At 38.3% G+C, this 72,089-nt stretch overlaps 3 protein-coding genes across 6 annotated transcripts; 1 reads left to right on the top strand and 2 right to left on the bottom strand.

Moving 5' to 3' along the window:
• The first annotated feature begins 3,304 nt into the window (after positions 1–3,304).
• On the top strand, positions 3,305–31,594 carry LOC117214893 (GDP-D-glucose phosphorylase 1-like). 4 transcript variants are annotated; one of them, XM_033461263.1, is made up of 6 exons: positions 3,305–3,506; positions 4,529–4,676; positions 8,116–8,396; positions 12,266–12,368; positions 24,967–25,282; positions 30,888–31,594. In XM_033461263.1, the coding sequence occupies exons 2-6, from the start codon at positions 4,587–4,589 to the stop codon at positions 31,004–31,006; spliced, it is 909 nt and encodes a 302-aa protein (XP_033317154.1). In that variant the 5' UTR covers positions 3,305–3,506; positions 4,529–4,586; the 3' UTR covers positions 31,007–31,594. The 4 variants fall into 4 exon arrangements, with proteins under 4 accessions (XP_033317154.1, XP_033317156.1, XP_033317153.1 ...); XM_033461265.1 differs by lacking the exon at positions 3,305–3,506 and adding an exon at positions 3,514–3,781; XM_033461262.1 differs by lacking the exon at positions 3,305–3,506 and adding an exon at positions 4,071–4,114 and having other exon boundaries at positions 4,398–4,676.
• Positions 31,595–46,250: 14,656 nt separating this feature from the next.
• On the bottom strand, positions 46,251–46,688 carry LOC117214897. The gene has a single exon (XM_033461269.1). The coding sequence runs from the start codon at positions 46,686–46,688 to the stop codon at positions 46,251–46,253; it is 438 nt and encodes a 145-aa protein (XP_033317160.1).
• Positions 46,689–49,948: 3,260 nt separating this feature from the next.
• On the bottom strand, positions 49,949–51,969 carry LOC117214898. The gene is made up of 4 exons (XM_033461270.1): positions 51,349–51,969; positions 50,579–50,818; positions 50,372–50,495; positions 49,949–50,298 (listed from the first exon to the last, which is right to left on the bottom strand). The coding sequence occupies exons 1-4, from the start codon at positions 51,967–51,969 to the stop codon at positions 49,949–49,951; spliced, it is 1,335 nt and encodes a 444-aa protein (XP_033317161.1).
• Positions 51,970–72,089: the final 20,120 nt, after the last annotated feature.

The raw sequence follows: 72,089 nt of genomic DNA on the forward strand, positions 1-72,089 counted from the left end.
TCCACGAAATAAATAAGCTCTTAAAACGATTCACTGTAACATAAACTTTATCAGTACGTAGTTTGCTCAGTAAGTTCTACGTTTGGGAGTAAATATTAAACGAAAAACAAAACTGTACATATACATAGCCTTCGTAAGCAAACAAACATATTGAAATAAATTTGTTAAAAAAATTTTAATAAGTACAATTACAAGCGGTAGTTATCATGTATTAGCATTCTTTGATTGAGGGGTTCATTTTTAGCGCATGTTAGAAAAATTAACACATGGAATCAATGATATAATTTATATTCCTGTTCTCTTAATTTGGTAGGTGATTTTAAAAACTTCTAACGAATCACCAATCTTACTTCTTCTGGAAGGGATACGGCGATAGAATAAATTCTCCATACGCTTTGTGTTTTGCCGGTAGCGAAAAATACCGAATGTACAACAGAGAGGGATACAGTAGGGGTACAATACAGTACAGGGCGGGAACAATAGAAAAAGATTAAAAGTTTACGTATCAGGGAATATCACCGTTGCAACGGCAAACCTTCTTTCTTTTCGGTTCCCTGCGAAAAAAGATTTTGATACTGATGAACCTTTTCCGACGAAAGCGAGATCGAACATGATACAATTTGACTAATATTTATTTATCTAATTAATAATTCGTTCTTTCTATCATTGTTTCTGGTAAATTCAAAAGTAATTTCAATAAATAAATAAATTCAACAATATCATTATTATAAAATAATAATTTACTATTTTGTGTACAATTTATATAATTCATATTTAATTTATTATTTATTAATAATTTACTAATACTATTAATGAAATAGTAAAATAATATACATGTCGGAGAAACGTCAGGAATAGGGTTGTGGGCGTTTGATAAATCTTCATTGGAATTGGCCATCGTTGGGTTATAATGAAGGTACGGTCTGTTAATACAAGTATGGATACTACCGACTCGACAATCAACCGCGGCGGTTGGACACTCGCGATACTAGTGATGTTGGTCTTAGGTTCAATAACGAAGCCGCGGTCAATGGGATGATAGATATACGTGCTCACAAAAATCTAAGTCGGACTCTTTGCGAAAACGTGGAATATCCACCGAGCGTACAGACACAAAGTAACTCGCTAATACGACCTCACGGAGAATGACTCTCCGTCGCGATGATGCTGCAGAGGAAAGCTATGATGGGGTGTGTCTGAGGACACGAGATCATTGGATTCGTCGAGGATAGCCTTCGTTCAGAAGGTGAGGGAATTTGGCGTTGCTGCTAATTGATCAATCTCCATATCGGTGGTTAGAAAAGGATGCTAGCCGCTCTCGAGGAAAAGTTGTTAGTGGGAGACGTATTTGTTCGAGATTTGTGATAATGAGCTTGGGCTCGAGGCGGCAACCAGTCACCGAACGTAGCCGCGGTCACGGGATGAACGCTTTGTCTAACAAAGGCATGGAGTAATTCTATAGCTCTCCTTAAAAGAAATATTTGCAGCGGTACGCGACAGTAAATATTCCAACGGTTTCTGTCCCGTGGCTCGCCACACACAGACCCTATTCTTCGGGCGAGATAATTACCAGATGTCGATGCATCTCCACAGTACATGTTCAGCTAGCCTAAGGGCCGTTATAAACATTACGATCTAATTACCTAAAGTCCTTCAAACAGACAAACAGTTTTTGTGGAAAGGCCCTCGGCGGCACCGGAGTCATCATCAAAGCCAGCATTAAGCACTACGAACTTCCAACATTCCAGAAAGACTACCTTCAAGCAACAAACGTAGCAATAGAAGACTGCCATGGTACAATCACCACTTCAGCGGTATACTGCCCTCCCAGACACTCCATCGCCAAAGAAAAGTTTGATAACTTCCTTGACGCTCTAGACAATAGACGCAAACCCGATAATTGCTTTATCCACTCTCCAACGATATCTCGACTCTATGGAAAAGTGGTTTCATAAATAGGGCTTCAAAATTAATGAAAAAAAACCCATACATGTAACGTTCACGCTCCCAAAGCAAACCTGCCCCCAGGTCACCATCAACAATACAACAATTCCTAGCAAGGACACAGTCAGATACCTGGGCATGATCCTGGACAGGAGGTTGACCTGGAAAAATCACATCACAGACAAAACGAAGCAATTAAAGGACAAACTCAAAAAATTCTATTGGCTTACTAGCCGATCCTCCAAACTAAGCACACAGAATAAAATTACCCTCTATAAGGCCATAATAAAACCTGTCTGGACCTACGGAATCCAACTATAGGGAACAAGAAATAATTCCAACATTGAAATACTTCAACGCTTCCAATGGAAAACGCTAAGATCCATTATAAATGCACCCTGGTATTGTTGAGAAAAGTTAGGTTGGTATGATCGCTAGTTACTACAAGCTAAGTTGGTACGACTTCTAGCGACGCTCTTTTGTCTTAGAAGTCGACCACGTGTTAATTGACCAAGTGTATCCTGTGAGTTAAGACGTGTTGTGCGAGGCGGAGAAATATATAGAGAAAATCGAATCTGTGTGAATCGATTAATTATCAACCCCAAACCTACATCAATTAACAGGTATGTCACCAACGAACTAATACATGACGATCTCAAGATACCAACAGTCAAAGAGGAAATAGAAAAATATAGCGACAGATATAGCAAAAGAGTCAACAAACACCGAAACCCCTAATCACTAGACTATTTGATACGTCGGATCAGATCCGCAGGCTGAAGAGACACTACCCGCTAGACCTAAACGCTAGATTCAATTAGTTATTTAAATTAAGTAATATTTACTTATTTATAATACTTACTTATAAATTATACTTATCTATAATAAGTATTAACTTATTATAAATAATTAGCCATGTCACTGCGCCACGCCAGAAAAAATTACTGAAAATTCTCAATGCGAGAATTGATTGTAAATTTTAATAAATAAAAAAAAAAGAAAGAAAGGAATTCAAGTGTCCTTCGACATTTGTGCGTGTTTGATGAATGGGTATATGGATGTCGCTGGCGTGCTGTTTGTAACATAGCGTTGATACGCTTCTTATTCTCTTCCCTTATTTATGGTTTTCCACTATTCTATTCGGTTAGGCATGCATATTTTCGGAAGTCGGCCCTTGTGCGTGTTTGTAACGAATAGTTAATATAATCGACGTGCGCGTTTCCAAGCTTTAACAATGATTTTCATAACTAATATCAGATAGTAAAAATAATATTGAAAAGAAAATAGAAAAAAATTGTAATCAAAATATTCCCAAAGTTACAATAGAAAAAAATGTTCTCTTATATTTTTCAACAAAAGTTAAATCTAATACAAGATTTCATTTAAAATTAATAAAATTTCAAATTAGCATCAAAATGAAAAAATTAATTCAGAGATCAAACATTAAAATAACAATTTTTAAACTAATTATCTTTATTTACTTATACTTACTAGCTTTAATACTACCATGAGAAACTTTTAACAGAGATCAAAAAATTCAATATGAAATACAAATTTTAAATATAATTTAATGTCTTCTTTTAATTTCTTCTTTGTTAAATTTTGTATTATTAATTTTTTATTAATGTATTAACCCTTTGCACTCCTATGTCGAGTGTGACTCAACAGCAGTTTTTATTTCAGGAGCTACTTTGTTGAGTCCCACTCGACATTCTTTCAGTTCCACCTTTTTTTGTGAAATGTGTGAAAGAAAACAAGGATTGCATCCTGGAAATTGTTTCAAGATATATCATACGCCTAAAAATTACAAAATACAACAATAGTGTGAATAAAACTGGTATTTAAGTGAATTTGTTTCTTCCTTTATTTATTTAAATTGCCTTATTTTTTAGTTAAAGTAAATTTCAAATAAAACACTTAGAAGCGTTAGGAGCTGCTGATAACAATATTGAAATAAAATTTGGAGTGCAAAGGGTTAAACATATTTTCTAATATAATAAAGATATCATGCCTTAATTCTTAAAAAAAGTTGTATCATAACTTTCTTGTAACTAGTGTTACAGTAATACAATGATATTATTAATAAGATCTTAATGTAAAAAAAATTATGTAATACTATCATATTATAGAGTAAAATACCTAAGATAAAAGATACAAAATAAATATTTAATATTATACAACACTTCTCACTTCATCTAAGTAATTATGATACACAAGAAAACAATAAATATAACTAGTTAATCTAAATATGGTATAAATTCATTTTACATGTATTGTATTCACTATTGCATATTCTAACTCACTGCATTATAATTTTTTTATCGTGTCAGTATCTTTTAATTTCGCAGGAAATCTATGGTGAAGTACATACATACATATGTATATATATATATATATATATATATATATATATATATATTACGTAGAATATTAACTAGGTTATGTTTAGATCACCACATGGTTTATACCTAAAATAGGCTGTGGTTAGTTGTGCTAAATGATTTCATATTATTTAAATCTACATAACAAAATCCGACACAATCATGTCCTGCAATTCTTCTACTGAAACGAATTGTGCTTGTAGTAAAGATATTAAAAAAGATGAGGAATCTAATTTTGATTTGGTTTTAAAAGAAAAGTGGATGGAAGCCCAGAAAAATGGAGTGTTTCGTTATATATTAAACATTCAAGATTCAAAAATATTGGAAGGCAAATATCACTTTTTAGTCCAGGTAATGTTATTAAATAATTAATTATAATAAATATTTGTTTAATTTATTTTCAAATATTTTTTAATTGTTACAATTTTGTTTAAGTAATATAGTAATTTACAGGATAAAATATTTTACATGTTTTTATTGTTCACTTGTCATATGTGTAAATGTATGCTTTAATTTTACCATCTCTTGCATAAATATTCATGAGATAATTTTCTAGTTCAAATTTTAATAATTACAAATATGTTTTGTGTATTAATGTCATTAATACAAAAGTACATGTAAATCTGGTTACATATGCTTATCTCTTTGTTTTAATACTCTCAAGTACATTTTGTTGATAACTTATAAAATAAAAATAAGCAGATAAAACAAAAATATTTACAAAATCAGTGATAATTTACAAAAATAAAAATGAAATAAATATTATGTAACTGTAATTATATCTAATAATATAATATAGATAATATTGTTTATTCTAGGAATATTTATAAGAGTAAAATTATATAAATTAATTTTATAGTGCAAAATCATATATAAAATAACAGTTAAAGAAGTAGCAATGAATATATATTTGTTATTGTCAATACAATATCAGGATTGTTTATTTATTAATCAATGTATTATACTTTTAGGAATATATATCTATTGATGAACTAAAATTATTTAATGTTTTATGATTTATAATTATGAGAATCATAATGTCTCTCGCCCCTATTGTATTTCAAAGAACTTATAATCTTTTAACACATTGGCATCAGAGCATTTAGAAACTAATATATATATATATATATATCATTTAGATTCTAGCAAAGGAATTCAAATGACATATATGTGAGTCACGGTGCTAATGTGTTAAGTTACTCTAGTATGACTTAGTTAATATAACTGTAACACAATGAAAGGAAAAAAACAATTCTATTGATTCATATATATGTAAATTCATCAACAAATAACATGGGAACTGCAAGACATTTGTATTACTGATTTAGTTAAAATTCTGCATATGGGAAGATCCTCACTCTGCAAAAGTATTCCATTATAAGAGCAAAGGTCAAATATACAAGATATATACAATATATATAATCAAAGATATATACAATCATAAATATAACATTGTCTTTTTTTGCATAGTAAATAAATTTGCAATACTGTAGTATTCAGTACTTTAATGCCCATAGGGTGCATTGTTAGAAAATTTAATATTTGAAAAAAATCATATTGCGCGCCATGGTACATTCATTGGAGTATACAATTGCTGATTAACCAGTTAGCTGTTGCGCCTTCTTTGAAAACTTTGAAAATTGTATACCTAAAATGTGTCACAGAAAGTAAGCGATGAAGTATAATGGCCAAATACAGAGTATGTGTGGCTGTTATAATATAGAATTAAGTTATAATGAAATGACTGTTTTATTTTTTAATTTTATTGCTGACATGAATTGTTATAACATGAAATATTGCCTTTTTTTGACGTGATGAGTATATCCGTCATAAATGGTTAAACATGCATCGCTGCTATAAATGTCACCTATTACTGAATTGTTGTGACTAGCATCTCGTTAACATCTTTTTGCAAAAAAGATTAACATGTGTGCGTTGCCAGAGTGTTAGTTGGCAAAATGAGTTGGTATTGATTTGAACAATGATGTGGTTACCTATGGCATGCCGAACCTACACAGTTTTGTCTATCTTCTCAGCATCGGACATTTATGGTGGCTGAGACTTTGTTGGAAGACTTCTGTACTCATAAGCTTGTACCTGTACCTGTATCTGTTTGCCAATAATATACTTTATCTCCCAATGGGATGTTGCACCTTCATTTGTACATTTAGTCATTAACCAGATCTTGGAATACTTGTGCCTTGTGAATATGACTTCCAGTAATTTAATCCATAAAAATTGTGGTTAAAAATTTGCAAAATATCTAAACATCATAAGAAATTGAAAATTAGTAAAATGGTAGCTTTTATCTAAAGCTACTTTTATCTAAAAGGTATAGCGAGTGAACGGGGTCAAAAGAGTCCTCCAACCAAATTTATGTAATGATGTGCCATATGATAGTACCAAAAAAACATCTTATATCAAATTTCAACTTTTTTCTCATCTAAAAAATAATTGATCTTATATTGAGCTCGAATTCACTCAACTACTTTGTAAGTCACATTATTGAACGATACTTCAAATTAACACAAATTCTAAAATTTCATACTATATTTATTATATATAGAAGGTATTAAAATATCCAAAACATAAAAGCTACTTTTTTGCGTGAAATTTTTGAGGAAATCGATTTTTGACACATTCACCACTGGAATATCTTATTAAAAAGCCTAAAAATCTATAAATTTATAAATTCTATAGTTCTATATATATTAGGTTATTCGAAAAGTTTCTTTCGTTTCATAAGGTGATAATACATGAACAACAATTTCTGTTTTATATTATTTTATTGAATTAAGTATGACACATTCCATTATATTTCTATTATTATGTTCGTGCATAATTCAATAAAATAATATAAAACAAAAAACATTGTGCATCTATTATTGCCTTATAAAACGAATGAAACTTTTCGGACAACCTAATATATATATGTAACTGTATGAATAGAATAGATCACGAGAGAAGAAATGTAATTTAGGACTTAGAAAATCGATTTTCCAGGTAAAATTTGTAGTGGATTTGTTATTAACTGTTCTTGTATTGAATTTAATTATTCTCAAAATAAACTCGATTTTCCAGAATCGATCGTCCGATTTATTCTAAGCATTTACATTATTACATATATATATAATCTGTAATTCTATAAATTTGTCATCTTTTACGAAAAGAAAATTGTCAAAAAGTTCGTAATGTTTGTAATATGCCACAATTTTCTACAGAAATTTTTTGTATGATGTTTCTCTTTGTTAACCTATTGAATAGTTCATCACCAGAGAAATGCGGTTTGGGAATCTCCTTAACCATGTAAATAAACCCCTTTGAATTATAAATACACTGAAATTCATCTGTTATTTAGAGAGATATACATACTTCCAGAAACTGCTAAGCCAGTAAATTGTTTAAGGTGTTATATACAAGGTGTTAAAAAAATTGGACAATATTTTATGTAAATCTAGACATTAAATCCAAAAATCAAAAAACAGATTCACAAAAGAAAAAATACATTATAAGGAGAAGATGAAGATAAATAGTACTTTATATAAGATTAATTCTTATATGTACTGATATTTTCTATTCATTAGACACAGGCATTAAATGTTTAAAATATTTAATGATTCAAATTTTTATAAAGGTTTTATATGAACAATCCAATTATATATTGTCCTCTGACAAAACATATACAAACTTGTTTTAATCATATAAAAATTTTCTTTATTATTAATAATCTTATAATAAATAATATTTATTTTTCTTAATATTTAATACTGACAATTTTTATTAATTTTAGCTAAATATTGATCGCGGTTATAAAAGAAGATCTCCAGAAAATATTATTTCGATGAACCAACCTTTCAATGGGAAAGACTTTAACTTTACAAAACTTGTGTCAGAAGAACAAATAATGAATTTAAATAATACAGACAAAGATGATATAATTGCAATTAATGCTAGTCCGATTGAATACTGTCATTCTCTGCTGTTGCCACAAAGATGTAAACAATTACCTCAACTTGTAACAAAGCATAGCTTATTGAAAGCTATTGAGTTGTTTTCCTTGAGTTTGTCTTCGTAAGTATATTCCACCTTTGAAGCAAAAGTACAGAAATTAAATCTTTAATTAATTTATAAATACATATGTTGATTGTTAAAAAATGCAATGTCAAAGGAAAGTTAATAAAACATACACAGTACTCTCATAAATTTCATTTTTCTTAATAATATTTATTAAGCATTATTCAGTTAATAAAATAAGATTATTGTAGTAATGCTTTATGAATAAAGAAGTAATTATTTTATGATTCTATTTTATTTTTGAAACTCTAATTGTTATAACATAAAACTTAATCAGTGATGCAATCCCAATTTAATAGGAAAAATAAAAATTTTGAAATTTTGGCATGATTTATTAACATTTTCTGACATTTAAAAATATTTACATTATAACTATTTACACTACTAATATCACATTGTTGTTTATAGTTTATAAGTATTTTCAATTAACCTTATTGTATCATTAAGAAGTATTGTATCATTTATTTATGTATTTCCACGCTGTTTGTTCTGTTTTGATCTGCTTGATTTTCTCCATTTCTTCTTCTTCGTGTCTTTTCTTTCTTTGTTTGCACCACTGTTTGAATGCCTTTTTCCCCTCTATGAGCGCTTCTCTACTGCATTTTCCTTTCATAAACTTTCTCACTTTCCTTCTTATCTCTCTTTTCCTCTCTTTCCACTTCTTGTCGTACCACACTTTCTCTCCCATGCCCCATTTCCTCATCTTCACTTTCTTCTTTGGCATTGCTTCGTTTATCTTCTTTTTGATTTCTGTCCACATTTCGTCTACTGTTCTTCCATTGTAGGTCCAGTCTTTACATTCCTCCAAGTATTTTTCCACACTTCCGTTTGTTCATTCTCTTTTCTCCTTCTCTTCTTCTTTCTTTTCCTCATTTTTTTGTAATTCCAGCCCCCTATTTCTATTTCTAACGGCATGTGGTCCGACTCTGTTCTTTTTCCTACTTCATGTCAATTATTTCTTCTGTCGCCTCCTGATTGCCAATCGCATAGTCTATTACTGAGTTTCCTCTCTCCCCAATATAGGTCCACTCCTCTCCTTCTTTATCTCTGCCATTGATTATCGTCCAGCCTCTCTCTTCCAGATACTTTAGCAGTGTTCTTCCTTCCATGTTTACTGTCTTGTCTTTTGTCTCCCTCTTTTCCCGTTCTTGCGTTCCAGTCTACGCTGATGATCATCACTTCCTCTTCTCTTCCGTCTACTCTTTCCTCTATTTTTTCCATGTCCCTTTTGTATCTTGATTATAAACCATCATTATTCTATATGTCTTGTCATTGTATATTATTTTTCTTTCAACTATATTATCACTTATTTCTTTATATTCTATTTCTCTTAGTTCTTTATTTATACCCGTTATTATCCCCCCCCCCTTTGCACTTCCTTTTTTCCTTACTCTCATTGCTGTCCTGCATTTCCAGTCGAATTCTTTGGGCAGTCTATATTTTAATTTTTCCCCATTTGCCTTCCTTTATCCATGTTTCCGTGAGTCCGATCACGTCGAATGTCTTCAGATATTCCCACACCTCCCTGTTGTTGCTTATTAGCCCTGATACATTCCAGAAGTACGTTTTCGTCCCCTTTGTAACCCCCCTTTCCCCCTATTTTCATTTTTCTCCCCCTCTCTATCTTTCTTCTTCCAGCCTCTCTTCATTTTCGTTCCATCTGTACCATTTGTTTTCTATTTTTAGTTTCTTGTATCCTATCTTTACATATTCGCTCTTTTCCCTTCTTTCTCTGGCTACCCTTCTTATGTGTAACTGTACTTCCCTTTCTTTTCTCGTCAGATCTTCGTCTATGTATACACCCTTTTCCAATTTGCTTTTCTCCTTCGTTATCCGTATCTTTTCCTCCATCGATTTCATCGTCGCCACTATTATTGTGTTCTTGCCCCCCCCTTTATCATATGTGCTCTTTCTACTTCTGCCCCTATCTTCATTTTTTCGTTTATGAACTCCTTTACTGTCTCTTCATTGCTTCCTTCGTTCCAGTCCTTTAATTACTATGTTCCTTCTTCTTTTCTCTCTCTCTCTCTCTCTCTCTCTCTGCTCTGTCTTTCTCCTCCGCGATTCTTCTAATTCTGCCCAATGGTTCCTTCTTTTCCCTTTCCCACTCTTCTCTCTCACTTCTTTCCTCTTCCTCTTTCATTTCCCTCTTCATCTCCTCCACTTTTTTTCGAATATCCCTTTTATTTCTTTTATCATTGCCTTAAATCCTCTTTCCATTTTCTCTGCTTTTTCCATCATTACTTCCATTCCTTTCTCCCTGGCTGGTGTCTCTTTTTCTGTCGAGCTGTATTTGTCCAGTGTATTTTTGAAGACTGCCTTATTTCCCATTTTACCAGTGCTCCTTGGTCTTCCCTTGTTTGTCGCCATCTGCCGTTTCCCTACCTTACTTTGTTTTGCCGCGCTTCTGACCTCCTAACCTCTTCTTTTCTAGTTTTTTTTATTTATAGCTCTCTCTTGTTCTAGTCTTTTTTTCGCTTTTCTTTTGCTTGCTCCTCGTATGCTCACTCTTTATTTTCCCTTCTTCATGCCAGTTTGTGCGTCCTTTTCCTTTTTCCCTTCACACTTCACTTTTTCCGCAGAGGTCTCCGTCCGCGTGTTACCCTCGCTCCGAATCGAACCGAAAGTCCCATAAATCTTTCTTGTTCAATGATCAATTGGTAGTAGCTATTTATCAAACATCTTGCAACATAAAGTTAGTTGTGTAGCGGCACATGAGTCAGAGGACAATTCATATCATGTTGTTGTTTCGGATTATCAAGATCGTTAGGACACAAGTAATGTAAGAACAAATAGACTCCGGGAAAAACAATGTTACCGCTACGCATAACCGTCGAACAAAGACGATTTAATCTTCCGACTCTCCCCCCCCCCCATCGACCAGTATAAATAAACCGACGCAACCAAAAAGAGTTTAGTATCTACGAGTATTACGAGCATCTTTCTGTATGTAACGAGCGATCCAAGTGTTATTACGAGTTATCTACCAAGTTACGCGACGAGCATTTATCGAGTGTTTATCCGCGATTTTATTTTGCGATTTATACTTTGTGCTAAAGCCTCAGCGAATATAGGCTGTACATTAATTTATTATTTTAAATAAATTCGACGGTTACGACAACAAACGATAACCTCCAATAAATCTCACGGTCAAACATCCATATATACCTGTCCTCTACAGTTGTACCTTACTGATCAGAAGAATGGTGCGATTTACACAACTTTGAACGCTCAGCCAGACTGTGAAATGGCTCGACCCTGCCGTTGGTTACAGCACGCGATGTTGGAACTTAAATCATAAGGCAATGGATTAACTATCTTGGATTTGTGCAACATGCAACAATAAATGTCTTAACCGTTTGAGTCTCAGGTGTCGAAAAATCGCGAACAGCGTGCTAACGCTTGTCTTAATCGATTGCGAAGAGAAACAAGCGGCGCAATAGCACTCGTCATATTTGTTATTTTTATGACATAGTTTATAAATATTTCAAGTTTTGTTCAATAAAAATTATTGAGAAGGTAATAATGAAATACAGAATACAGTTCAAATGTACTGGGACCTTTCGACACAAAATCTAAACAGCGCGATCGCGCTGCTTGGCACTCAAACGGTTAAGTTTGTGATTTTATTGTTCAATGGAATCCAATTGTGAAATTCTGATCAAAGAAATAATATTACATATTTCAAAATCTAATCCATATTATATTTATACTTATAATAAAATAATATTTTTAATCTACTATTTTAAATAACCAAGAGCTTAAATATACTTGAGTTTTCGATATAAGATCTACAGAGAATAAAAAGAATAATTGGAGTAAATAAATAACTAAAGCTTAACAATTTGATAATATGTTGTTTGCAGATATATCAGGGTGGCTTTTAACAGTCTTTGTGCTTTTGCATCTGTGAACCATCTTCATTGGCATTTATACTACTTGAGATGGAGGATGTTACTGGAATATATTGTAACTACATTTTTATTCTGTTATTCCTTATATATATATATCTTACTAGTCCAGTCGAGTTACATTGAATTAAATTAAATCCATTTCATTAAAAAAATTCTAATTATTGTTCTATCGCTTAATGTGGTCCTATTGACAATTGAGAATGAGAATCTGTTCAAGGTAAGAGATTATTTTCAACAATACATAATCAGAAGTGGTATAATTGTAAAAATCAGTCTCTTCTCTTACTTAGTTGCTTATATCTGGGGACTGAGTGGAGATAGAGGAAAATATTACAAATGAATGTTGTAGACCACCAACTGAACTGCAATTTGGATTAAAAAATTATCATTATCACACAAGAATATCTGTGTGAAAAATTAATAACTTACTGTATTAACAAATTATAACATGTGTTACAAAGTTTTATTCTTTTTAAAAAAACAAATGAAAACTTTAAAATTCATAATTTTGTAATAAATTTATTTTCAGGGTGGAAAGGAGGTGTTCAAGTATACTTATACTTAATTATAATTATATATATTATATAGTTGATTGAATGTTGAATGAGAGGGCCATTCTTTATTGATATTCTTGGTGTTTTTATATATATAGTGTATTGGGTAGTTGCTATGTCAAGGAATCAATCGATTGGAATAGGGCAGTCATCACGATGATCATGAGTATCAGGCTATTATTATAGACTATAGGTGCTTAATAAGAATGTTATGTTGCTATGATAGAGGGGACACATGGTAATCTGTTACTTCCAATTGTATTGATTTCTTTGTGACTTAAACATTCATAAACAATTGAAACATTTAATAAGATTCACAATAGGGAAATTTTATTTCGATTCCTTAGTACTTGCCTTATAAATAAATGGGATAACTCTAGAAATAACTAGAAATAACTACTTAACTTAAAATATCATAAATCAACAATTTCACATATCGTTTTCTTTTATTTTTTTTATAACTCGTGAAACCCATTTTATTTACTAAATATTGTAATAATGATAATAATGCACACGGTGAGCAAACCAAATTATACAGTTGTATGTACAAAGAAAATTTAAAAGAAAAGTTTTTAGTATTTATATGAACAAAATGATGAGTAGCTTTTGCATAAATCATTATTCGCTGTCATAAACAATAAGAAACATGAAAAATAAACATAATATGTACAATTATCGTGGTTAGAGGAAATGTAAGAAATTTTTTGACAATACAGTAGGACTACGTTTGTCCAAACGACTCGAGGAACAAGATCATTTGGATAATAAAAGTTCACTCGCTACCTCCAGCAGCTACTCTTATTATAGTAGGATAGTGAATACCGGAAGGTAGTGACTCTTCCTCTTCACATGATTACTTATCCCTTGAAAACTATTTAACTCTTATTACTATTTATTTGTATAATGGCTGCATGACATTCGTTTTGTATCAGTTACTACAAAATAAATGTATAAATAAAATTTCAAATAAGTGAAGAGGGTAATGAAGTCGATTTATAATGCTCAGGTCTGCCACGATATCTTAACTTGATGCTTTTTCTCGGAGTGAAGTTTTGGCTTGACTTTCAACAAGCTCTTATCGAATTTTTAATAGAACACTGCGCTATACATAAGAAATAAAATTATTTATATAAATTATAATAAATGCTATGAATATGAAGCTAATGCAGAACAAGTGGTGAAAACAATAAATTATAATTTAATAAATTTATACGCTTGTGGTTTCCCTCCATGACAAGTTCAATTTGCAGCAAATTTGAAACCTGCAGTATATATCTAACATTTGGAGTAATACTCATTAAAAATATCCTCACACAAACCAGATCAGGAACTAAAACATATACGCAAAAACATACAAAATTGGCTAAAAACTCTAACATTTCCAGTTTTGGATTGTTCTGCACAAAACTTCGACCTCAGACCCACAGAAAATCTATAGGAATTATTAAAAAGACGAATGTGTGAATCGTATGTTCTACCGCTATCATCGCTCGCTCATCGAATTGCATAATAGAATTAATAGAAGCAACGCGAACGAAAATGAGGAAGAACAAGAAGACTAAAGTTGTAGGATGCAGAATACTGGGAAACGAAAAAGGCACTGACAATATGTCTTGGAAAGACCAAAAAAGTAAAACAAGTATGACATAAGAAGAATATAAAAGTATAAAGAGCAGAAAAAGAAGAGTATAAAATATTATGTAAAGAAAAAGAAGAACAAAAAATATACGAAAAGATGAAAGAGGTAAGGGGTTGTAAAACGAAGGCAGAAATATGGGCATATGTTAATGGGAAGAGAAAGAAGAAAAGCAAGACAATTGCTCATATAAAGATGGAAGAGTGGAAATAACATTTCAATGACCTATTACAAGATAAACAAGGGATATGCAGGAGAAGTAGAAGAAAGGGAAATAGAGGATTAAATAGGAAGAATAAACAAGAGAAAAGCAGTAAGCAGAGACAAGATACAAAATAAAGCATGAATATATGGTGCAGGAGAAGCCAGAAGGAAACTAAAGGAAATAGTAAGAAGAATCTGGAATGAAGAAGACCTCTCGACAGATTGTAGAAAGGGAGAAATAACAACCATAAATAAAAATGGTAGTAAACATGAAGTAGACAACTACAGAGGGCTATTACCATTGAATACTGCATATAAGGTTTACGCAATGATGTTAAAAGAACAACCAATGAAAAAAGTAGAGAGGAAGAAAATACTCTCAGAAACACAACCAAGATTCAGAATAGGTCGATGCACGATAGATAACATATGTATATGTCGGAGATGAAAGAACACCGGAGCCTTTGGAATTTTGGATAATCCCGCAACATTGTAACCTAAAGTCTACTATAGCTGTAACTGAACAATTGTAGTTATTCAACCCGATTGTAATTGTTCGAGAGTTGTGATAATGAGCTTGGGCTCGAGGCGACAGTCAGTCGCCGAACGTAGCCGCGGTCACGGGATGAACGCTTTGCCTAACAAAGGTATGGAGTAATTCTATTGCTCTCCTTAAAAGAAATATTCGTGGCGACACGCGACAGTAAACATTCCAACGGTTTCTGTCCCGTGGCTCGCCACACGCAGACCCTATTCTTCGAGTAAGATGATTGCCAGATGTCGATGCGTCTCCGCAGTACATGTTCGGCTAGCCCGAGGGCCCGTTATAAATCTTAAGGTTTAGTTAACTAAAGTCCTTCAAACAGACAAACAGTCTTTGTCCCAACTACGGGAAGATAGGGGAGACATATTTTTCAACGAGCGGCGTCTCCCACTAGCAACTTTCCCTCGAGGGCGGCTAGCATCTTTTTCTAACCACCGATATGGAGATTGACCAATTAGCAGCAACGCCAATTTCCCTTACTTTCTGAACGAAGGCTTTTCTCGACGAATCCGATGATCTCGTGTCCTTAGACATACCCCATTATAGTTTTCCTCTGTGACATCATCGGGACGGGAAAGACATTCTCGCTCGCGATCTCATTGATGAAAGGAGTAGCTCTTTGCGACCAGTGAGTATTACGCGTCCGACTTAGATTTTGTGAGTACGTTCATCTATCATCCCGTCGACCGCGGATTCGTTATTGAGCCTAGGATCATTGTCATTAGTTTCTCGAGTACCTAATTACCGCGGTTACTTGTCCGGTTCTATAATAATCGTATTTGCACTAGTCAATGTCTTCTCTATTGCATAACGACAACGTGTAACCCAAACGAAGATTCGTTTCACGCCCTTAACCCTAATTCTAATGTAAACCCGACATATATATTAAAATGTATATGTAAATTCTATAGAATTCAAATTACTCGCCTTGTTACGATCGTTCGCGGAGAGACGCGGTCGCGAGGAAAACGCGTCAGCGAGAGGCGTAAATTCTCGCTACGATTCGGTTAATCGACGCCGCGAAGTAGTCGTTTCCCTGTTTCGGTTAAGATAACAGAGGTGGTTGAATGAGTATGACACAGTATAGTAAGTTATATTTCACCGTTTATTCCAACAACTTATAACGATGGCAGTTACGCTGGTGCGTATGTACGAGATGAGTGAGTGACTGATCTACGGGTGTGTATACCCGGTCGAAGGATGTTGACCGTTCGAAGGATGTAAAATCAGTACTCCCTTGGGAGACGATGCTGTGTCGGAGGAAAGCTAAGGATGGGTGTGTCTAGCGCACGGGACCATCGGATTTGTTGGTGATGATTTTAGTTAAGAGAGTGAGGGAAATAGGCTTCGTTGTTAATTGGTTAAACGAAGGGTCTTAACCGCCCTCGAGAGAAAGTGGTTCGTGGGAGGAAAGTTGCATCATGCGTGAGAAAAACTAACTTTCCCTTGTCAAGCCGTGGTAGACAATGGTCTTTAGAAATGCTTCGGAAACAGACGTTTGTTTGGTTTGAAGGACCTCGACTAGGAAATTCCTGAGATTTATGGAAGGTACTTGAGACTATTGAGGGTACGCAGTGAGTATCCGAAGACATCTGGTTGCCATCTTGCCCGCGGTGTGTGGCCTGGGCTAGGTAGAGTGTTACGCGACGTAACACGCCTACTGACATTTTTACTTTTGCTTTGTTTTATTGGCAGTCATTCTGATGAATAGATTAGATCAGGAGAGAAGAATGGTAATTCAGGACTTGGGAAATCGATTATTGATTTTCCAGAATCGATCGTCTGATTTACTCTAAGGATTTACGTTATTACAAATCGATTTTCTCTACGTCATGCCGTTGAAGATTATTCTCCGTATCACCATAAACGAAAACACAAAAGGTGGAAGAATAGAATGTGTAGAATCTATAAGAAAACCAAAAAAAAGATGAAGTGAATTATGTTTTTCCGCTGGAATATCAATCAAGAAGTTATCATCCCGGATTATTCAGTTCATCAATTGTTAAGAACGCCTCAAAAAGTCTAACCAAGGTAGGTCAATATAGAAATATATTGCTAACCGCTATTAGTAATTGCTGGAACAAATTGAAAAATTTAAAACAAGGAGCAGCAGAAAGCGTATAATCTTTCAACTCCAGGTTCCGACAACAGCTCAATGAATTAAATTAAGCAGTTCAAAACGAAAACCTCACGTCAACTGAACGACGCGTAGCTATGGATATTGAAGAATGCGAAACACTTAAGACATATTTGCTAATTTACGATACGAAATAGCACAGATGGTAATAGCCAGCGATCTGAGGAACCTGAACCTCGCCCAACGACTACTAGTCGACAGAGGACAATGGTTACGAGAAGTAAACCGTGTTACCAACCGCCCAAAGAGCTAATCTGACAACACTACGCCAGTATCGAAACGAAATACTACCGATCCACGACCACGAACTTTTACTCAGTCATCTAACCAACCATCAGGTGACCGCATGAAAATAAATGTTTCAAGTATTAACGAATCGGACACGCAGCCGAGATTTGCTGCTCCCAAAATTTTCTATTTACCAACCAAGGAAAGGTCCCACCTCAAGTAAACCAAACAACGAAGAAAACAGAAAAAACGATCTAGAGTCAACTGCATCACTACCGGAAGATTATCGTCAATCGTATTGTAACGAAGAAACAGAGAAAGAGCCAGATTCCTCATCGACTCTCTGTTATAACACTCTGGACGCAGTTACACACATATGAGTATGAGTAGTGTGGGGTATGTGCGTGCGCAGCGTCTTGTAAAACAGAAGAATGCAACTGTTTCGTACGCATGGCGGTAAAAAGGATGGTACGACAAATAAGAATGCTGAGATGCGTGCAATGTTTATCTACGAATATCTTGTAAATCACATATTAAATAAATATCAAACTATTTTAATATCACTTCTACGTGTAATTTGTGTGTTCCTATACATTTATTTCGTCGACTAAGATTCACCATTCTCAACATGGTAACAAAAGTTCCTGGTTGCCGGAATTTAAGGTTATGGAACTACGTGTAATCGGGAATGAATACATAGAACTTGATTTAAAAAGCTTGAAAATAAGTCCTGAAAAGATAAAAAGGCTATTGGCAGAACAAATAAAAGAAATCTGGGTATTATAGAAAATTATTTATGAAAAAAGAGAAAAAGGGGTGAAAATACAAAACGAATCAAGATGTGAAAGGACGATGAAATCAAACTTCAAATATTCGACGGACGTGATTACAAGATATGGAAGAAAAGATGTTATTGTGTTTAAAATGGAAAAAGTGTGATAAACTGACTATACGAGAGAAAGTGGACACAGATACGCGAGCCTATTGAACCTAAAAGCGATGAACTCCATCTATTGTAGTATAACAAATGAACAATTGGAATTTGTTGGTGACCCTGCTTTAAGAATAATGAGAAAATTTGATGAAATGTATTTGAAGGAAACAACAGCATTGCAGATTTACATAAGAAATAGACTCGACAGAAAGAAATTGAGAGGCTTTGAAGATTCAAATTCATTTTTCACGGAGTTTGAAAAAACGATTAACGAGTTAAAAAGTGCTGGTGCAAATGTAAGTGAGCGTGAAAAGCTAGACTACATGCGGAAAACGCTACGAGACCCATTGAGTTATATCGGTGATTTAATCGACTTATTGAAAAAAGTGATCGCATTTGTAAATTTCTAAAAAATAAAATTACTATGTGGGAAACGCGAGGGCAGATTGAAAGTGACAAGAAAAGGTCGAGTGTATTTAACGTTGAAAAATAGGACATAAAGTGCCGTGGCTGTGGAAAATACGGTTACATAGTAAGAATTTGCGCAAACACGTGGAAAGATGGAACCAGTAGTGGAGCGCAGTGACAAGGACGTGCATATCAGCCGTAGCAGAATAAAAAATGTGGAAATTGGAGACGGACGAATTTTAAAAGGAGCAAAAGTTTGTAGTAAACAAAATGAAAATTAAAATCACAATAGACAATGTATTTTACTTAGAAGAAATAGACAAATACTTAATTAGCTATGCGAGAGTAATGGGTGAAAATAAGATTACTTCAGTAAGAAATACGTCAAAAATTTATAACAAATACAATAACTTGATAGGAATTGCATTCAAAGAACATGGTTTATACAAAATAAATAGTTATATTGAAAGGCAAGAGTCTCATGCAAAAAATGTAAAAGATGACACTAAAAGATAAATTTCACAGAATCTTGGGACATGTAATAGTTTTAATTATTTAAATACGACATGTAAGAAAAACTTAGTTGAGGGAATGCCAGAAAATTGTGAACAGAATAGAATTGAAATGTGGAACCTGCATCCAGAATAAAATGCACATTTTGCCTTTCCAAAATAACCGCAGTAAAGCACACGAAATTTTAGAATTGGTACATACCGATTTAACCCTTTCGCTGCTACGGGCGACTACAGTCGCTCTGCATAAAATGTCACTGACGTACTATGGGCGAAATAATTGCTCTTTGTAAAATGCCGTGTACTGTACATACGACGAGTGATTGAAGTTAGTACACATCAAGTATCTTACTCTGGACATGTAGCGTTAGTATTTTGTTTTGCCTCATTTCTTTCTCGCGGACGAAATACCTCAAACACTTCAACTGAATCTGGAAAAGATACCAGAGAAATTACATGGACTAACGAATTATTCCGGCCAAATATTCATAAATTTAATTGTGAGCATTCGGGAATAAAAATATCAATTAGTTATTCGGCACCAGTTTTAGATTTTTTTCAATTGTTCTCTTCTGAAAATTTTATAAATTTCATTGTTGGCACGACAAACGATTATCGGAGCAGAATTGATCAGGATGCTAATGCGATAAATTCCCGAAACACTTCTCTTCCAGAAATTTGTTGCTTTCTCGCCATCAAATTATTAATGCCACGAAATAAAAAAGTGTCATATTGTGAATATTGGTCTAACGATGAATTGTTCAAGAGCAAAATTTTTGGAGGAGTTATGAATACAGCAATAAAATACGGCAAATTTGCGATACGCCCAGACAAAGTTTTCAGAAGGCATTTTACCCTTTCGAAAACTTGTACCTTGATGAGGATTTACTCCTTTGTACAGGAAGGTTATCGTTTAAACAATACATTCCCTCTAAAAAAAAACAGATTTGGGATAAAATTTTTTATTTTATGTGATACCCAATCTGGGTATGTACAGGGTCTTATTATTTATAGTGGATCATTGAGTACTGTAAGCAGCGAAAATGAAATTATCTGCGAATCAAAGACTATAGTCGTGTAACTATTGAAACCTTATTTAGGCAAATTATCTGGATAATTGGTACAGAAGCCCAGCACTTTTTATCTTTTTATATAAAAATGGAACTAATACCTATAGAACTGTAAAGGAAAGGCGAAAGGGCACCCCAATTACCCAGAAAAAATTAAAAATGGGTGAAGCGAGTTTCCGCTCCTCAAGTCTTTTATTAGCAATGAAATGGTGTGACAAGAGGGAAGTGTATATGTTGCGTTCTTTCCACAATGAAAAATTTGTTCACACGAAACGTCATTATCGCACGCAAGAAATGATTAAAAAAGCAGAGCGTATTGTCGATTATAGTCGGTTGATGGGAACTGTGGACAAAGCAAACATGGTTATAAACACCATTCATTCAGAGCGAAAAAGTATGAAGTTGTATAAAAATATTTTTATCATTTAATAGATATGTGTGTTTGGAACTCTTATTGTTTATATGAATTAAAAACTGACAAACAAATATCAATGGCAAAATTTCACCTGGAATTAATTCACCAACTTTTAAGTCATTATATACAAGGAAATAACAATAACATTTCAACAGTTTTGGCACGGCGGCTCGTTCAGCGGGAGCGCCTCGCCGGAGAAACCTCCAGTGGCGAAAGGATTAAATGGGTCTCACACTAATACCGGATATGATGGATCAAAATATTTTTTGACATTTATAGACCACTACAGTAAAGGCGCATAGATCCATACATTGAAATCAAAAAGTGAAGTTTATAATTGTTTCTTGATTATATAAATAAAGTTGGGTTATCGGTTCGGTTCGGAGCGAGGGTAACACGCGGACGGAGACCTCTGCGGAAAAAGTTAAAACAAAAAAGGACAGGAACTTAAGTAACAAATCAGAAGGGAAACTTGATGATAAAGGAAATGATTTGAGACAGTCAGAACGGGAAAGAAAGAAACCTCAAAGATACGGCCAAACGAGCTCATATCTCATTTACGTGAATGTAATTAGCGCAGATAGTCCTAAAATCCATGAAGAGACTTTAAGTGAGATGGCAGAGATTCACAGAAAGAAGCAATGGATCGAGAAATGAATTGTTTAATTAAAGATAAAACTTGACAATTAGTAGAGAAACTAAAACACAAGAAAATATTATATTTGAAATGGACATATACGAATAAATCTGATAATCGTCAGAGAGCGAGACTAGTTGTTCGAGGCTTCCAACAAAAATAAGTACAGGAAGATTTATACTCTCCAGTAAAAAAAATGCAGGCGTTGAAATTACTATTATTTTATTGCTGTCAATATGGTTCAATAATTATGCAAATGGATGTAGAGACAGCATTCCTAAACGGAGCTGTAAAGTCGGAAATACTTGTAAAACAATCTATGGGTTACGACGACAAAAGCGGGGAAGTATCTAAGTTATCAAAGGCATTATATGGATTGCGTGAAAGTTCAAGAGCTTGGTATGAGTGTTTCGACGATTATATGAAAAAATTAGAATTTCAAAGAAGCGAGAGTGATTCGTATCTCTATGTAAAGTATGAGATCAATGATGTATACTTAGTTCTATTCGTAGATGACTTATTGATATGTGGGGAAAAGTTAAAGGAAAATCGATGAGGTTAAAAACAAATTGTCAAACAACTATCACTAATACAAATTAGATACAACTATCACTAATTTTCCTCAGCGACAGCACCATCATCACCGAAGGATGATAATTTTCCAATCTTCAATCGGTCAACATCTTAACTTGCTAGTGACTCTTTCCGTGTATACTAAACACTGGAAATAAATCAACTAAACACAACATTACTCTGCATCTTAACTTGCTAGCTTCTCTTCATGTACAGAGTGCAAATAAATCAACTAAACGTACTACTACTCGGTATCTTTAATTTACCTCCACCTTGAGCGTTAATATCGTTCACGGTTTGTGATATCAAGCGATCAGTTGCAACCTGACTGATCGCCAGTTATTTGAGACTTCGCATCAAAAACATCAAGAGGAAGAATACAAATGAATAACGTAATAATGAAGAAAATAAGGAGTATTATTGCCTTGTATACAATAATTCGTATAATTTCAGCAAAGCAAATAAAAAGTACGCCGCGGGGTATAGGACGATTGTAACATTCTCTTCGATTTCCATCTTTTTATTAACCCCTTAACCTACAACTGCGGGCATAGCCCGTAGTACGATAATCGGGTCAAATGTAAACGGGCAGTGGTATGATGTATGATGATCGGGCCAAATATAATATATAATGTAATATATAATAGCTTGTTTACGTTTTCGGTCCAAAATTCTCGAACGTAAATCGTAGGTTAAGGGGTTAATAGCTTGGATATTACTTCTCATAAAGCGAAATTGTTGTCACTCGATAATGTCATGTAGCTATGTAAGTTTGTGGTATGAAAGATTTTGTTGCAAATATAATAGCTTTTGCGTAATTTAAAGTCAAATTGTTACTTTCGCCAGTCTTCCGCGTCGCTGAAATATTATTGGTAGACTTGAAATTCTGGAAGTTTGGTTCCAATATTTTGAAAACGGAAATCGGCTGACTTCTTCGTGGTTGCTGGTTATACCAGGAGAGAAAATACAAGAGATGTTGAAGTAATATCATGATTCTTCAGCAATGGAAGACTTTGGTTTAAATAAGACTTTAGTTAAAGTTTGACAACAGCTTTACTACGTTTGTTTAACTATCGCGATAAGGGAGCTGAGCCCCTGAATATATATGTCGGAGATGAAAGGAAAACCGGAGCCTTCCCTTTGCAATTTTGAGAAAGTCTTCTAATGCTTTAGCCTAGATTTTATCATAGCTGTAATTAAGCAATTGTCATTTGTAATTGTTTGATATTTGTGATAGCGAAAGTGGGTTCGAGGTGACAACTGGTCGCCGAACGTAGCCACGGTCACGGGATAAACGTTTTGCCTGATCAAGGTGTGGATCGGTTGTATTGTTCTCCCTAGAAATCACATAGAATTGTACTTTGGAGATGTCGATATAATGGGACACACGTTGTGTTACGAATCAAACTCCAGACAGAAACTGCCTAGCAACGGCGCTTGGATCTTTCTCGATGCTTCCAAAGAGTATACAACAAACTTTTGACAGAAACTGCCTAGCAACGTCGATTGGAACCTTCTCGATGCCTCCAGCGAGCATATAACAAACAAATGCAGTTGTATAGCGAAAAAGATTTTCATCAGATATTCATTCGTGTGATCGCCTTGGAAAGTGATACATCGAGCAATTTACCGAGTGTCTCAGCAATCGTATTTTTGTGTTTAAAATTATTCTACGCATAGTAAAGAGTTATCCCGTTGACCGTGGATTCGTTTGAACTCCAGAACATTGTTAATAGCGTAAATTAAATTCATTATTCGTAAAACATATCAATCTCATTATTCGTTAAATTCATTATTCGTAAGACATATTATTCGTTCCTCTTATTATTCGTTCCTCTTATTATTCGTTTAACTTATTATTCTTTAATCTAATCATTAGTTAAACTTATCGTTTGTTAATCTTATCATTCATTAAACTCATTATTCATAATATTTTGTAAAATCTTGTATATTCGCGTAAATATAATTTCTGTTTCGTAAAACAATGGCTAATTCAAACGAAGAATCGTTACGCGCCTTAAATTCTAATGATAACCCGACATATATAAATTGTTTAAAAGCTTCTGACTCGCTATTTGCAGCATTCTCTGTGAAAAATAGAAAATATGTAATAAATATATGGTTATTAATGATATAAAAATTATTTGTGGGACTAAATTTATCATCCCAAGTAAAAGAAATTTGTAGCTGCACCTCCTATTGTAAATGGTGTAGAAGAAGATAGACATCTGCTCAAGTATTTATTTTGGATGTATAGAAACATGCTAACATGTAATTAGGAAAGTCTCTCAGAGAGTAAACTGATTTTCAATTGTAATAATTTTAACAATACTATTTCATAATTTGTTTCGTTACAATCTTCTTTTAAACTTTCTTACTACAATCATTTTTATTACTCATCCAGTATATTTTTTGACATATGTGGAGAGTATTAACAGAAAAATGCAACTTAATCTAATTAATATCATTAACGAGAACAATATAAAACAATCATTTTATCTTTCACTTTTCTTAATTACATTTTAATGGTGAAGATGATTAACAATTGATATATCGTTACGTTATTGATATATAACGTCACGTGTTAGTCTAACTAATTGTAATGTCTATCAGATATTAAACCTTCTTGAAATAGATGCCGGAAAATTTAAATAACAATTATCATATGTTACTGATGGATAAAAGGCTAAATTCTTTGCTTATTTATTGCAACTTTTGTAATTTTCTTTTCAATATAATTTCGTTAACACTGATATTTGTTATTGTATAACATTATTATCTACACTAGTACTATTTTTCAGGATCTTGAAGAACATGCAGGGCCTATACAAATATTAAGAAACTACCCAGCAAAAGGATTTTGTATAAAGTATTCCAATGTCCAGAATATGGATGACTTTGTTAATTGGGCATTTTTGATAATAGACTATTTGCAAAATAAACAAATAGCACACAATATATATATTACGAGAGGTAAATCAAATATTAAAGAAAATAAAGAGGAGTACAGAGACGTAAGAATTTATATTTGGGCCAGAAAATCTACTCAAGGTGCAAAAGATATTCATGCGTTTAATCTGGCAGCTTGCGAACTTTTTGGACACTTGTCAATAAAATGTGAGTAATTGTTAGTATATATACGTATATATTCCTAATCATATTCTTATCAGTTTCCTAGTATATTCATAAAAAATTATTGTTCATTCATATTATATTTTATACTTAGTAGCCACAATCTATAATTTTTTAAAAATGATACCTAAGTTAATGTATAACTTGTGTCGAGATGAAAATAAATTAACAAAATGGTATCCCGAATAAGATAGAAAACTTTTCGGAGATTTTAGATTACGATAGCAAATACGTTATTATTTTCTTCACGTATCTGTACCTGGCGCGAAGCCTTACCAGGTGCGGTTTTCATAAGCACAAAGTTGAGGTACGTTCAAACAACGCGCTATAGTTATTCCGTTGTGACCACAGCTACCTGTATGCGGATCCAGTTGCAGGATCTGCAACCATTACAGGAGACCGCTGTCAGAGGAAACGTGCTGCTCACACGCTGATGTTCCGCAGTTGTAGAAAATCTCGAAAATGTGGTAGAAATTCATTTCCTATGGAAATTTCACTTGAAACATTCACTTGGCAATATTGAAATAGGTCGGTCGTAAATTATAATATACCTCAAAGAAAAGACTGAATTGTCAAACTGCAAAAAAGCTACTTCACCTCCGATTTTTCCTACATACGTAATCGACGGTCTCGCTTAGTTTCCGATATATTCGCAAAAAATGATCGGTACAATGAACTCAATTCATAGCTGTGTGTCCATGGCAGCGTATTGCGCGTTAGTATCGATGGGCTGTAAAAAATGTTTATTATTGTTGAGGTTATTTGATGTATAAACAGAGAAACTCGTGGATGAATTGTAAGGTAGAAATATATTTTAATGCAGAAGTGTAATTATAAGTAAGAATACAATTTTAGTTGGTCCAAATCCGCACGCTAGCTGTGTTACCCAATAACTAAAAATCCCGAAGCCAACGTCGCCTGTATACTGTTTATGGTCTGACTTCGTCGCAGTCTTTTGTCTATGGCTTTGTGGCGGCACTCGACAACAAATACCGTCACTCGACAGTAACTACAACCGGACCACGGTAGGGCAGTGGTTAGCGCCTTAGGTTACGAAAGTTCGGGACCCGGGTTCGAATCCCAGCGCCCGTGTCCTATTTTTCTTCCACGCATCTAAATTAGAAGAAAAATAGCAGTACCTCAGCAGCCACATCTACAGCCAGCGCTACAAGTATCACGGACAACAACTACATCTCAGCTTCAGTGCTTGAGAAAACTAAAAAGACCAAATTTTTTTTTCTTTTCTTTTTTTTTTATTTAATTGTTTACATTCACAATTTGTCCAGTTTGGACATTTGGTAGAGTTTTTTAGCTGTTAGATTATCATGTGGGTGGCTGCCCCCAGTGGGATACCATTTCGTGTTGGTTAGGTTGTGTCCTTTGTGAGGTCTGTTGGGTGTTTCCTTTTAAGTCTTCTATCCATGTTTGAGGTGTTGATTGTTTCCACAGCTAGCCGGTTTGGGTGTGTTCCTATTCTTTCTTTATATTTTCCTGCGTGTCTGCTAATTTCCTCTATGACCGTTGGTATTCCCAGGTCCTTCTATATATCTTCGTTTCTAAGGTACAATGGGGTGTTTACTATTGTTCTAAGAATTTTAGCTTGAACTGTCTCTATTTTGTTTATATGGCTCATTGCTGCTGTCTCCCCATAGTGGTATTCCGTACGTCCAGATTGGTTTTATGATCGTTTTGTATATTTTTAATTTATTTTCCATGCTTAATTTCGATTTTCGACTTGTTAGCCAATGCATTTGTATCCTTGTTATCTGTATTCTGTCTGTTATTGATTTAGTATGCTGTTTTCATGCGAGTTGTGTTTCTAGGTGGAGTCCTAGCAATTTGATTTGCCTTGTTTGTATTATGTGCGTGCCGTTCAGTATAATGTTTGGTGGTATCTGTTTTCGCAGTGTGAATGTAACGTGGTTGCATTTTTCGGGGTTTGCTTTAATTTGTTTAACTTGCAGCCACTTTTCTATTTTTGTGATATGTTCTTGTAGTAATTTGACTGCTGTTTCTGGGTTAGTGTGCCTGACTAGTACGGCTGTGTCGTCCGCAAATGTCAGTATTTTGCTATTGGTAGTTGTTGATATGTTGGCCGTGTATAGCGTGTATAGTATTGGTCCTAAAACGCTTCCTTGCGTAACCCCTGCCTTGATGTCTTTGACTTCGGAGTACTTCGGAGTCCTTGATTTTTATTACGAAGGTTCTGCTACCTAAGTAAGATTTTATTAATTGGTATATTTGCTCCGGGAATTGTTTCCTGATTGTTTGTAGAAGGCTATTGTGGTTTATTTTGTCGAATGCTTTCTCTATGTCCATAAAGACGGCTGTACAGTATTGCTTGTTTTCTAGTGCTAGTATTATTTCGTTGACCAGTCTGTGCATTTGCTCTATAGTGGAGTATTTGTTTCTGAATCCGAATTGGTGATCCGGTATTAATTTTTCCTTCTCTATTATTGGTTTTATGCGATCGTATATTATTTTCTCTAGTATTTTAGAAAATACAGGAAGTAGTGATATTGGTCTGTATGATGTAGTTTGATGTGGGTCTTTGCCTGGTTTAGGTAACACTATGATCTGTGCCAGTTTGCAAATTTTAGGAAAGCATTGTGTTCTTAGTATTACGTTAACTATTATTGTAATTTGTCTTATCGCTTTTGGCGGACGGTTTTTCAAGATTTTGCCATTGATTAGGTCGATTCCTGGTGCTTTATTATTTTTTGTTTTCTCGATTATGTTTCTAATTTTTTGTGCTATTGTTTTGGGTATGGTGTAGTGTTTGTCAGTTGAGGTACTAGTGGTTTGCGCATCCTCGTCCGTATGACTATTATGGTTGCTTTTGTTGATATTATGTGGTGTAAATGTGTTGTAAAGGTGGATGGAAAATTCTTCAGCTTGATCTTCGCTGCTTTTTGCCCATGTGTTGTCTGCTTTTCTGATTAGTGGGACTAGTTTTGTTGGTTTCTTTATTTTTTTCGTAACTTCCCACAGGGAGTAGTTGGAGTTCTCGTGTGCAGAGAGTGACTCTATGAATTTTGTGAATTCGTTATTGTTGTGCACTTTTATTTTGTTTTTTTATTTCCTTTGCAAGTCTGTCTAGGTGTATTTTGTTTTCTCGTGTTCTATGTTTTTGCCATTTTGCTTTTGCTTTTCTTTTTTCTCTAAATTGTTCAAGTATGTCTGGTGGAATTATTTTCGTTTGTCTGTTGGTTGGTTCAGATATAGTAGTCGTCCATGCTGCTTCTTGGATAGTTTCTGTGAGTGCTGTTACTGCCTGTTCGATGTGTTCGGGTGTTTTCAATGGGATGTTGCATTTGGTTTTGCTCTCGATTATTTCTTTAAAAGTTTGCCATTTGGTGGTTTTGTTGCGTAGTGTCTCTGGATTGTTGTAAAGTATTGGTTTGTTTCTGTATGTAATTATTATGGGTGTATGATCGGAGCTAATCTCGAGGCTGGGTGTTATTTTCAGTTATGTTAGACCAAATGTAGAGTTTTCTTAGAAGTGGTGGTGACCTCTTAGGAGTTGTGGTTGCGAAATTCTCACTATTTGTTTGACATAAGACCATTATTATGACAAAAATTGATAACATTTCTGTTTACGATTTTTTCAAAAATTTTGCTAATATTAGGAAAAAGTGATACGGACCTATAACTAACTGGGTCCGATTGATCCTTATTCTTCTTCAAAAGCGGTTTTATTTTAGCCACTCACCAGACTTTCTGAAAACGAGCTAGGCCTAAACGGTTATTAAACAATATTTCTGATGTAATTCCCAATATACAAGGTGCTTCACCTAAAACAGGCCACGTAAATATTTTCTCGATCTGCGATGATATGAGAATTACTTTCACGAAATTCAAGTGATTTGGAGAGATGAGCCAGATGTAGGAAACATTTTTTGTAGTGTCGTTTTTTAATGAAAATATTAAGGAACTACATATGAAATCATCGGAAAAGCGCTACAATCATTGTCCTACGCTGTCATTTTCTTACCTATTATATACCGCAAACCAGGACAAAAAGAATAAAAACAAAATAACGCATATGCAATACGTAATGTGTAAAGTACAATGTACCAAATTATTACAAAGAACATAAAAATTATGATATTAATGACATGTACTTCCACTAGTACGCTTAATCATTTCCAATATTCGATAGTCCATATTACAAATTAATTTTTGAAATATTGTAGTATAGTAACATTATTATATTGTTTGCCTCTCTTATATACGGCTCTTGATAGCATTCCGACTAAGTTTTTGGAAGTCCGGGCAGCGTGAATACCACTTTAGTCTCCAATCCTTTTGTCGAATGTTGAAAGATAACATTTTCTTCGTGACTTTCTTAAAGGATCGTAATCAAACAATCATCTACTAACTCTATGTATTGTTCTGAATTTATTCTTATAGAGATCATACAAATTGGTGCTTTTTGGAAATAACTGAATGTAATCCACACCATCAAACTTCCTTCACCGAAATTTAACCAAAGAGTGTCAATAATGTTTAAATCTGCCTGGACTGACTAAATTAAATTTTTTTTCATCAGAAAATGTAATATCTTTTCACTTCTCACGCTATGACATGTGATTTTGAACGAATTCCATTCTTACTCTTTTATGCTCCTGCTCAAAAGGTGGTTTCAATGATTTTTTGGTCTACTTTAATCTTCTATTTTGCCACAATATTTTTTAGGCACGTTGTGCGATCACCGGAAAGTCCAAAATTCTTGTCACTTCGCTGGCTCTTTTATTCCCAATAACAATTTCTTTGAATATTCGTAAACGATCTTCTCTTGTTAATTTAGTATTGTCACCAGTATTGTGGTTTTTACCGTACTTCTTAGGCATTTCCAGGGAATTGTAAATAGATGCAGTGGACTTATTAATTTTTGTAGAGATCTCTCCGATATTTAAGTCAACATCGTGATATTTGCTGCCGTTGTCACGTGGAAGAACAGGAAATCACGAAATCAACAGATCACTGTCAAGATCAATGTCAAAAAACATGATGTAATATTAGTTCTTAATTTACATAGTAAGTGAATGTAGTAGTTATAGTTAGTTATTACTGCACAGCGGTATATTTCACAAGTGGAAGAATAATTTGCTGTTATTTGATTGCTGAAAAATTTGATTCGCCACATTTATGGTTTTAATGTGCGTTAATAAACAGTCAGACAATAATCACTTACTTTACATTTTTCTTTGAAACGTAAACGTTCTGTAGATTACGATGGAACTTTTATACTAGTTTTTGAGAGAATAATTGGGTTATAACGTATGATGATATCGATACATTTTATCCCCATTAGAAATACGAAGGTTTGTAATTATCTGTAAAAGTATTGTTTAACTTTTTTAATATTCAGTATGACGAAATAGCAAACTGTCTATATCATTAATTACATAATTATCGCATGAAAAAATAAAGCGCCGTATTTGTTTATTTTTGACGCTTTTGTTATTAATGTGCAAATAGATGATTAGACATGTTTATTAATTGAATATTGGTTATTAATTGGAATATCTCTTTGTAACTTTAAACCAGGATAAATAATTATCATTTCTCTTTATGTATGTTACAGCCAAAGAGGCATACGAGAACGTTACGGAGGAATATGTAACACGCGCTTTGCGAGAGGCAACTGAAGAAACTTTCTCTTCCGTCGCTGCTGAAATTAAAGCGTTAGTAGAGTCCCAATAAATGCAGCTGCAGTACAAAAACAGACAGTGTAATACTTTCGAAATCTATAACTAAGCAAAAGCATATAAATTTGGAAATGGAGAAAACAACGCGGAGCTAAAATAGTGTCCCCAGTAACATTATGCTTAAACCATTTTATATTTGCGAACTATATTCGGTTATCTTTAAATTAGCAAAGAGAAATTGTTTCCAAATCCAATTTCGCCGTTTGAGAGATGCACATTCATATACATATACATATACATATCTCTGTCATAGTAACATAACATTCCTATTGAACGTAGCAACCGCGATTCGCACGGTGTCAATTCAGACCACTCGTGTTCTGGTATAGGCAAATTAAAACAAAATTGATGTAATATTACAACTTTACTGTGTACATTTTTTCATTAGTATAAACAACTATTACTATAATAATGTTGAAGAAAATATTAGGTTGGTGTGATTACTAGTTCCTACATGCAAAGTTGGTACGACTTCTAACGACGCTCTTTTGTTTTGGCGTCCGCCACGTGTTAATCATCTGAGTGTATCTGGTGTGTTTATATGGCTGTACATGGTGGTGAAATACAGAACGTAAAAGCTGAATCTGTGTGAATCAATAAATATCAAACTCCAAAACCTATTTAATAACAAATAATATAACAAATTAAGTAATATGCTGTAGACTGTAAAAAACAATAATAAAATGTATGTTTATATTAACACGTTGAATGCCATGGTGGTTGTCACGTAAAATAGAAAGAAACTTAAGAAAGAAAGGAACTTTATTTTTTTCTGGTTTACAATACACTTCCGAGCTCTAGGCGTGACTGTTCAAGACTGACTTGGATGATTTTAGGGGGAGTATTTAAATTCTTTTATTCGTGGGAGTGGGAAAAGGCTTCGATCATATATTTCTGAGAACGGGTAGAGTGACCGGATGCTACCCCGGTAGTCACTCATGCTAAGGCGCTTGGAATTTCGCTATCCTATCGTTTTGTTTAGTCGGATTTCATCTGTGACATTCCCCCCTTCTTAGATTGAACTTGGTCCCTCAAGTTTTCTTCAGAAGATTTTTGTGGAATCGGACTCGGCGTGGCTTGAAAATCACAGCTGATTCCTCTTCTTCTTCGAGGTGGTATGAGTTGGTCGGGATATAGATGTCGGATGTTGCGACCGGGGCGCTTGGTGCTGGTGCGGATGTCCCATTATGGCTGTTGATTACGGTTTCATTTCTGCAGCAAAATAAATTGATACATAAACTATTCGGTATACATTTGAATACTCCTATCTTGTTTAATCCGTACATATCTAGCATGCCTGATGCTATGTACCCCAATATCTGGAGCGTGGTTAGCACCCAATACTGTATACTTTTGATTCTATGTTCGAAATTAAGAGTTTTTATCTCGTCGCCTATTTTATAGATCGTGGTCTTATAGTCTTGTAAATTATCTATTACCTTTGATGCTCGCTCGAGTTTATCTAACAGATTAGTGAAGCTATGGTTTGTTTTGAGCGCTAGGGTTTTAGTTTTGATTTCGCATTTGACTTCGTTTTTTGTCTCGAGTATACCCATGTGTTCATCTTTGTACAATATATCGCAGGAAGTGTTGGATCTTATGATGGAGGGCTTGTCAAGTTTTTGCAAGGTGTGTTTCGTTTGGCAAATTGTGCCCATTTCTATCGGGTTTGCCGGTATTGCGATGTAGCTGTTGCCAGTTCTGAGCGATATAAAGCTAATGTCTTCAATCTTAAACACAGTTATTTGACAATGTTCGATAGGAGGTTTGAAGTTTATTATTTCGCTGTCATGGATTGGTGGTGTTTGTTTGCATATAGTGGTTCCGGCTCGATTCTTACAAAGTTTGTCGATATATTCGATATCAGTGTTCATAAATGAAAGTCCAGAAGTTAAATATATTTGATGCTGGACTACTGGAGCCAAAAATACTCCATTTCTCTTACTCGGAATAGGATATACCTGTAATATATTCCATTCCGTGTTAGAGACTAAAGGTACTATGATTTTAATATCACTGATGTCGAGTATAAACTGAAACTGTTCGGTTTTGGCAGAAATAGCGGTGTTGCACATCTGGTTGTCTATCGCTTTGGTGTAGTTTTCTATAAATTCATCGGGGTCGAGTATTTGTGGGCTAATTATTCCGTGTTGCCTAATATTATGACGTTAAGTATCTCGTCTAACTGAATTTTCTATGAATTCATTGGGGTCAAGTATTTGTGGACTAATTATTCCTTGTTTGCCTAATATCATGACGTTAAGTACTTCATCTAATTGGAAGTGTAAAGTTTGCATCGCGGTATCGAGTTTCACAATCATTTTAAGCATAAATCTATCGATATTTGCCTGCTGTTGTTGTTTTAATACATCGTTATATGATTTCTCTAGGTGGTTTAGGTTTTCCGAGTTTACAATTTTGATGGATACCGCGCTACGGGGGTTAATAGGAAATAACTGTTTCGTATACCTGGATGACATTATAATATTCGGGAGCACCATCCAAGAACATAACCGAAATCTAGCCATTATACTAGACAGACTACAAAATTTAGGATTAAAAATACAACCGGACAAATGCGAATTTTTGAAACCGGAATTAGAATACTTAGGACACGTAGTAACAAAGGAAGGAGTAAAACCTAATCCCAAAAAGATTCAAGCCGTGAAAGACTTTAAAACACCAAAGACCGCGACCCACATAAAGTCATTCTTAGGACTCGTTGGATACTATAGAAAATTTATACGTAATTTTTCTAAAATCGCAAAACCATTGACAGATCTCACAAAAAAGGACACTCCATTCTACTGGACCGATAGACAACAACTTGCATTTGACACACTAAAACAAAAACTCTGCGAAGCCCCTGTACTACAATATCCAGACTTTGACAAAACATTCACATTAACAACAGACGCAAGTAACGAAGGGTTAGGAGCAATACTCTCCCAAGACGGACATCCATGCTGTTATATATCCCGAACTTTGAACCCTCCTGAAAAGAATTATTCCACAACCGAGAAAGAGTTATTAGCAATAGTATGGTCAATCAAAAGACTAAGACAATACCTACTTGGTAGAAAATTTAAAATTCAAAGCGATCATCAAGCCTTGAAATGGTTAAAGAATGTTAAAGACCCCTCATCGAGACTCATGCGATGGCGTTTGAGACTCGAGGAGTACGATTATGAAATCGAATACAAAAAAGGAAAAGAAAATACAGCTGCAGATGCTCTATCCCGATTGTATCCTATCACTAATGAAGAAATCCAACCCAATGTAGAAAACCCGGACTATTATGACGAGCATATAGACTGGAAAATCAATATCACCCCAGCTCCGATAACCAAAAAACCTAACAGACCACACTTTAAACAAATTACAAAGACCGAACTGGGAGACTTTAACGAACAGCATTGGTTGCGTCAATTAACCAAACACTTTATTAAACACCGAACCGGACGCTTACAAATAGGAATAAACGACAATAGCTTCAGCACGTTAGAAAAGGTAAATATTCAACTCATGCTAAGGTTTCTAACAACTAGATTCCCTCAAATTAAATTAATATTTGGACAAGATCCGCCAGTAGACTACGATAACGAACAAAAACAAACGATACTACGCGAAAATCATAACGAATTAGTAGGACACTTAGGTATACACCGCACCGTGAAACGAATACAAGAGCACCATCACTGGACAAACCTAGAACAAGACGTTACAGAATTCATACAAAACTGCGAAACCTGCCAACGAGAAAAGCTAAATCGTATCAGGGCCAAGGAACAACCTATGATAACTGACACACCGCTTAATCCTAATGACAAAATCGCAATGGACATATTCGGACCTCTCACCAAAACCAAACGGGGCAATCAGTTTATCCTGTCTATCCAAGATCAATTAACCAAATATCTCATCCTCATACCCTTAAAAGACCAAACAGCCAACTCAATCATTAACGAACTTTTGGATCACTATGTGTACATATTTTCCGCACCAAAAAGTATTCTGACGGACATGGGACGAAATTTCGTATGTAAATTGATGGACACATTTGAAAGGGCTTTCAAAATCCGACACATAAAAACCACTTCTTTCCATCCACAATCTAACGGATCCCTTGAACGAACGCATGCCGTAGTAAAGGACCTTATTCGAACTTGTACGACCGACCGACAGAACGACTGGGATGAAAACTTAAAATTAATATGCATGGGATATAATACTTCAGTACACGAGACGACCGGACATACCCCATTCGAACTAACATTTGGACGACAAGCTAACATGCCATCCTCAATATCAACCACTCCTAGCCTAACCAGAGAACAATTGTTTAACCTCTGGAAAAATCGACACAACGCCTATATAGCTAAAGCAAGACGAGTTACCGAATCTAACAAAAAGCGATACCAGAGGGATCAAATGCGAAAAATTATTAAAACACAGACGATATTCCGAGTAAAAGATAAAGTATGGGTACATAACGATCACAAAACTAACAAGCTAGACCACGAATGGCTAGGACCTGCAGAAATCCTCTCATCCAATCCACCCACCTATCTTATCGAATATTCCAACGGTCACACGCAAAGAATCCACGGTAACAGGCTAAAACCCTACCTTTCAGGAAGAAGACCATAATATGGATCATCATAACACTCGAGTACATTAGAAGCGATCTAGAAGTAAAACCATTGAATTACGCCAACATATTCCTGGAACACATTGACAATTGCTATCTGTACAACGAACAAATAGATATCACCCTTATAGTAGGCCTTAACGATCCAATTGACCAAGTTAATAGATTACAACGCGTAATAGATTTAATAGACCGTCAATGTAAACCACCTTGCGCTTACATACCAGAAATAAGCAGCCTAAAATTTAAGTACAGAAATCTTCAAAACCTGACTCGGCAACTCAAATTATTATTGCGTTATAAAAGCAAACGCGGATTGCTCAATGTCATAGGCTCAGTATCCAAAACTTTATTCGGAACTCTCGACGAAAACGATTTAGAACTCATTAACAAGAACATCGATACATTATTTGATTCCAACAATAAAATAAAAACAATTCTTAGTAACCAAACCGCACTCATCAAACGCGTGCTAGACAATACCAAAACAAATCAACTTGAAAACTTAGCCAACGATATACACAAGATTGAAAACCACAATGAAAAAAACGAAATATTAGTCTCCCTATTAATTCAAACCGAATCTACCATATCAGAACTCCATATAAACATCGACGAAATTTTTAACACTGTTATGTTAGGGAAACAAGGAATCATAAACCCACAAGTTATAGAACCCGAACAATTCTTAAAAACACTTGACCAAATAACGAGACAAAACTTTATGACTAACCATATCGAACCTTCAGTTCAAAACTTTCAACTAATTCTAGATCTAAGCAAACTAAAGGTATGGATAAGAGATAACAAACTTATATATACAATAACTGTGCCGCTTTTGGAAAACAATGAATGGAAAATAACTAAAATTTACCCGATACCTTCCAAACAAAACTCTGTATTCATTGCGCCTGTAATAGAAACTGATTTGATACTAACCGACTCAGAACAATACACCTTTGTCGATAGTCACTACTTAAACAAATATTGTAAACGAACGGCAATCATCCACATTTGTAAAAGAACTCAACCGAGTCACAATAGAATCAATTCACCTGAATGCAGATCAGAATTAATTACTAATCGACAGACGGTCAAAACTTGCCCGACTGCTGTCTTCAAGCTGGAAGAATTGACGTTCGTACCTTTGCAGACGAAAAACCATTATATTATTATTCCTGCGAAAGATGTACAAATCGACGTGTTATGTAAGACACATAAAATCCTAGAAATTAGACAACCAAGCTTAATTAGCAGTAAAACCGGGTGCATAATCACATACGATCATAATATTATGAAAATAGGAGGATCACATAAAAATATCTCTTACGAAACCAAATTTAAGAATAGCATATACAGCTTCGAAGAAACAGATGTTCCAATATTAGAGAAAATATTAGAAACAGCTCCAAAAGTAACTCACAATTTTAACCAATATAAAGCCAACCTCGACACATTACAAACACAAATCAGTACCCTGCAATTTGAGCGACGCATAAATTCATTGAAGGAATATGGCATATCCACACTACAAATATTAGGAATCATAGCCCTAGGACTAGGAACAATATATGTAATGTACAAATGTAAACTTTTCGAATGTCTACGCCGATCATTTCCTAAAAATGTACGTATCAAAATACTCTGCCCTACCGCTCGCGTAAACAGGATCGATCAAACATCAACAGTACCAAGGACGGTCACCTTCCAAAATATCACCGAAGACGAAGATGAGGGGATCATTCAACTTAGAAGCCCCACCAGAGCCTTACGCTTTAGCGGAGCAAAGCGAAGCTAAGGAGGGGGGAATGTCACGGTGGTCATGAGAACGCAACGAAAGGATGGTTATGCCTCACATACCTTGGTCAGCAAAATGATGGCTAAGCAGTAATAGAAACCCTATGTGACCGGCATCCAGCGATAGCCCCTCCACAGGAGCCGGGTCCTTGATATAAAAAAGTACCTCTCGAGTCGTTGTAAGAACATTCTTTTCTGTGCTGTTTGACCATTCTGTATTGTTACTCTGTCAGTGTTCAATAAATTTTCTAATAACAATCAAAATTTAAGTATGAATTTCTCACCTTGCGTGCGGAACGTGAAATTACCCCGAATCGACGTGACATCATCGTCGAGAGTTCCGAATAGACGTTTCGATACGGAACCTATGTTGTTCCGTTGATGTTGAGTAAACATCATTTGCTTCGGGTGTGTATTAACGTTTTCAAGTGTTTTGCGAGTTGTTTCAGGTTATTGATACAGTTTTGTAATCCTAATCTCCTAGTTGGCTTAATATATCTACTATATCGGGTAATGCATAGGCGTCTTGGTCAGTCAGTTCGTTTAGTTTTCTGAAGTCAATAACTATTCTCCACTTCTGTTTTTCTGATGCATCTAAGTTCTTGGGAACAACCTATACTGGTGAATTGAACGGAGAGTCTGATTCTTCTATAATGTTTTTATTTACTTTTCGTTTTTTTCGTAGATTTCGTTTTTGTGGCACTCTGGGAGTCTGTATGGTTTGGTGTTTATGATTTTGTCTTGTTTTAATGTGATTGTATGTTTTGTTAGATTAGTACATCGTAATAGGCCTGTTTCTAAATTGAATGCGTCAATGTAATGTATTAATATTTTCTCTATGGGTTCGCGGAGTTCGCGTTTAATATGATTTGTTCTCACTATGGTTTTAAGTTTAGCAATTTGATCTAATCCTTTACTGTTATCAATGTCGTTAGAAATTTCATGATTTGTCTCACCAGAATTGAAGAAGCATACTCGCGTTGGTTTGCCTTCTAGGTAGATGGTCCGAACTCTCTTTTCGCCTGGTTGTATCGATTCTGGTTTCTGAAAGTATAAAATCTTATTATCAAGTTTTAATCTACCGTTGGAAATTTCATATTGGTACTTCTCTAAACAAGGTAGTCCTATTATTCCGTCTTCCATTAGGGGAAAGTCTTCCGGTACTATAAAAAATTTATGTTCTTTGCAAACATTTTAGATCTAATAAATTCGTTAGTGGTATATTTGTCTTGTCCCATGGAGAACATTCGAGGTTCATCGGCTTTGAATGTTTGAGAGTCTACTTTGTCATTTTCAATAGGTTGATTCCTGCTTCTGCGTCGATGAAGTGTGTTACATGTCCAGTTTTTGTGTTAAACCGTATTGTGAGAAGTTTGCCTGTAGGGTAGTGGCGGCACTTGCTCCGGCAGGCTGGTGACCCGCTTCATTTATTTTCGGGGCTCGATGGTGGCTTCCCTGACGGAGACATCGGCTTCTCCTAGTAAAAAAAAGGTTTCATTTCGCTTCGTAATTGATCCGTCGTCCTGATGTCGCTCGTGAGTGCTAATCTCATTTCTCATTTTGGAATCTGTAAGTACTCAATCAGGCTCTGATGCATTTTCTTTCGAATATGCGAATTTTTTCCACTTGGGAGGCTGATATGTTGTACCAGATTGGGCAGCCGTAGGTTATGATCGGTCTGATTAGTGCTTGATAGCATAGAATTTTTACTTTGCTGTCGAGATGTTTGGAGTAGAATAGTTTTTTTTTATTTTCCAGAATGCTTTATTGGCCTTAGTAAGTTGAATTTCGGTGTGCTGCTTGTAGTTTAATTTATAGTCTATGTTTACTCCTAGGTATTTTACGCAATTTTTGTGTGGTATGAGAGAGAGCCCCTTTGTCTGTTTTTTCTCTTAGTTGAAATTTTTTGCAGTGTTCTCTTTCTATTGGGCCGATTTCACTTGACTTGGGTCCAAACAGTATGGTTTCGCATTTACTTATGTTGATTTTTAGTTTCCATGCGTGGTAATAGTCGTTTATTTTCTCAAAGAGTTCTTGGAGTTCCGTTTTTATAGTTTTGGTTTCGCGGCCTGTTACGTATATGATTAGGTCGTCTGCGAAGGCTATGGAGCGTTTATGGGTGGATGTATTGAGATCAAAGAGGTTTAGTAAGTCACTGTTGTAAATACTGAAAAGTAACGGGGAATTTACTGTACCTTGTTGTAGACCGTTTTTTATGGAGAATTCTTTGCTTGATGAGTGTGAACCTTCAGTCATTACGAATGTTCTGCTTGTGATCATGTCCCAGACTATTTTAATCAGGTATTTAGGAAAATTTTTCTTGATCAATTTGTATATGAGACCTGGAATCCAGACTGTGTCGAAAGCTTTTTCGAGGTCTATTCAGCAGGCGACTACTCGTTGTTTTGCGTTCAGAGCCCAGCAGATGTCCGACGTAAGTTTGTTTATTGCGTGAATTGTGGAGTGTTTGTGTCGGAAGCCGAATTGATTCTCTGGGATTATGTTATATTTTGTGCAGAAGGAGGTTAAGAGGTTGTTTATGATTATTTCAAATACTTTGCTTATGTTGGGGAGGAGACTTATGGGTCGTAGGTTTGCGGGCGATGAGCCGTCTTTATCTTTTTTTTGTAATAGATATCAGTTTGGCTTTTTTCCATTTTCTGGAGAAATATGTGTTGTTTAGTGCATTGTTGAAGAGTACTGTGCAGTACCATTTTATTTTGTTCGGTAGGCGCTTGAATAAAATGTTTGGTATGCCGTCGAAGCCGGAGGATTTTTTGTTGTTTAGTTTGGAGAATATTGTGCTTAATTGATTGTAATTTGTGAAGTAGTTTATTTCTAGATCTGGTTGTTTGGAGTTGTCTGCGGTATTTTCGTTTGAGAATGTGCAGACTGTTTTGTTTAGCGCTTTGTCTTGTTCCATTTCATTTTTGAGTTTGTTTGTTTCGGCGATGATAATTCTGTTTAGTTGATCTCGGCCCATGTGTTCGTTTTGTGTGTGTATTTTGGAAAACTGGGTGCTGATAATGTCTACTTTTTCTGTTGTTTTAGTCATTATGAAGTTACCCTCGGTGTCTTTGATGGTGTTGTGTATCGTTATACCTGCTTCTTGGATGAGGGAGGCATTTTCTGGGGGCAATTTAAGAGGTGGGATGGGGTTTTGTTCTTTTGGTCTAAAGATTTGATTTATTTGTGGGAACATGTTTGCTGAGTTATTTTTGGAGATGTTTTTTATTTTGTTTGTCCAGTAATGGTTTATAGAATTTGCGAATTCTTGTTTCATTTGCGCTTTTATTTAGTATAGTAGGTACTTTAGGAATTCTAATTCTTCTCTTTTGTCGTAAGAATAGTTAAGTTTTATGTTGTTTATCTTGGAGATTATGTAGCTTTTGTCTCGATGTAGCTCTTTTATTCTGTTGTTGATATAGGGCTCGCATGAGTTTTTTTGTTTTATGTTTGGCACTGTTAGAACTTAATCTTGGAATTAGGATTAATATTCTGTGGAAGACACAATGTTTGTGTTGAAATAATACAATGTGATATTTATTAAACAATTATTTCGAGAGTTATAAATGTGCGTTCTGGAATGTAGACAGTTGGCTAGTTATTCACAGACTGGCTTAGTGACCCATGGCCCTTGAAAAGGTTTAGAGCCCCACTCTCTATGCAGTAATGAGTGTGACCTGTGTGGGTGTCTGTGTGGCGTCACATGTGTCACAGAACCTTCTAGTAGCTTCTCGACGTGCCTATCTAGAATGTTCCATCCATATCCTCACGTTTCTTCCGGCGTTTTTTGAAAAAGCATGCACGTGCTAACTGCCGTGGTGCATCTCACGAACGCACGCTAGTGGGGATGGCGCTGGGCAACGAACGGAAGAATCCGTATGATCAAACACTCTATCCGCATGCGACTGATATCGTTGTATTCCAACAGGCACAGATTTTTGGAGAGCGGTTTGTGTATGTTTTTCTATTTCGTCTATGAATGCGTGGATTTGTCTGTTTGTTAGGTTGACGTTGTTGCAGATCTTTAGATCGCAGTTTTGTTCGAGTATGTTTTGGAACTTTTTCCAGTCTGTCTTTTTGTAGTTGTACCTGGGTATCTCGGTCTGTGCTTCGAGTGTTAGGAGGTCAGATGTTTCCTTGCTTACGTGAAATATTAGGGCGTTATGGTCACTGTCATAGGCTAAGGTTTTGAGGGTGTTATTTGGACGTAGGTTTTAAAATTTTAGTCGCGCATCTGCTAGGCATATGTCCAGGTATGAGCGTCCTTTTGGGTAAGAGGGTAACTGTATAAGTTTGTTTTGTAATGGATGCTTTTATTGTCTAGCCAGTTTCTAATGAAGTTGCCTCTCGTGTTGTTTATTTCGTTTTTCCAGCTTGTATGTTTTGCGTTAAGGTCTCCTGCTATTATATAGTAGTTTTCCGGTTTGTTGAGCTGTAAGAGTTCGAAAAGATTATTGAATTTGTATCAGTGTTGGATGAATGTTTCAAATGTTTACATCGTTGCAAAAAAACGTTGATCGTTTAATAAAAGATTGTTTAATAAGACCTACTATTTTGGCATATCCTTTTTCATTGATACCGGCGATTGCTCTCTGCTCACCCTTGTGTTATATTTTACAGACCTTTCTAAGCATTATGTTACCATGTTTCAATATCTATTAATGAATATTGTAATTTTTAGGGCGTTACAGTTATTTGCAATGTATTTGTAGTCTTTCTTTGATTGACTAATTGGTTTACTTGCAAAATTTAGTGAGAAGTAAAACAATAAAATATTGTGTAGAGCTATATGTTATCATTTTGCTTTCAAAACACTTTAATAGTAATCAATAAAAAATATGACAAGATTCTATTTAGATTTCCTTCTATAACTTTCATATCTTTTCTGAATGTATATAATTTATAAAATATAACATTTAAAAAATATAAACTCGTAAAACGTATAATATTGAGAATGTTCTCATTTCTCCTTGTACCGTACATCAAACGTAGTGTCGAATTATACTACAATCAATAAAAATATAGCAGCAGAAATGGAAAATGTAAATAACCCATGGGAGAAAGCAGGGTATCTCTTGTGAAGACACCACAACTCCCATGATCTATCTCAGAATATGCATATAACACCTGGTCATGCGATAGCAGTGAGAATAGACAGTAGCCGGATTCCCACCCGTGAGATATGTGAATCATAGTGAGGAGGTAAAGATCCCAGTCCTGTAGTCAGTAAGTCAGTCTGTATTTTGCTATTGAAGTGTAACTTCGCCTTGTGAATAAAGTATACGAACGGGCAATTGTTCATTCACCTTTTTTATATGTCGGAGAAACGTCGAGGATGGGGTTGGGAGCGTTAGATGATTCCTCATTGAAATTAGCCATTGTCGCGGTATAGTAACATTACGGTTTATTGACACAAGTATGGGTAACACAGGTTCAAACACGGCGATTAAGCGCTTGCAGCACTAGTGACAATGATCTCAGGTTCGATAACGAATCCGCGGTCAACGGGATGATAGATGAACGTTCTCACGAAATCTAAGTCTGAATAGTTGCTGATTGTAAAGACGTTACTCTTGATGAGGTCGCCAGAAAGAATGCCTTTCCCGTTCCGATGATGCCACAGAGGAAAACTATCACGGGGTGTGTCTAAGGACACGAGATCATCGGATTCGTCGAGAAAAGCCTTCGTTCAGAAAGTAAGGGAAATTGGCGTTGCTGCTAATTGGGTAATCTCCATATCGCTGGTTAGAATAAGATGCTAGTTGCCCTTGAGAGAAAGTTGCTAGTGGGAGACGTTGTTCGTTGGAAAAATAGGTCTCCTGTATCTTCTCGTAGTTGGGACAAAGACTGTTTGTTTGAAGGACTTAAGATTTATAACGGGTCCTCAGGCTAGCTGAACATGTACTCAACGGACACGGCGTGTTCGGTGAGTTCCTGAAGAGAATTGGACGGGAGACGACAGACATCTGCCACCACTGCGGAGAGGACAGGGACACGGCGCAGCACACCCTGGAGCTCTGCCCGGCGTGGGAGCTGCCCCGACACTCCCTGTGGCACGCCACAGGAGGAACACTGACCCCCCCCCCCAGCGATTATAGAGGCGATGCTGAGTGGGCCACAGGAATACGAGGACGTGCGCCACTTCTGCGAGCGAGTTATGCTTGCGAAGGAGCGAGTGGAAAGGGAGAGGAAGAAAAACTCTCACCCCTGCAGGATAAGACGATGGAGAAGGATGACAGTCAGGCGACCTAAAGCCGCCCCAACGCCGTTCCAACGGACCACGCCTGAAGGAGCGCAGCGCTAGGGGCAAGGAGCCCCCTAACGCCAGCACAATAGACGGAAGATACTAGGACTAGCTCGAACAAGGCGAGAAGCGAGAAGAGGGCGCAATATAAGTTAATTCATTGAGGTTCCTGGAACACCCCCGTCGCACGCGTAGGATGGTCATCGTGGAGTTTTAGTTGTTAGGAGACCGACACTGCTCTGCTGCTACGCGTCCTGCAGCAGCGGAGTGTCCATGAGGATTTCTCCACACACACAAAAAAAAGCTGAACATGTACTGCGAAGACGCGTCGACATCTGGCAATCATCTTACTCGGAGAATAGGCTCTGCGTGTGGCGAGCTACGGGACAGAGACCGTTGGAATGTTTACCGTCGCGTGCCATCATAAATATTTCCTTTAAGGAGAGCTATAGAATTACTCCGTACCTTTGTTAGACAAAGCGTTCATCCCTTGACCGCGGCTACGTTGGGCGACAGACTGTCGCCTCGAGCCAAAGCTCACTATTACCAATCTCGAACAATTACAATCGGATTGAATAACTACAATTGTTTAATTACAGCTGTCGTAGACTCTAGATTACAATGTTGCGGGATTATCCAAAATTCCAGAGGCTCCGGTATTCTCTCGTCTCCGACATATATTATATATATTATGATTTGTGCCAGTTTCCAAGCTTTTGGAAAGTATTGTATTCTCAGTATTGCGTTTACTATTATTGTGATTTGTCTTATCGCTTTTGGCGGAAAGTTTTTCTAGATTTTGCCGTTAATTAGGTCGATTGCTGGTGCTTTATTGTTTTTTGTTTTCTCAATAATGTTTCTGATTTCTTGTGCTGTTGCTTTGGGTATGGTGTAGTGATTGTCAGTTGGTGTACTAGTAGTTAGCGCATCCTCGTCCGTATGACTATTATGGTTGCTGTTGTTGATGTTGTGTGCGGTGAATGTGTTGCATAGGTGGTTGGAAAATTCTTCAGCTTGCTCTTCGTTGCTTCTTGCCCATGTGTTGTCTGCTCTTCTAATTGCGTGTGCTTGCGTGTGGAGATTGTCCCGGCGGAAAATGTTTGCCTTGAAGTTGCTTTCTTACTAGACAGCCTTTGTAACTCGCTGGGTGATTTCCACCGCAATTATAGCATTTGACGTCGTTTATTTTTCCCGTGTGTCGGCAGTTCGCTGTTAGGTGCTTTTCTGCGCATTTGACACACGCCGGGTTCCTGTTGCAATAATTTTTATTGTGTCCATATTGTTGACACCTCATGCATTGTAGTATGTCTTTTTTGTGCCTGGATGGCTAGACTGTGATTAGTGTGTTTAAGATTTTTTTAATATCGAAAATTTCCTTGTTGTTATTTTTAGGTTCTAATTCTATTAAGAATGGCGGTAGTAGTTGCTTCGTATCGTACCTTGTAATATTGTTTATAGTTCTTGTTTGGTGACCCATCTTTGCTAATTCGTCACTTAGTTTTTTTTGTTGATTTTTGGGCGCAGTCCTCTTATAACTACTTTGTAGCTCCTTTCCGTTTTGAGCTGGTACGTGTGGTATATGGCATTTTCCCCCTTAAATCTTGTATAACTTTTCTGTAATTTTCTGGTGTGTTTGTTTAGATTTTTATTTGTTCTAGTTTTGTTTGTGTTATTGTGTAACTATCCTTTCCAACAATATTGTTAAGTTGATCGATAAGCGGGTCTATTATTTGCGCCTCAACAAATATTGGTGGTGGTTTTGTGATGTATGTTGATTGGGTTATGGTGTTGCTTGTTGGGTTGTCGTCTGATTCTTCTGTTAGCGAGCTGAAGGAGTTTCTTAGCGGTAATTCTTGCAGCCATCGCTGCTTTTCCGTATCTAGATTACCTGTTATTTTTCTTTTTTTGTTATAGCTGGCTACCTTCCAGCTTTCGTCCTGTTGAGTTGTTTCTTTGTTGATTTCCATGTCAACTTCAACTGTGGCAGAGCAGTCCTGTCCTTGGTTTGTTTGTTGACTTGTTTTTGATGTATCTGTTGTTTTGTATATGTAGCATTGATCTTTTTTGTTTATAATTTTATTGCTGCAATATTTTTCATGGTAGGTTGCTAGTCTTCTTAATAGAAGACACGGGTTTCCATCGTTTGGCTATGGGCGTAACCGTTCTTAACTTTCTCATCCCCACTTGCCGCACTTTTCTGAAGCACTACTTTGCACGTCCAGTTAGCTCGGCTACTCGGGCAATACAGATTGTCACTGGTGTCGCGAGTGCCTAATCACCGTGATTAATTGTCAGAACTGTAACAATCCCATTATTGCAATAAACTACACCTTTTTTTTGCGCGCGAGGAGGGGAAAATGTTATGACCCGCGTCACTGAGTTATGTGGGACTCGGCAGATGACGTCGCCGTACCCACTAAAATGCCCTCCTCCTGTTCACTGCATTGAGGTACTCGAGGTACCAACCCGGTACAATCATTCGACATTACTTCGGGTTGGCCTTTATTTATGCGTACCCATCTTCATCGGCAATCTTCCACGCTAAACTCTTCTCCGCAGAGCCTCCACCTCCCTCTCCTTGTTAAGCCGATTCGTCATGACTGTGGTGCACACATTACTAAATTTGAGCCATAGCTTCTCCACGATCCGGTTCTCTATCCTACATTCTTCTCCTATCTCGGCCTCCAACTCCGCGCGCTCCCCTGTCCATCTAGGGCACCAGAACAGCACGTGCTCGGCATCGTCCACGGCGGCTCCGCAATCCCAGCAACTGGTGTGCGTCTCTTTCCCAATCCTGTGACGGTACCAGTTGAAGATACGGTGCCCAGTGAGAATCTGCATGACGTGGTAGTTGACGCCCCTCTTCGTTCTGTAGAAGATCAACGGGTCCTCTATCAACCTCTTAGTCCAGCTGTAGGGATTGTGGAACGTCCATTCCACCCTCCATCTGTCCTCGGCTTCGGTCTTCAGCCTCTCCATCTCACAGAAGTGGGTAGGACTTTAGGATGGAGTAGTAGGTGTGTGGTAGGACTTTGCCGAATGCCTGTTGAATGTCTAGGAATACCGCTGAGTAATATTTTTTCTTTTCAAGGGTTTGGTTGATAATGTGGGTTGGTAATATGCAATGGAATTGCTTTACTGTTGAATGTTGTTTCCGAAAACCGAATTGATGATCTGGGAGTGTTTTCAAATCCTCTAGGTGTGGAAGGAGTCTATTCGTTAGCATTTTCTCGAATAGTTTTGACAGGGTAGGTAAAAGACTAATTGGGCGATAGGACCTAGTTTCATATATTGGTTTTCCGGGTTTAGGGATGAGAGTAATCAGTGAAATTTTCCAGGCCTTAGGAAAGTATTCGAAGGCGAAGAATTGCATTAAAAATCGATATGACGAGTGCAATCCCTTTTATGGGAAGTTCCTTGATTGCTTTATTGCCTATTAGATCATACGCCGCTGCTTTCTTGGGGTTTAAGCGACCGATTGATTCTATAATCTCTGCAGAAGTGAAGGGTTCAATAGGAGGAGACATTTGGAAGGGAGAGTGCAGGTATTCAGTAATGTCCGCGGCAGCTTTGGAGGAATGGGGTTTAAATACTTTAGACAAGTATTTAGCAAACAGGTTCGCTTTACTTATAGGGCTACGCGCCCATCCACCTTGCGGACGGCGGATTGAAAGGATTATTTGCGGAGGGCGCGTGAGTTTCCTGGAAGCCTTCCATAGTGAGTAGTTGGAGTCAGCGCTGGGCGAGATATTTATGAAAACAGTCATTTTTAGAATATTTGATGATTTTGATTAGCTTTCTAGTTGCGTTGTTTAGTTTGCGTTTGTCATCCGGTGTTCTATCCATCTGCCATACTCTTCTTAGTCTACGTTTTTCTGCTATTTTTTTTAGTATGTATTGGGGATATTCTTGTTTGCTGATAGACGTCTTTGTCGGTGTGGAGAGGCGGATGGCGTTTATTATGCTCGTGTTTAAGTATTCCGCGGCTGCTTCGATATCTTCATTAGTTTTTAGTAAAATTAAGGCTGAAATTGAGTGATGAAAAACTTCTCTAACGAGCTGCCAGTTGGTGAGTTGGTTATGAATAAAGCCATTATGTGTATTCTCGATAATTGTTGAACTGACTGTTACTATCACGGGGGAATGATCAGAGGAGAGATTAGCCGAGGAGTTGGTTTGGACGTGTCTTGACAAGATATTTTTAGTTACGAAGAAGTCAAGAAGTTTGGGTATTTTGTTGGTGTCAGTGGGCCAGTATGTGGGTTCGTATGTGGTAAGGTAGTTGAGATTGTTAGTTATTATGCTGTTTAAGAGATTTTTGCCTCTTACTGTAACCAGTCTGCTGCCCCATGGGATATGTTTGGCGTTATAGTCTCCTCCAGCTATGAATCTACTGCCCAGGGTGTCCAGGAAGTTATCAAAGTCTTCGTTGGCGATGAAGTGTCTAGGAGGGCAGTATACTGCTGAAGTGGTGATTGTACCATGACAGTCTTCTATTGCTACGTTTGTTGCTTGGCGGTAGTCTTTCTGGATTGATGGAAGTTCGTAGTGCATAATGTTTGATTTGATTATTAATTTAATATTATTATTTATTATTATTTAATTATTTAATTTAATTATTATTATTTAATTTAATATTATGGTTGAAATTATAACATATATGTCGGGTTTACATTAGAATTAACGGTTAGGGGCGTGAAACGAATTTTCGTTTGGATTACACGTGTCGATATGCAATAGAGAAGACATTGACTAGTGCAAATACGATTATTATAGAATTGGACAACTAACCGCGGTAATTAGATACTCGAGAAACTAATGACAATGATCTTAGGTTCAATAACGAATCCGCGGTCGACGGGATGGTAGTCGTACGCACTCGCAAAAATCTAAGTCGGATCCTTTGTTAATATTCACTGACCGTAAGGCGTTAATCTTTTTGTCGATGAGATCGCAAGAGAGAATGGCGTCCCGGTGATACCATAGAGGAAAACTATGATGGGGTGTGTCTAAGGGTACGAGATCATCAGATTCGTCGGGGATATCCTACGTTCGGAAAGTAAGGGAAATTGACGTTGCTGCTAATTGGCCAATCTCCATATCGGTAGTTAGAAAAGGATGCTAGCCGCCCTCGAGGGAAGGTTGCTAGTGGGAGACGTCGTTCGTGGAAAAATAGGTTTCTCCTGTCTTCCTGTAACTGGGACAAAGACTGTTTATCTGTTGAAGGATTTTAGGTAACTAGATATAAGTGTTTATAACGGTCCTCGGGCTAGCCGATCACGTACTGCGGAGACGCGTCGGCATCTGGTAAACATCCTACCCGGAGAATAGGATCTGCGTGTGGCGAGCTACGGGACAGAAACCGATGGAATGTTTACTGCCACGTGTCGCTACAAATCTTTCTTTTAAGGAGAGCTATAGGGTTACTCAATGCCTTTGTTAGATGGAGAGTTCGTCCTGATGACCGCGGCTACGTTCGGCGACTAATTGTCGCCTTGAGTCCAAGCTCATTGTCACAAGTCTCAAACAAATACAATTGGGTAGAATGACGGCAAATCGTTTAATTACAACTGTAGATTTTAATTACGATGCTTTTATGGATTTTCCCGAGGTTTCAGAGGGAAGGCACCGGTGTCCTCTTATCTCTGACATATATATTGTATTTTATTTTTATTTTAGACCCGGACCACCAATCTCACCCAATTCCATTAAAATCGCATTTTACATGGCCATTGCCCAAATTGACCTTTATTTAAAAATGAACTACGATTGCTTAAACTCTAAACATCGGCACTTAATGCAAGAATCTCCAAATTGTATACATAATTAATATTTAATATAAAATTAGATATTTATTTTAATTACACGTTGATTTTATTATCTACCCTATTTTTCTGTCTATGACCTTTCTTTTCGCGAGGAGGGAAAATGCTTTACGCATACCAGACGACCTGCGTCGCCGGGTTATGTGGGACTCGGCTGATGGTAGTGCCGTACCCACTAACAACCCCTCCTCTTCCAATCCTTCTTCGAGCGGAGAGTTTCGACGGCACTGTTAATAGCACATTACTTCGATGAGACCCCATTCGATGCGTCAACTCCTTATCAAACAAATGCCTCCGTTTCTTCGGATATAGTCATCATCCTCTTCTTCCCCATCTTCGAATCGCTCCGCCTTTGTACCTTTCTTGTGTCTGTCTTGTTCTCATCACTGTCCCGCAGAAACTACGGAACAACCCTCAAGTATGGTCGTCGGCCGACACCAATACGATTATGTTATTTATTGTGAATGTGTCGCTAACGACATTTTCCAGAGTAGTACACTGGTCTGCCCAACTTGGAGACCTCAACAAGGCGTGCTCCGCATCATCTGGGCACGCGTCGCAATCACTGCATTTGTCGGCGGTTTCTTTGTTCATTCTGACCCTATACGTGTTAAAGATACCGTGCCCAATCAATAGCTGCATGGTGTAGTGGTCTATACTTCTCTTCCTTTTTCTAAAGATGGCTGCATCCTCGATCAGCCTCCTTGTCCAATTGTTCGTGTTGGACCTGGTCCACTCTCTTCTCCACTCGTCTACCGTTTCCTCTTCGTACAGATATAGCAGATTTAGGATTGCTTCTGAGTCGCCAAGATCAGGTCAGGCTAGTTTTTTCCTAACCACGTAGATTTTTCCCCGACACTGAGCCCTGATATGAATGGGCATAGTCCCTGTCAACACGCACAACGCGGCATGCGAAACTGTCCTGTAGGCCGCTGAGGTACTTATCAGAGCATTCCTTGCCCTGCAGAGTTTGCCTACAGTCTTAATCCTGCTGAGCGCATCCACTCAGGCCGGTGAAGCATATAGCACGACCGGCTCCCACACCTGACGGTATAACTTCCTACAGGCGTCGGAGGGGCCATTCACATTTGGCAAGAGCCCTCTGATAGCTCCTACAATCTCATCCGCTCTATTAGAAACCGCATCAAAATGATCAAAATAATTTCTGTTAGAGTCCAACACTATGCCTAGGTATTTAACCATTTCGCGTGTGTTAAGCACCTCTCCCGTCAATGTTTGTTGAGAATTGTGGATCTTTAAGGCCGACATAACGTTGTAGGGACACTAAATTTACACTTGGGATTAATTTTAGAATAGTTATATATTTATTTTATGGACGATTCCTTCTATATTCATCGATACACACTTGCACGCATCTCAGTACTTTCTTCTATATATGACTGTTAACCGACTGAATAGTTTACATTCATTTGTTTTCGAGACGCCGCATACGCACATACCTCCACACACTGATACCCACATACAAGTATCTCTACTACGCATCCAACCCAGTCCAGCACAGAAAATTATAAGTATCTCAACAATGTTATATTAAACTTCTTCGGAACTCTCATTCTCGACAACAATATAATCTCCATTTTCTCCTTTGCTATCTGGAGACCCGAATTTTCGCACCAATTTAATATCGTCTTGCTGTGGAGATTCAAATTTACCTCCACACTTTCTTCTTCTTCAGACCCGAAAAGATAACAAGGTCGTCCGCAAATGCAATAGCTCTTAGATTGACACGGTTGTCAAATCTGGTCAACAGGCCATCGTAAACTAAATTCCACGAAAGCGGACCTAGCACAAACCTGTGGGACACCCGCAAAAATTTGTTTAACGATAAGACCACTCAGATTGTCTAGAACTACGAAACGGTCCTTGAGGTAATTCGCGAGAACCCTCGTCAGATTATAGGGCAGCTTCCTGAGCTTCGCCCCTTTCAGGATTATCTCCCACCGCAGGGAATTGAACGCATTTTTAACATCGATGCATATCATGGCGCAGACAATGCCCTTCATTCTGCAAGAATCAGCGAAGTTGCAGACCTGCATGATGGCATCGATGGTACTCTTCCCCTTGCGAAACACAAATTGATTTCGGTGGAACGGGTCCATTCCCGGTTTTTTCTCAATGGCCGACTTGAATGTGTATTCCCAAACTTTGCTCATCGCAGGTAGGATACTTATTGGCCGATACGACGAGGCCAACCTGGGATCCTTACCCGATTTTTTGAGCAAGATCAACCGAGCCACATTCCATTTGACTGGAACTCTTCCCGTCTCATAAATAGAGTTCACTCTATCGGGCAGATCGTGCGCCCGATGCTCGAAAATCCACTTGAAGACCGTTCCCGGCACCCCGTCAGTCACAACGGCCTTGTTCACATTCAGCCGACCAACCGCTGCTCTGAGCTCGTCCATTTGGGCCATACCGACTCCGGGGGTATCACCGCCATTTTCCTCTATTCAGTCCCCGTTAGTGTCGCGTAAACTTAGGGGTTAGTTGATGAAAATAAAAAATAGCTGAGTCGTAACACAACTATCGTTTTTATTTCACAGCACAGGTTTACACAGATCGGAGAGATGTTCACTGTTCGATAGTTTAGTCTATTTCTCCCCAGGTGTTCTCGTCTCATTACGGAGGAAATCTCGGTGTGGGTGCGCCCTTTTTAATTAACAACGCGGATTCGCTGTTCGCACCTTCCGTTAGGAAAAGTGAGGGTAACGATCCACGATGCCAACTGGTTATAGGTCATGAAGATAGGAGGAGAATGCCGCCTTCCAACGCGGCTAGTAGGTAATATTTTTTATGGGAAAAACCAGCTTTTTCGTTAATCGAGTATTGGGTTTTTCCCATTAAGTAACTACTTGCTTTCCCCGTAATCAATAAGGACGTATAACAACCTAAGGGCTGTTTCAAGGACCATCCATAAACAGATAACAGAAATAATAAACTTAAAAAGTTTAGGTTTATGGTGGGTCGTTGGGGTAATTGAGGGTACGGACTGAAGACCTGCATACATCCTGACTCTAATATGAATCGACGTTACATTAGCAACGCCCATATCCTCGATTAGGAAGAGTTTGCCGACTCTTCCATACGGAAGACCCCATGGATCACGGTTGAGGGTGGCTGTGAACTCCTTCCAGGCCAGCCTGTTGCTTGAATAGATAGCTAACCTGAGCTCTTTCTTACTCTTCCTATAATCGGCCTTAAGCTGGACGGCGCACTTCTTATTTTGTCGCCTCGATCTCTGTGCTAATCTCCTCTTCTTGTGGGTCTCCCCCCGAAGCCGCGCTATCTCGTCAATTCACCAATAATTTGGGTTTCTACTCCCCTTAGGGGGAAATACTTTATTGAATGAATCCTCACGGCATTCTTCAATGATCCGCTGTAGGTAATCCTCTTGCTTTATCTTCTCCCTCGAACCTCTCACTGTACTGATCATAGTCGATTATACTAATGTTGGATTATACTAATGTTGCAGTAACCGCTCACGCAGTACACTTCCCCTATCTTGATCCCGACATACCCCTCCTCTTCGATCAGCCTATCTTCGCTGAAGAGGCCATTAAATCTGGTTGCCCAAATAGATGCATCCTCTTTCGTATCGTTGTAGCAAAAGAGGAGCTGTCTATTCGGTTCAGATATGATGACTTTATAAATCCCGCCCATCAAATCAGTTATATTAAATTCTATTGTGTTGTCAAATAATATAAACGTTAATAATACAAACAAAATAAACAACGACTAACATAAAAACGAAACTTAATAAACAAACAGTCTTGGTACGATTGACAGTCTGTATTTCGTCCTCCATAACCTAGCTTACTTAAACAAATTTAAACATTAATTTAAATTTAAACTGTGTGAATCCTTGCCCAAACCTTTAATTTATGAATTATGCCTATATGCCATAACTAACATGACTTTTTCTAACGTGCTGAAACTATTGTCGTTTATTCCTATTTGTAAGAATTCAGTTTGGCATTTAGTAAAGTGTTTAGTTAACTTATATAACCAGTGTTGTTCGTTGAAGTCTCCTAGTTCGGTTTGTAACTTGTTTAAAGCGTCGTCTGTTAGGTTTTTGAGTTATTGGAGCTCGGGTTGTATTAGTTTCTCATTTAATTAACATTTTTTAAGCATTTTAAAGCTTGATGATCACTTTGAATCTTAAATTTTCTACCAAGTAGGTATTGCCTTAGTCTTTTGATTGAACATATTGTTGCTAGTAACTCTTTCTCGGTTGTAAAATAGTTTTTCTCAGTAGGGTTCAAGGTTCGAGATATGTTACAGCATGGATGTCCGTCTGGATGGGAGAGTATTTCTCCTAATCTTTCCTTACTTGCGTGTGTTATTAATGTAAATGTTTTCTCAAAGTCTGGTTATTGTAGTACCGGAGCATCACAGAGTTTTTGTTTCAATGTGTCAAATGCAAGCTGTTATTTATCAGTCCAGTGGAATGGAGTGTCTTTCTTTGTGGAATCTGTCAGTGGTTTCGCGAATTTATAAAAGTCGTGTATAAATTTTCTGTAGTATCCAAAGAGTCCTAAGAATGGTTTTATTTGAGTCGCGGTTTTTGGTATTTTAAAATCTTTCACGACCTGAATCTCTTTGGGATTGGGGTTCACTCCTTCCTTTGTTACTATGTGACCTAGATAGTTTAAAATTCGCATTTGTCCGGTTGTATCTTTAATTCTAAATTTTGTAATCTTTCTAATACAATAGCTAGATTTCGATTATGTTCTTGGATGGTGCTTCAAAATATTATGATGTCTAAGTATACGAAACAGTTATGTGCTACTAATCCCGGTAGCGCGGTATCCATCGTGCGTTGGAACGTTGCTGGTGCGTTTTTGAGTTCAAAGGGAATGCGATTATATATATTTTTTATTATTTAATTTGTATTTTACAATTTGCCCAACTGGACATTTGGTCAATTTTTCTAACCTAATTGCTAAATAACACGTGGATGGCAGATAACAAGTTTCAGAGGTGTTACGCCGGGCGTCTCTCTGCCTGGCCCAGGTCACACACCGCGGGCCAGACGGACACCAGATGTCCGCTCTTCCGTACGGCGTACCCTCAATAGCCTTAAGCACCCGTCATAAAGCCGAGTAGCTTGCCTGCTAAGGTCCTTCAGACCCAACAAATGTCTTTTCTAAATCAGTTTCTAAAGACGATTGTTTACTACGGCTTGACACGGTAAAGTTAGTTTTTGTCACGTACGATGCTTCCCACTAGCAATTTTCTATCGAGGGCGGTTAAGACCCTTCCTAGTCCACCGACCTTCGTTTGTCCAATGTATACTGCCCTCACTTCCTGGCCTAAATTGGCATGAACAAATCCGATGGTCAGGTGCGCTAGACACACCCATCACTAGCTTTCCTCCGACACAGCATCGTCACTCAACTTCACTTCTTCTACATCGTTGGAAAAGTCAACTACTAAGTCTAATGCTAACGCCTATCGTGGCAGTCTAAGCATAACGCGAGAGTCGGTTCTCGGCATTGTCGAGCATACATCTTCTCTCCTAAATATATTATAGTGCTACGTCCACTAATACACTAAATCCAATTATAAGAGCCCTGCTCTAACGTACATATGCATCTTATCTTCGTGCGATATGTGATTATCTATTTATCTATGCTCAACAGTGTAATCTAAGTGTTGGAAATATATAATTTATAATTCTGTGAATCACAGTGTTATACAAACTCAATCACCCCTATTATCTCAACGGAAATCAGGGGATCGATCAATTCGTGGTGTCGATTGTTATAATCATAACGGGAATTTACGACTCCCGTTGACGTCTCTCCTCGCGACTACGTCTCCCCGCGATTGGTCGAATTAACAGTTGGTTCAGGTATAGTGGTTGCCCATGTTGCTTCTTGGATAGTTTCTGTCAATGTTTTTACTCCCTGTTCGATGCATTCGGGTGTTTCCAATGGGATGTTGCAGTTGGTTTTGCTCTCGATTATTTCTTTAAAAGTTTGCCATTTGGTGGTTTTATTGCATAGTGTCTCTGGATTGCTATAAAGTATTAGTTTGTATCTGTATGCAATTATTATGCGTGTATGATCGGAGCTAAGCTCGAGCCTGGGTGTTTTTTTTTTTAGTTTATTTGCGTTTAGTCTCTTTGTAACTGCAAGATCGAGTAGGTCAGGAATTTTGCTCAGGTCTGTTGGCAAATGTGTCGGTCTTCCTGTGGATAATATATTGAGGTTGTTATTTCTAATGTATTTTTCCAGAGTTCTACCTCGAGGTGTGGTAATTCTTGATCCCCATAGCGTGTGCTTTGCATTGTAGTCTCCCGCTGCGATATACTTGTCACCTAAGTGTTGAAAGTACTCTTCCCACATTTGTGTTGTCACTTTGTATCGCGGTGGTACATATACTGCTGACAACTGGAAGTGGTTGCTGCTAATTTGTACTGTAACGCTGGTTGCTTGGGTATATTCCTTTCTTACTTTGCTGTGTAGGTGATTGTTACGACCGTTCGCGGAGAGACGCGGTCGCGAGGAAAACGCGTCAGCGAGAGGCGTAAATTCTCGCTACGATTCAGTGAATCGACGCCGCGAAGTAGTCGTTCCCCTGTTTCGGTTAAGATAACAGAGGTGGTTAAATGAATATGACACAGTAGAGTAAGTTATATTTCACCGTTTATTCCAACAACTTATAACGAAGGCAGTTACGCTGGTGCGTATGTACTAGATGAATGAGTGACTGATCTACGGGTGTGTATACCCGGTTAAAGGATGTTGACCGTTCGAAGGATGTAAAATCAGTACTGTCTTGGGAGACGATGCTGTGTCGGAGGAAAGCTAAGGATGGGTGTGTCTAGCGCACGGGACCATCGGATTTGTTGGTGACGATTTTAGTTAAGAGAGTGAGGGAAATAGGCTTCGTTGTTAATTGGTTAAACGAAGGGTCTTAACCGCCCTCGAGAGAAAATGGTTAGTGGGAGGAAAGTTGCATCATACGTGAGAAAAACTAACTTTCCCTTGTCAAGCCGTGGTAGATAATGGTCTTTAGAAATGCTGACGTTTGTTTGGTTTGAAGGACCTCTACTAGGAAATTCCTGAGATTTATGGAAGATACTTGAGACTATTGAGGGTACGCAGTGAGTATCCGAAGACATCTGGTTGCCATCTTGCCCGCGGTGTGTGGCCTGGGCTAGGTAGAGTGTTACGCGACGTAACAGTGATGTTTAATGTCGTGTTTTATTACTAATGCCGTGCCTCCGTGTGCTTTCCCTAAGTAATGCTTGGTGTCGTATATGCGGTATTTTTATATAGCTTTTTATAATGAAGTGTGTTTCCGATACGGGTAGTATGCAGATATTATTGTAATACAGGAATGTTTTAGTTTCTAGGGCCCTTTGTTGTAGTTCGTTAGAGTTCCAGGCTGCTATTTTATGCATGTCTATTTTTATTTTTTACTTAGCAAATTTGTGAGTAGTTGTAACATGACTGTTGTTTGTTGTACTTGTTGCCTTAGTATTGCGTTTAGCTCACTTACCATTTTTCTTAATATCTCCGTACCTTTAATGGATTGTTTGAGCATTTCTTTGGTTTCTGTATCGTCTTCGGTGCTGTTGATTTGATTCTGTTTGTTTGTGGGCATTGCTTGTCTGATGTTTTGGGTTACTTGCGCGTAGCTTCGGTTTCCTTGGGGATCTGTGTTTCTGTTTATAACTTTTGGTTCATTTTGTGCTTTCAATGTTGATTAATTATCCGTTATACTTTGTTGTGGTTCGTAGTTATTGATTGATCTATTGCGAAGTGGTGGAAACACTTTACGTTGTAATTGTTTCCTGATTTCACATCCTTTATAGCTGGCTGGGTGGTTTCCATTACAATTGTAACATTTTACTTCATTTATTTTCCCTACGTATGGACAGTGTGTTGTTAAATGATTGTTTGCACATTTAACACATGCCGGGCTTCTGTTACAATAATTTTTAGTATGACCGTATTGTTGACACCGCATGCATTGTGGTATATCATTTTTGTGGCGTGGTGGTTCCACTGTTACTATCGTATTTAGAATTCTTTTGATTTCGTAGGTTTCCTTGTTGTTGGTTCTAGGTTCCAGTTCTATTAAGAATAATGGTAATGGTTGCTTCGTATCGTATCTTGTCATATTGTTTATTGCTCTTGTTTGGTGGCCAATTTTTGCTAATTCGTCACTTAGTTTTTTTTATGTTAGTTTTTGGATGTAATCCTCATAACTATTTCGTAGCTTTCCGGTTTGAGCTGGTACGTGTGATACATAGCGTTTTTTTCTTTTAGTTCTTGTATCACTTTCCTATAATTTTCTGGGGTGTTTGTTTGTATTTTTACTTGTTCTAATTTGGTTTGTTTTCTTGTGTAGTTTTCCTTCCCAACTATATGGTTTTGTAGTGTGTGTTGATTGTGTTGGGTTTTTGGTTGTTAGGTCGTCGTCTATTTCTTCCGTTAGTGAGCTGAAGGAGTTTCTTAATGGTAATTCTTGCAGCCATCGCTGCTTTTCTGTATCTGGATTTCCTGTTATTTTTCGTTTCTTGTTACAACTTGCCACCTTCCAGCCTTCATCCTGTTGGGTTAATTCGTTATTGGTATTGGTCTCTTCATTGTTTGGTATTGTCTCCATATCAACTTCGTTTGTAGCTGAGCATTCCTGTTCTTCGTTTATTGGTTGGCTTGGTTTTGATATGTTTGTTGTTTTATTTATGTAATATTGTTCGTCTTTGTTAATTATTTTTATCGGTGGGATGTGCTTTTTCATTTTAGTTATGCTTATAGTCTTCTTAGTAGAGGACACGGGTTTCCACCATTTAGCTATGGACATTGCCGTTCGTAACTTTCTCTTCCCCACTTGCCGCACTTTTTCTGAATCACTGTTTTACACGTCCGTTTAACTCGGCTGCGCGGAACTCGATTTATAACATTGAGAACATTTATATCGAAAATTCTTTCTCGCATTAAGCTGCTGTATTGATACAAAAGGCACGAATTAAGATATATGACTGTTCACAAGTATTAGAGCACTTACTGATCTTACAGATTTTATAGAAAATGTAATACATGATTGATCAAGATTATTAAGAAAATGAAGTTTACGCCCATATGAGATTAACGATCCGAAATACACACTGTGTGAAAATGTACTAAAATACCTAATGTCCGTAATGTAAATACAACGAAAAACGTAACGTGTAGATTGCGGATGTTTATGAATGTAAAATTTGCGAAAAGCATATGAAATTTATACAAATAGAATATACAAATATTGATATATGCACGAAAAATATGCGTATATGCACAAAAAATATGTACAATTTGTGAGTAATATGTTCAATATTGATTTATTAACGTTATGTGAATTGATACAAAAGGATATTTAACAATTTCGTTTTAAACAAAAAATTTATTTATGACGACGCGCCAAAATTCGCATTACGATAAATTACGATAAATTATAAATTACCTTTCCGTATCTGCAGCACTCAAATTGTACAAGGAATGTGTGCGTTTGAGGGCCTGACCTTTTGGTCGACCGCGCCATACCTGGAGTAAAAACGCATACTGGCTTCGCATTTAGATGTTCGCGTTCGACTCTCTTCTACTTTCCAGCGCCTCTTGCCTTGGGAACGGCGCGCATAGATGGTCGACGCGCGACTTGGAAAAACCCTCTCCTGCCCTCTCCTTGCGGATCATTGGACAAGTTAAACCTACCCTTTCGGGCGGCAGCTAGCTTAGCTGGCGCCACGCGATACCTGCCACCATATAGCTCGGTCCCAGCAGGTTGGCTCTCCAGCCGATTATTCCTGCTCGGCAACCATTTTGTATGCTTACCGCTTGCACCGACGGTCACAGGTTTCCTCTCCAGCTCGCACGCTTCGTGCTTTTTTCTGCGCCCCGGTTCTTCGTTACTGTTGTTTTCTTGGTTCTATCTTGTTTATTGTTCTATCTTCGATCCAGTGTTCTGTTTGTTGTATCCGTTTATTTCTTCGTTGCGATTCTTTGTTTGGTTGTTGTTGTTGTCTCTATAAACTTGAAATATGCAATTTCCTTTTAAATACAGTAACGAGGTTTATTCAATTTCGATAACATTGTATTAGTAAGATATCGAAGCTAGCAACTTTTCTTTGAAGTTTATTTTATATTTCTTAAATTATTCGGGTAAAGATAACTCCACACTGACGGCCTATTGTTCACAGACAGGTGTCGTAGTAATCAGCACCTGTCTTTCGTGGAAAATTCGCGGAAAGCTGACAAGTATCGGCGGACAATGTCTGTCAGTGAAACTTAAGGCGCGTACGGGCAGGCTACAGGCGTCTGTAGACATTGCCTGCCGACAACACATGCCAAAACATGTATATAAACTACCTACAAGCAACGTCGCTTGTCCACATGAAGCGCGCCGGGTATCACTGTGTATCGATGAGTCGAAGATGCCTTGGAGATGCAACACACGGATCGTTTAAATCTACCTGTAATCCAATCAAGCTAGCCTAAAAACAAGCCAAATTCAACATTAAATTGTATCAGACATTTTGCTACACATTGCGCTGAACTGATAGAAATCATGCTCAGGAACAAATATGTCTTTCCTAACTTTCTAAATATATGTAGACAACGTTTTAAATTGCTAGTAGTTTAAACAAACAATATGATATATTTGCGAGTGATCTATAAGGAATTACAAGCCCACTGGGAAATCTTATTAGTGCTCTCTTGCACTAGGTATTAAAGCGCATCAACATCGATAGAAGCACTGTACACGTGACAATTACATAGCATGTGTCATTGCTGGAATTTGATAAATTTGATTGACAACACGAAAGAATTTTCCATTTACAGTAAAGCAAGGGACTATCGAGTTGGAACAATTCGTGTTTGAAAATAGCGTTCTATGCTAAAATAGCGGTGGATCGCTCGTGGCCAAGATCACGTAGGCTTCCTGTTTCCAAAACTACGCGATCGAAACGAACGCCTCGGCTCTCGCGACATTCCACGCGGTTTACCCGCCAACTCCCAGGCCCCTCGCTCGCGATACTGCATAACTGTTTTCAATTTAAAGAGGAATTTACTTTTTTAAGGACTTTTCGTACAAATTTGATAAATAACTGTTGTTTTTGATCCCTTATCTCTATCTTTATCCTTCTATTTTTGTGAGATTGTATCGGTTATGTATTCTTAATTTTTACATTCCGAAGTCTAATTTATGTGCTGTATTAATTTTCTGTGAATAATTTAGAGATATGTGAAATCTTGCTATATATATACTGTTTGGTACCTACTAAAAGTGCATTCGACCTAATATGGAAAATGCTTAATTTTAATAAAATAGTTTCAAATTGCTAAGGCTGGGGCAAACTGAGAAGTTTCTGGAATATACAGGATAGTAAGTCGCTTCGCAAATATGTGTACATCGGGACAATATGTTACATATGTAATCCCTTACACAGTTTCATATTATCTTGCAAAATAATCATTCTTCTTTTAATATCAGTTGGTTTTTGTATTTTTATTACATTTATCTCATAGATTATAATTCCTTTAGGAAATTTTTGCAAAAATTTTCGCTGGAAATTTTCAGAAAACCTTATTCCTGAACAAAATTTGTTTTGTACTACGAACTGTCGCATTTAAATAAGAAAAATTCTATTTATGTAATTTTGTTATTAAGCTTGTTCATATCTAACTTCAAATTATCTGTAGCTTGTTTATAATTAATTAAGTTTGAAATGTTTGTTTGTTAGTTATTACAAATGGGTCATAGCTAAGTTTTTGAGTTGTGCTCAGGTTATTATAACTTCAGTTATTATGCTCTGAGCGTCATGTTGTTTCTTAATAAAATTCTTTAGTCTCAATAATCTATTTTCTCTGTTCATAAAGATGGTGGTTGTTTATTTTAAGAATTTTGTTCTTAATTCCAAATATTGCGGACATTCTTTTATTATGCATTAGTTGGTATCCAATCTTCTTGGATAGGACGTATTGCATATTCCATTTTTATTTGTTTTATATTTTATCCTGTTTCCTAGACTCACTGCACAATCACGTTTGTCTCTCTGCTAATCTAACTTGTACTATTATTCTTTTAGTTATTAACAATAATTTCATATCTAAGCAACTCACTTCAATTATGTTTTCTGAGTCGTTAGTATATTTATATACTTCACCGTTGATAATCCTGTAGATTATTCTATTCTCTCCGTTTATTACGCCCCAAGGCTTACTATAGGCCGTGTTCCTAACCGTCGCAAACAGATCGTCTTACATGACCGTCGAGATATACACAAAGTAGCGATAAACGCATAGTTGTCGTCAAGCAGCGAGTTCCAGAAACATCTATTCGCCTTCGGTGCGTTATTTTATCCGCATAAAGAAACTGGTATACGTGATCATAGGCGCGAACGGTGGCGTGATCCGAGCGTAGTGGGGGTCGTCTTCCAGAGAAGACAACGAAAAGGATCGAAGAGTAATCGGTCCCTTCTGAAGAGTCAAACGTTATAAATTGCTTAGTCTAACGAATTCATTGAGAGATATCGCAATGTCGGGTCGAATTCCTATAACATATCAACTGTATTTATCGCTAAATAATTTGTGACGTTCTTATTATTACATTCATTATTTTTAAATATACAAGCTATATTAACCTGTTAATACAGTGTTAAATTCATTGAACCACCCCTATTATCGTAACAGAAATCAGGGGATCGATCAGTTCGTGGCGTCGGTTATCTAATTGCAACGGGAATTTACTACTCCCGTTGACGTGCTTTCTCGCGATCGCGTCTCTCCGCGAATGCTCGAATAAACACGGATTGCTTTTTAACTAAACGTATTCATACCCTGTTTTCTCAAAATCGAAAGCTTAAAACATCCAATTATTAGGAAGCTCTGTTAGAATTTAATCTTGGAATTAAGATTAATAATCTGTGGAAGACACAATGTTTGTGTTGAAACAATATAATGTGATATTTATTAAACAATTATTACAGGAATTATAAGTGTGTGTGTTCTGGAATGTAGACAGTTGGCTAGTTATTCACAGACTGACTGGCTTAGTGACCCATGGCCCTTGAAAAGGTTTTGAACCCCACTCTCTATGCAGTAATGAGTGTGACCTGTGTGGGTGTCTGTTTGGCGTCACATGTGCCACAGAACCTTCTAGTAGCTTCTCGACGTGCCCATCGGGAATGTTCCATCCATATTCCTACGCTTCTTCCGCCGAATTCTCGAAAGAGCATGCACGTGCTAGCCGCCGTGGTACATCTCACGAACGCACGCTAATGAGGATATCGCTGAACAACGAAGGAAAGAATCCGTTCGATCAATCACCTCATCTGTATGCGATTAATATCGTTGTATTCCAACAAACTCTGAACAATAACTTAAACACGAAACTGTAATTTGTGTCTTTATAATTTGCAACGTTGTTAAAATTTTGTATCTCCCTTTGCAAATGCAAATAATTTAAATGAAAAAATACATGGTTTTTAAATCGTTTCTCTTATATTCGTAATAATAATTTCGTTCTACAGTGAATGCATTTATTATTCAACGACGTGATTTTCGGTTGTTTATTGGAAAGTTATAATGCTGCTGATCTATAGAATTAGTACTGACTGTTATAGTAATATGCACAGCGAGTCATTTGTAATAAATTGTAATTACTTGTAATGTATATCGATTGTAATTACTTGTAAACCACTCAATTCATAAATGCATACATATGTGGCGGCACTCGACAGCACAAATACGACAACTCGACACTAACTAATACCAGACAACGGCAGCGCAGTGGTTAGCGCCTCAAGTTACGAACGTTCGGGATCTGGGTTCTTAAATCCCGGCGACCGTAGTCCGATTATTCTTCCACGATTCTTAAATGAAAAGAAAATACAGCAGTACTCCAGCAGCGATATCTACAGCCAGCAGCTACAATTATCATTTGTGTCTTTGTTCTCTCCTAAAGGCCGTCCAAGGGACTTGAGAATGCAAAGAAGAAGTGCTGCAAGAACGTAACAAATATATTTACAAACCAAAACCAATTCATTACAACGCTTATCCTTCAATTACATCCTCCGTCGCGAAAATCCTCCTGAGGCGGATGAAAAGAGAGGGAGAGTGTTTGCGTTTCGTCCCGGGACTACCGGTGGACTCGTCAGTAAGGCTATGCCCGGTAGTCCCTGCCTTAGACGTAGAGGGAGTCTCGCTAGGTGCGGTATTTATATCAATCGCTCGTATATTCGACCGCTAGCGAGTTAGGCAGACAGACTCGTTGTCGTCGTAGCCCTCTAGTGTTGGCGGTTGGTACCCGCGGATCGCCCGGGAGGTGTTGCGCCGCGTTGATGCCTCGACCTGTCGGCGTAATGTTGATACCGATCCGCCACACTCCGCTTCCTTTTTGTCAATCCATCTTGCCCATATGTGGTTCCATAGTTGCTGAATCGTATATAAACAAACAACAACTTGAGAAAGCAAGGGGGATGGATGTAGATCCGACAAATAAAGGAAAAGGAGACAGAAGTGTTTCGTCCTTGAGTTTATCATATTGTCGGATTGCCGGGGGATTCAACGCTATGTCCTCGATTCGCTCTAAGTACTCAGGTTCTAGACACCCTTGGAGGGCGGTAGATTTTTCTTCATCGCCCGTGATGCCCGCCGCCGCGAGCTGTCTCTCTAGTAAGGAGAACCATAGCACTATCTTCTGGGGCATCTTCGAAGGCACGCGTACTACTTGACTGGTCGTAACTGTTTTATTCTTGTTCGACATATCGTTAGCGCGCCCGGAATCACGATAATTGAAATCTCACTAGCTCGATCACGTCGGGGTCACTTACACCTCACATATTTCAAATAAAACCTGCATAATTCTGAAGGAAACACAACTACATTTGGGTTATCTTGTTTTCACAGAAACCTGAGAATTGCTCAGAGTATTTTAATAAAATATTCAACTACTTTAAAACGCAAAAAAATAGTTTATTGAATGGAATATATAGAGTGGTTCACGCAATTGTTTCGGCATAATTGGAAAATTCGAAATGTGTAACTTTAAAAATATTGCAGAGGAAAAAGGTGAATAGTTAAATAATAACGATAATGTAATATACTATAATAAAATAAGTTCAGATAAATAACGTTCTATTGTAAGCACCAGTGTTCAACTACTAGTACTAGTTCATTTTATGTAAAGAATCATTGCAGTAAAATTGGTAAAATAAAAATAATTCATTCAAGAGCTATACAATCACAGATATGTTTGTTCCCCGTATAGGATACCGTAATAAGGAATTTATGAAAAATAATGTCATATGATATTAATTAAATTTACAAATTTTCATCGTTCTGCAACTCTTTATTCAGTTACCCTTGGTTGCTTTATTTACAGAAAGATATAAAATCAAGTTTTAACGACTTGGATCTTGCCAAGGTAAATTTCCAAAGTATCGAGCAAGATTACGTCTAATTCGATGCATTAGCGTGGCAAGTTATATTAAAGCGGTAGTAGAATTTTGTCGTCGAGACAACACCACTTGAAAGCCGTATCCACTTTGTAGCTTCGATCTACTCTAGTTTCCCTTTATTCCGCAACGTGATTGTCTACACAGAATGTGACGGGTTATTGAACGTTCAAAAAATCGCTCTATAATTTTATCGTACAAGTACACTTTACTTTAAATATCGATCATTCTGTTATAACTTTCATCACAGTTTGAATATCGTTAAATATCGGCAACATAGAAAATGATTGTCCTTGTATTTTCTCGTCAGTGTCGTGAAAATGTTATCTCAGCTTAAATCAATAGCATTGTCTTAGCAATAGTTGGTAAATCATGAAATTACTTTTATGTTGTGCATTTTTCTAGTGTAACTCTCGATTAAATCTGGATAACACGAAATTTATAGACGAAAATAATAGAAAAAGATTGTTTTACAGAGCTCGAATCGCGAAGTTACTTCCTCATATTATTTTATTTCCTAGTAGATATTAGTATAGCTGGTTGATTATATAATTTTATGTGCATCTCTCGGTCTCATTAACCGCCTCCGCAATTCAGTCTGAAATTCGTCGAATAGTGAAAAACCACCACAACCAATCGTTGACAAAACAGAGAATGTGCAAATTCTTGTTATTTATTTTGGAAATAAGAGAGACATGGGCACCTTCAATCTGACATATACGCAATATTAACAAACTATTAACTAACTAAAGCACAAGCGTATTTGTTTCCACTAAAACTAATTGTCATTTTACTGTATGGTGTCTTTTTTTTATAAAAACACCAGAAAATATATATTTTTAGTTTTTATTATTAATAGCTGGTAGAAATTAATAGTTGATAAAAGGAATTTTTCTCACAGCTGGTAAAGTACTAACGTGTATAACGTGTAACATTTTTATATGATACGTAGCATATAGGACGTGAAAATAAATTACAGAATGAGGTCGTGCATCTTATAACATGTTTTTCGACCAGTCGGGGGGAGACGTGTTCGCGTCAACGGGAGTCGTAAATTTCCGTTACGATTATAATAATCGACGCCACGAACAGATCGATCCCCTTATTTCTGTGGCAGATCGGTACCAACAGGACGTCGAGGCATCAACGCGGCGCAACACCTCCCGGGCGATCCGCGGGTACCAACCGTCAACACCAGAGGGCTACGACGACAACGAGTCTGTCTATCTCGCTAGCGGTCGAAATACGGGCGCATGATAGAAATACCGCACCTAGCGAGACTCCCTCTACATCTAAGGCAGGGACTACCGGGCATAGCCTTACTGACGAGTCCACCAGTAGTCCCGGGACGAAACGCAAATTCTCTTTTCACCTAGCTGGGACACGATTACTACCAAATTTCTTTTCGGATAATAGGGGTGATTGATGTGGTATAACACTGTGATTAACATGTTATAAATTCTATATTTCCAACAACTTAATAGAATGAAGAGTTACGCCGTTACGTGTGATATAAATGCCGTAGACGATTGTTTGATGAATGAAGACCCGATAGAGATACGTTGACTAATCTGTAGGTGAGATCAAGTACGAGTAGATATGCCGACAGTGCTCGAATATAGTAATGATAGTCCGAGATGTTGATTGATTCGTTGATGACTTGGCAATTGTCGACCTGATGCCGGAGTATTGACTGAACTAATATCGTAGAAGCAGTTGAGTTGACTCTCCTAGTCGTAGAAGAAGTAGTTGACTATCCTGGTGTCGTAGAAGAAGTAGTTGACTATCTTAATGTAGTATAAGTAGTGAAGTCCGTTCTCGTGTTATTACGGAGAAGAGCTCGGTGTGGGTGTGCCTTTTGAACTAAGAACGCGGATTCGTTGTTCACGCTTTTCGTTAGAAAAGCGAGGGTAAGTCTCCTGCCAACATAGCTCATGGGTGTCATTGTTTATGATAAAATACTGCTTTTCCGTTAGACAAATATCCGCTTTCTCCATCCATAAACCGAAAATACTTGCAGGATTAGAGTTTAAGTTAAAAAGATTCTGTTTATTGTGGTTCCTTAGGTTTATCGAGGGTCTGCATAATGGCACACGGAACCTTGACGGCCGGACAATGAAGGACGTCGCACGGACCATCTCACGCGATGAGACATAACGTTAAAAGGAAAGTATTTCTCCCTTCTTTTATATTGACTTCCATTATTCGGGTTTACCACAAGTTTTTGCTGGAATCAAAAGGAAAAGCTTCGGCACGCCCTAGCTTTCGGCCCCTTCCACTACATGCGCCCTTGTCAGGATAATCATTCAGTTCGTAACCACTGAGGAATGCTCCCCACGACCTTAATTCCTGGAACTCTTGTTGATCGCGCGTCGTGTACAACGACCTATGGATTTCAACAGAACTACATCGAGACGGACATTGTTTTACCAGAAATTTATCATCTTATTTTATGGGATACCTATGTACGTCTTTGTCAAAGATACATTTTGCAATGCGTCGGAATAAGGACGATACTGTTACTGTCTGTTCTTAAAGATTGTCTGATAATTAAATCGACCTTTTTACTTAGCTAAGTAAGTAGTACCTGGCTACTTAAATTTTAGATATTATATGCTTTAGACATATTAAATATAACAGCTTTTAGAAATCCTCTTAAGCCATGAAGGCGTATTCATCGGTGAATTCATTTTTTTAGTATTCTTCGCAATAATTCCAGCTTCGCAATAATTTATTGAAGGGATTATTCAGTTAGCTAATATATTGAACTAGCTACATATATTCAGGAATTAAATTAAAATAATTTTGTTTTCTTTCATTTCTCCCTTAGCGTTCATAGTCCCTAACAATTATATTTCAGCACTAGGTCAGTAAGAATAAAAAATTTTAACGATGTTTTAAAAAGTTACATAGTACAGATTTTAAATTTAAACTCTACATCTAACTCTGTACTTTTAGAAAATATCAGTACTTATGTATAGAACGGAAAGTTAAAATGACAAAAATAAAATGATACTGTCACAAACAGTATCCAGAAAAAACGAAATGGACTCAATTGTAAAATGGCGGCTCTCACAAGCTCGTTTTCAGCATTCGTTGCTATCACACGTATAATGAGGCACGGCGAGGGCTTGACATCGAATATAACAACGACCATCAACACCGATGAGCGTGCTATACAGGTTTGCAAATGTAGAGCTCGGCTATTTGTCTTCATTTGGTCCCACGTGGCACTCAAGGGTAGCGACCCCTTATTATCACCTCGCCATATCCATCCTGATTATACCTAAACATCCGGTAAACTCTCTAGCCACACTCCAAATATCCTTCAACCGGATCTATTTAGCGAATGAGCGGCAAAATATTAGTTCCCAGTTCGCTGTTGAGTGCCGAAGCGTGCAGACGTGTGTCTAGTGCTCTGTGAAGTTCATAAAACAACACGTGACGCCCATCCGTCGAAAGTGATTCGAAACAGACTTAATCCAAGTGTTTCTTAACTAACCAGTGGAAAATCCAACGCTCCTAACCTCTGATCCGAATCATAGCCTCCCGACTAGTTATTTCAAATTAAATCAACTTTTTTTTTATTAACGTGGAGGAATCCGCACGTGGAGGAAAAGCGGCGTGGTAGTACCGGACTCCAACCGACTAAAACTTCCACGATGAGCGTCCCGGCTGCGATCTAGAGGGGCGCGGGAACCGGTGTGAACGATACACCGGCCCCACGGCACTCAATACGTCTTCTAATAGAGCGATGAGCGGCCACATCACACCGCGCCTCGTCGCCGGAGCCGCCGTGCTAGGCAGTCCGGTTCCCCTACCGGGCAGCTTTGCGGCCCCGGGGCGCTGAGCTACCAGCGCCCAAGTTTGCACCCCACCGGGGGGCGCGGCGTACTTAGCGCGCCTCACCGAAACGCGTCCATGGCCTCTGCCGCGCCCTCGCCGGTCAATCCTCTCAGGTTGAGAGTACCGCACCCTCACCCTCTCCGCGGCCTCTTTTCGAAGCATAACTTGCTTCCTCACAGAAGGAGGTCACGGCCCTCCTCCTTCTCTCGCTTACCAACAATGCCTCGGGGATTGTCGGCGGCGAGAGATCCCATCCGATTCCGCGATGAGGTCGTGGCGCGGCCGCCGGGCAGTATTCCACTGTGTGCTGGGCTGAATCCACGCTCGCAACGCAGTGGTGGCAGAGCGCGGTCGCCTCCTTTCCGATGCGGTGCAGATATTCACCGAAGCAGCCGTGTCCGGTGAACATCTGCGTCACCCTGTAGGTCAGGGGAGCCCCCTCCCCGGCCCAAACAAACGTCCCAGTTTTGAAGAACGGCCCCGAGCACCCTTATCCCCGGCGCACCCGCTCTCGTGTCGAGGCTGGCGCGTCATCTGTCAAGCAAAGCCCACCGTGCCCGAACCCTGACGTCGGCGCCCGCCGGGCCCACCCCGCCCGTCATACCCCGAGTGTGGAGATAAATCTCGCGACACCTCAGGGCCTGCATTTCGAACGGGGGAAACCCCTGCGAGCACCGCCGTCGCTGCCACCGAAATGGTGCGGAAGCCCCTCACTACCCTGATGGCCACCGTCCTATGCAGCCTCCTGATCGCTAGCCTGACTGCGGCGGTTGCTCATCAGGTCCTCCGCCCAGATCGGAGCTCCGTAGAGGAGCCTCAATCGCACCACGCCGGTGCACTGCGACGTCGGGCCCGCTCAGCCGATGCAGCAAACGTCCTAAGGCGTTCGCCGTCGCTTCAACAGAGCCAGTGGCTGTAGAGGGTCAGGCCCAGATACTTCATGCTGGTTCCGACCCCGATTTCAGCCCCCTCCAACCTTAGGCGATAACCCGCTGGAGGCGTCCCGTGATCGGCCTTGCGGCAAAACCACATTGCCTCGGACTTCTCGGGGGACACCCTCAGTTCCAATCCCTTGATCTCGGTGACCACGCAGGCTACCGCCAGCTCCGCCAGGCGGACGGTTCTACCCCATGCCGTGCCCCAGACCAGCAGCAACCTGTTGTCGGCGTAGCACGCCAGAGCCGAGTTCGGAGGCATCGGCGTCCGAAGCACTGCGTCGTACGCGATGTTCCACAGTAACAGACCCAACACCAAACCCTGCGGGACCCCGCGGTGTACAGCCCTGGCGGTCACCCCTCCGCCCCGGACGGTGTAGACGGTACTCCGATCCCGGAGGAACGCCCGGATTACACCCCGCAGGTACGCGGGCACCTGATGAAATTCGAGGGCCTGGTATATCCTGTCCCAGGGGATGCTGTTGAAGGCGTAACCACGCCGCTCGGCCCCCTCGACAGGGGAGCGGACACGGGCGTAGACCGCCCTCTCCGGAAACCGAACTGGCCTGAAGCATTCCATGCACCTGAAGCATTGGAGTCGGCGCGTAGGGAGAGCGGAAACCCTCGCCGCTGACCAGCCTATGCTAATCCTACCTCCTATGTTACCTCGGCGGGTAAATCCTTCAGCGTGGCAGCCATCCACTCGGCCAGTCGCGATGCTTTACTCCTAGCGTCCTGGCCTGGGATTTCAAACAGCAGCGCCCCGTGATCGCCCTCCTCGGTCTTAACTCCGTGATGTCGAGTTCGGAGAGCTTGACTTCCCTTTTCACCACCGACATCGCATCCCTATACGTGAAGCCCGAGCAGTCCCTCACGGTGAGCAATGCCGCGGCGCATCGTGGGAGTCGGGGAAGGCCCGACACTTTCTCGTTGTGCGCGTCCCGCCCACTAGTGTTGTGTCTCTTACCTGCCCCGATAGCTCCGAGTCCATCGCCGCTGCCCACTCCTCGCATGGATTCCCTTCCCGTACGAGGGTGCACCGGAGGCCGAGCGGCCACCACCGCGAAAGTCCTTGCTCTCGTTCCGCCGCTTCCGATCGCCGTCCCGGGCGTCAAGACCCTTGTTCGCAATGTCGACGACGGAAGAGACGACAATACTCGTCCCTTGGTTCTTGCATCCTCGGTCGACGCATTGACCGTTGGAAGAGGTTGCGCCGTGGGCTGCCTGTTCTTTCGCCCCGCTCTCCCTCTTCCTCCTCCTAGGACGGTAATAAATCGTGCCTCGTCGGCCGACGACTCCACGGTCGACAGCGAGGTGTCTCTTGCCGACCGCAACCGTGCTTGTACGGTTCATGCGGCGGCGCCAGCCTCCGTAGCCGGGGGATCGCTCCCCCTGACATTATTTCTCGCCGACACTCCTCCAACTTGCGGAGGTACAGGATCTTGAGATCCTGTAGTGGATCTCGAGGTTCTGGAGGACTGAATCTATCCGTTCCGTTGGTATGTGTATTACTCCCCGACCCGTTGGGACAGCGGAGACGGCGCAGCGCTGACCAGTGGTGTGGGGCAAGTGGGGGAGGAGGGCCCATAACTGTTCCCGTTAGGGCCCGGGGAGCATTTTCTTTCGTCGCCCTCTTAACGATGATCCCCACCTCATATCCTTCGCCGTCGTTGTTATCAACCTTGGCTGCCTTCTCCGTGCATTCCTTGGTCAGCCGTTCCACCATCTCTTGGAGACGACTGAACTCTCTCTTCAGAAAGTGCACCCTCCTTCGCAGGTATGCGACGTCCTCCTCTTCCCGATCGTGGGTCGGATCCGCGTCCTTCACGGTCGCTTGCTGTCGACCGGTCCGATCCTCATTTCGTCCCTCCGCATGTCGTCGCCGCCGTAGGCACCGCCGCGGATGGTAGAGGCGGAGGCGGTGCTTTCTGTGGACTCAGTAATCCTGCGGTACGACCCGCGTCGGAGCCCGCAATCGAATAGGAAGAGCATGACGACATTTCGTCGTCGGATCTCACACCCCCGCCGCGACCGCGGCGCCGTCGCATCCCATCCAGCGAAGGTGCCGGGCCGACGGTCATGACGTTGGGTTCCTCCAACCCTCTTCGACACCCCCAGTTCGTGTGTCCCCTTCGCCAGACGCATGAGCGTGTCCAGGGGCCTGGCGGCCCACCCCCGGACGACCACGGTTGCTTGATGACGACGCAGCGGGGCCTGCTTTACAACCCGCGGCTGCGCCGGTACTGGGGTATCCCTCCCCTGCATCGTAAACGATACTTTGCTTCGTTTTTCTGTTCATTGT

Source organism: Bombus bifarius, unplaced genomic scaffold (assembly GCF_011952205.1).
Source record: "Bombus bifarius isolate JDL3187 unplaced genomic scaffold, Bbif_JDL3187 scf7180000009253, whole genome shotgun sequence".
NCBI classification, from domain to species: Eukaryota; Metazoa; Arthropoda; class Insecta; order Hymenoptera; family Apidae; genus Bombus; species Bombus bifarius.

Excerpts from the sequence above, each read along its gene's own strand:
- LOC117214893 (XM_033461262.1), top strand. The coding sequence starts at position 4,488 with ATGTCCTGCAATTCTTCTACTGAAACGAATTGTGCTTGTAGTAAAGAT. Across the intron at positions 12,369-24,966 it reads GGATGTTACTGGAATATATT|GATCTTGAAGAACATGCAGG; the intron begins GTAACTACATTT and ends ACTATTTTTCAG. Across the intron at positions 25,283-30,887 it reads TGGACACTTGTCAATAAAAT|CCAAAGAGGCATACGAGAAC; the intron begins GTGAGTAATTGT and ends TGTATGTTACAG.
- LOC117214898 (XM_033461270.1), bottom strand. The coding sequence starts at position 51,969 with ATGGCCCAAATGGACGAGCTCAGAGCAGCGGTTGGTCGGCTGAATGTG. Across the intron at positions 50,819-51,348 it reads TTTTTGCGGGTGTCCCACAG|TGTCCCTACAACGTTATGTC; the intron begins GTTTGTGCTAGG and ends GTGTAAATTTAG. Across the intron at positions 50,299-50,371 it reads GTCGGGGAAAAATCTACGTG|AGGAAACGGTAGACGAGTGG; the intron begins GTTAGGAAAAAA and ends ATCTGTACGAAG.
- LOC117214897 (XM_033461269.1), bottom strand. The coding sequence starts at position 46,688 with ATGGAGAGGCTGAAGACCGAAGCCGAGGACAGATGGAGGGTGGAATGG.